This window comes from Protomyctophum bolini, assembly GCF_963924005.1.
Source record: "Protomyctophum bolini genome assembly, chromosome: 24".
Classification (NCBI taxonomy): domain Eukaryota; kingdom Metazoa; phylum Chordata; class Actinopteri; order Myctophiformes; family Myctophidae; genus Protomyctophum; species Protomyctophum bolini.
Window position 1 is genome coordinate 24,930,898 of NC_137885.1, and position 66,669 is coordinate 24,997,566.

At 42.3% G+C, this 66,669-nt stretch overlaps 5 protein-coding genes across 6 annotated transcripts in view; 4 read left to right on the forward strand and 1 right to left on the reverse strand.

Annotated features, from left to right (window-relative positions):
• The window catches only part of LOC308311387 (poly(rC)-binding protein 3-like), a gene marked incomplete at both ends in the record, with an annotated part of 17,361 nt that extends 10,664 nt beyond the window's left edge, over window positions 1-6,697 (forward strand). The window contains 5 exons of one of the 2 annotated variants that reach the window (XM_080758071.1): window positions 668-709; window positions 2,114-2,189; window positions 5,104-5,156; window positions 5,978-6,147; window positions 6,643-6,697. In XM_080758071.1, coding sequence (XP_080614197.1) covers window positions 668-709; window positions 2,114-2,189; window positions 5,104-5,156; window positions 5,978-6,147; window positions 6,643-6,697 — 396 coding nt within the window. Of the gene's footprint in view, window positions 1-667; window positions 710-2,110; window positions 2,190-5,103; window positions 5,157-5,977; window positions 6,148-6,642 lie in introns of both variants that reach the window. The other variant, XM_080758072.1, reaches the window with a different exon arrangement.
• A 24,036-nt stretch (window positions 6,698-30,733) lies between these two features.
• LOC308311449 (leucine-rich repeat-containing protein 3-like) lies at window positions 30,734-35,302 on the forward strand (the record flags this gene model as incomplete). The annotated part of the gene is made up of 3 exons (XM_080758137.1): window positions 30,734-31,018; window positions 33,538-33,771; window positions 35,075-35,302. The coding sequence occupies 3 exons, from the start codon at window positions 30,734-30,736 to the stop codon at window positions 35,300-35,302; spliced, it is 747 nt and encodes a 248-aa protein (XP_080614263.1).
• LOC308311450 (4-galactosyl-N-acetylglucosaminide 3-alpha-L-fucosyltransferase 9-like) lies at window positions 31,346-32,826 on the reverse strand (the record flags this gene model as incomplete). Its single annotated transcript, XM_080758138.1, has 2 exons — window positions 31,346-31,357; window positions 31,801-32,826. 2 exons carry the CDS (start codon window positions 32,824-32,826, stop codon window positions 31,346-31,348), a joined length of 1,038 nt encoding a protein of 345 aa, XP_080614264.1.
• Window positions 35,303-51,465: 16,163 nt separating the features above from the next.
• Window positions 51,466-54,568, forward strand: LOC308311452 (4-galactosyl-N-acetylglucosaminide 3-alpha-L-fucosyltransferase 9-like; the record flags this gene model as incomplete). The annotated part of the gene is made up of 2 exons (XM_080758140.1): window positions 51,466-51,550; window positions 53,112-54,568. The coding sequence occupies exon 2, from the start codon at window positions 53,120-53,122 to the stop codon at window positions 54,566-54,568; it is 1,449 nt and encodes a 482-aa protein (XP_080614266.1). The 5' UTR covers window positions 51,466-51,550; window positions 53,112-53,119.
• A 1,059-nt stretch (window positions 54,569-55,627) lies between these two features.
• LOC308312023 (4-galactosyl-N-acetylglucosaminide 3-alpha-L-fucosyltransferase 9-like) lies at window positions 55,628-60,397 on the forward strand. Its single transcript, XM_080758877.1, has 2 exons — window positions 55,628-55,641; window positions 59,207-60,397. The coding sequence occupies exon 2, from the start codon at window positions 59,215-59,217 to the stop codon at window positions 60,367-60,369; it is 1,155 nt and encodes a 384-aa protein (XP_080615003.1). The 5' UTR covers window positions 55,628-55,641; window positions 59,207-59,214; the 3' UTR covers window positions 60,370-60,397.
• The last annotated feature ends 6,272 nt before the right edge of the window (window positions 60,398-66,669 follow it).

The following is a 66,669-nucleotide window of genomic DNA, read 5'->3' on the forward strand; positions in this document are numbered from 1 at the left end:
AATCCTCATATGACATTACAATTTGCCAGCAGATGTCACTGTTGAGGCCTTTTTTTGCCTGATTTTATTGCAGCCCCCCCCCCAGGCCACAGAAAACCCACTGAATGTTCAAAGTTCCAGGTTGTGTGGGTGTAATTGAGGTTATACAAACTAAATAAATGAAAATGAATGTCATGGCCGGGGTGCACCTGATGGAGGGGGAAGGAACTGGTCGGAATAACGTGTTCCTTCCACGCGCTATGTCCGGCCGGGGGAAACTCCCCCGTCAGGTGAAAAGAAGCAGCTTGGACTCCTCATGCATAGAAGGAAGCATGAGGTCAGTCCGCTGTCAGTCCGCAGTCCTCTGCCCCCCATGTTGGCAGAGGAAGTGTAGAGCCCAGGATTACATTAGATAATTGACACTGGGTGAAATAATGGGTTGCAAAATTGTGGGATAAAAAGAAAAAGAAAAAAGAAAATGAATGTCATGAAACCTTTAAACACTTTAGTTTAGCCAAATCCCAATAGGCTACAAATACCTCAAAACTATATAGTACTTAAGTAAATGTATACTGTCTCTAGATGTGCATACAAAGTAGTGTAACTATGACGAATGAGCTTTGACATAGCATAATATGACCATAATAATCTCTCTCTCTGTGTCTCTCTCTCTCTCTGCTGTTCACAGGCCTACACCATCCAAGGACAATATGCCATCCCTCATCCTGACGTGAGTGTTAAAGAGAGCCACGAGGAAGCCCTCTCTCCCTCTCTCTCTCTGTTGTCTAACATTTACACTCGTTCCCATCCTATTAATATTGATATCACCGGGGGCTTTATACAGTATTCCCGCTATAAGAAAACTGCCTGTAGCCTCTATCTATCTATAACTCTTGAGATGACTCACTCTCCGCTGCCTCTACCCTCCCCTCTGTTTGGTATTCAATGGCACACGGGGGGGGGGGGGGGGAGGGGGCTTGAACCCAGGGCTATGCGGTGAACGGCCGGGGGAAACGAGGCAAGAATAATGAAAGACGCGCAGAGAGTCAGGATATTCTTTCTATTATCAACACACAGCGAGCCGAGTGAGGGAATTACAGGGATAGCTATAGGGCATGGTATTAGCCAGGGAGTGTATTAACACATACACCCCTCACCCAAAGCTCAGTGGCTTGTAGTTAGAGTGTCCGCCCTGCATGGGACTGGGAGGTCGGGTTTGATCCCCGGGCCAAGTCATACCAAAGACTCCTGCTTCCCTGCTTGGCACTCGGCATCAAGGGTTAGATTGGGGGCAAGTCCCTGCGACATGCTTATAGCGTCATGTCCAGGGGGTGTTTGTTTTAGGGTACTACTACTAGGTAGTAGCTGAGCTCAAGTGCTCATTCTCACAGAGACACACAGACAGACACACACATTAAAACCTGGGAGCTGACCAGTATACAACCACAGTTTTATATACCGTTGGCCACTAAGCAGCTCCACTGGAGCAGTTGGGGATTCAGTGCCTTGCTCAAGGGCACTTCAGCGGTGTTGGGGTGAGTGATGACCAATCACTTCCCGATCCAGATTTGTCCTGCCCGTCCGGGGAATCGAACCGGCAACCTTTTGGCAACAAGTGCGCTCCTCTATAACCCTTGTACACCAAGCTGCCTCACGCTATACAGAAACATGAGGCTCCTGCCACTATAGGGCCTCATGGCTCGGCAAAGGCTTACTAACTATACTTATTAAAATATAAGTCCATACAACGTTTATATTCACCTCTTCCTCTCTTTCCTGTTCCCCTCTCTCTCTCTCTCTCTCTCTCTCTCTCTGTATCTCTCTCTCTCTCTGTCTCTCTCTCTCTCTCGGTTCTCCTTCAACCTGTCTTGTGTTGTTACTCGTCCTCGGATCTACTTACCGTACTCTGGTAGTGTTTCTGAGTGAGAACCGACCGTGTGTATGCGTGTGTGTGTGTGTGTGTGTGTGTGTACAGTATGTATCAGTGTGTATGCGTGCCCATGCGTATGTGTGCTCGCGAGCGTGTGTTTGTGTGTGTGTGTGCGCACACGTGCGTGTATACCTTTTGTTTTAACGATGACCTCATAGCGCTACTGCTGTCAACCTCCCTCCTCTCCTCCTCCCCCCTCAGCAGTTGAGCAAGCTCCACCAGTTGGCTATGCAGCAAACCCCCTTTACCCCCCTTGGACAGACCACCCCTGCCTTCCCTGGTACGTACCTCTCTTCCACCACCACCACCACCTACACAACCCTCTCTTACCTACACAACCACCACCCTCTCTTACCTACACAACCACCACCCTCTCTTACCGAAGCTCCTCTCTTCTCGTTTTTACCCGACTATGGAGACATACTGTACACACTCTCTTCCTCCTTTTTTATTTCAGCTGGCTCTGTCTCTCTGTCTCTGTCTCTCTCTCTCTGCTGACAAGAGTTTCATTCCAAAATGAGTTGATCAAAAGGCCCCGCTCCTTTTCCACCAACATTACTTTGGTTCTATAGAACTATGGCAGTGCCGTTCCAACATTTTTTGGAACCGGCTTGTTGGTGCTTTCTATAGCCGGTTCCGGCTCGCGTTTCCGCCACCCCAAAATTGAACCGGAGCTTTTGTACTTTTGTCACTGATGTGCTAAATGTTCCCCGAACGCCAAATATTGGAAAGAAGAATTAAGGATACGTCATACACTGCGGCCGCCCCTGAGCCTTATGTGGGCCGTTGCACAACACAAACAACACAGACACAGACGGAAGTAAACAGTATCCACGTGTTTAGACGATACCTGCTGCGAGCGTTTGTGCCATGATTGCAGATGGCATTATGTTCACTATTCCGTCTTCCAACCTACTGCCGACACGCCAGTATATGTCGTCACGGTTCACACAAGATTAACCACCAACTTTGTGGTTCCCGTTCTGAATTCTTACCATTAGGGAAAACTACACATTTTCAGTTGAAACACTCGCGGGAAGCAGGGCCGGCCGGCCCTCCCATCAAGCAGAACAGGCAGTTGCATAGGGCATTATGAGGGGAGAGGGGGGGGCATCCACCAAAACACAGTGCTTTAGAACACAAGGGGGCCATGGTGGGGGCATCCTGCCTAGGGCACCAAATTGCTCAGCTGGCGGGAAGACAGAACAGAACCGGTCGAAAAGGTGCCCATAAGAGCGAAAGCAAAAGAGTGAGCGAGAATGTCAGTGATGAGGCAACTTTCTACCGACGACATCCTCTATTTTGTGCGGAAGTCTTTTTATTTAACCTTTATTTAACCAGTAAAAAAAACATTGAGACTGCGTCTCTTTTTCAAGTGGGAACTGGCCAAGCGGCAGCATCCATAATTACACTTTAAAACGCTACATTGTACATGTCAACTTTTACAACAGCCAAATAATAAATCCATGAACAATACCTCCAGAAGCCTATAGAATATAAACAACAATAGTACACTAACAATAACCGGGTACAAGAAAAAGTCTACAGACTAGAGAATGCGAAAATGATTCCCTCCCACGCGCATGACACGCACACTCGTGCATGCGCACGCATATATGCGTTATATATATATATATATATATATATATATATATATATATACACACACACATACGCGTCTATTGAAATGAACATTCTCGCTATATGATCTTGCTACCCCCCAGGCCCATCTTCCTGCGTTTCAGAAACGGCCAGCTCGGACGGTTAGTGGATGGTACACAAATTCGATTCGAATTTTGGCAGAGGGCATATACTATAGCCTATACCTGTATATTCATAGAATATACACTACTGGAAGTTCAGTCAGACATGACTCACGAATAGATTTAACCAATATTTATTATAGAAATTAGAATACAAGTGTGCATATAATATTTCATTTTGGCGTTCGGCTCTGCCACATTTTTCTCCCTGCTCGGCACAATCATATAATATTTCATCTTGGCGTTCGGCTCTGCTACATTTTTCTCCCTGCTCGGCACAATCAAACACCATCATTAAACATTAAGAGCAGGAAGATAGATATACATTACAGTACATGTATGCGCCCTTGAACACGGCATGAACCCCTCGAGTATAATCTGACTGAACTAACTCTGCAAACTACGCATCATTTAAAGCTATAGTTGTTAAAGCTAAAAGACTATAACATAAAGCTTAGTTGTTAAAACTAAAACTAAATGGATGTAGAGCATGAACTCTTGTCTTCTTCTTCCTACACTTCTTCAAATTCTTCTTCTTCTAAATGTTCTTCATCTTCTTCATCTTCTTCTTCTTGTGTTTTTCCTCCTGATGGCTCGTTTGGTGCCCTGTGCCATGTGACATGGCCTTCTGGTGGTGGTCTTCTCTTGTTGACGTTGAGGTTTTCTTATATACTTTCATTTTCGTCATTATTTTTTTTTTCGTCTCCTGTGATTTATTTTCACTTCTTTATATCTTCAATTAAAAATGTCCCCTTATTTATAGCATACATTTTTATATGATTTTTTTTTTTTCGTGATGCAAAATGTCTCAACGTTATTTTTATTTTTTTTCCCTTCAATAAGTAGGAGATGAGCTGTTGCGATCGTCGAGGTCGGGGTAGAAACATCAAATAAATGTCCAAAACTGTTTCAAAGTAGCAGATCAAAGCGCCTCGCTATACATGCCGCGTTTTGAGCTTGCAGATCTGCTATACTTTGCTACTTTGATGCTTTTGTGCAATGCTGTAGTGTGTAGTATAATCACGTAGGTAGGGTGTCGTTTAATTGTTTACAAAACAACACAAAAGTTAGAATCTGGAGCTGAGAGTTTTCTGCTCGACGGTGACGATAGGCGGTGAGAAGTGAGGTTCTGCTTCCGACCCAGTGGTGGACCGCAGCCAATCTGCCCCCGGGCCGGGGCGCTGTGATGCTATTAGCTAAAAGCCATGAAGAAGAGCCCCTTTGACTTGAAAACACTGCAACCCACGCTGGCCTTTTTTTTTCTTTTTCTGGCCAAAACTCAAGTGCATTAAATTAAATGTGGTCCATCCAACGGTGTTCCAAAACTCTTCTGTCCCTCTCTGCTGTCTCTCCCTCTCGCTCTCTCTGCTGTCTCTCGCTGTCTCTCTCTCTCTCTCTCTCCCCCCAACCCTCTGTCGGTGACAGCAGCAGGTTTGGATGCCAGTAACCAGGCCAGTACTCATGAACTCTCCATTCCCAATGATGTGAGTACTTCGTGCTGTTGTTGTTGTTACACACACAGCACATTTCGGCAATTTGAAAAATAGCTGATCTATACAAGCTGTTTTCAAAAGATTTGTATGCATTTGACTTGAAACTACACAACTTGAAACTAGGATACACTTTTATCGTTCCCGATCCGTACCGATACTGAATGAAAAAATGAAAATGACTTATTTTATCTTGTGTTGTTAATAGCAGACTCCTCACTCAAAATGTGCACTTGCAGTTTGGGGGCAACTCCAAAGCAAAACTCCACATGCCCCAACTTATTATTGACCTGCCATAGTGTCGACCCCTTTACACCCCTGTTTTCGGATCGGTGGTTAGACTGGCATATTAGCCGATACCGATATGACCCGATATGTCCAAAAAGAGCCGATAGGAACCAATACTTTTCCTATACAGGAACCTGCCTGAGGAAGGTCGCAAGACCCAAACGTTGCTCAATAAAATGCTCTGAACTAGCAAGTGGCAGTGTGCGGATGTCCCTCCTTTCACAGCCTATACAGCATCAGGACAGCTCTACTTGAAACGGGACATTCTGCATAATGAGCACTTTTATTTTTGGCATTTTTAAGTAGCCCTGTACATTTCGATGCCAATACTCTTGTACTTTTACTCAAGTACATTTTGAATTCCGGATTTTTTTTACTTGTAACAGAGTATTTCCACATCGCAACATTGATACTTTTATACTCAAGTAAAAAAAAAAAACAACAACATTTGAGTACTTTTTTCCACCACTGCCCATGCATGCACGCTCCCTGACCGCGCTAACGTCCCGCCGCCGTTTCCTTCCCAGCTAATAGGCTGCATAATCGGGCGCCAGGGCACCAAAATCAACGAGATCCGCCAGATGTCTGGGGCGCAGATCAAAATTGCTAACGCCATGGAAGGGTCGTCGGAGCGCCAGATCACCATCACGGGAACCCCCGCCAACATCAGCCTGGCACAGTACCTCATCAACGCAAGGTCAGTCACGAGATGTGCATGTTTTTTAGTTTTTTACGGTAAATGTTATAGAAACGGTGCATTTATACGGCGCCTTTATCCAAAGTATAGGGATGGGAATTATCCATAAATGAATTCATTGATAATCGTTACGTTTTGATAACCTTATATCGATTAACCCATTTTGGGGCGGGAACCCCTTTTGGTGTTTTGAGCATTGTGTTATATATTAGCTATTGAAAAATAGCTCATATAGCGCGCCACAGAGTGGCGTGGTATATGAGCTTGTAGGACTGCTATTTTTTTACATGAAAATGTTTGAGAACCACTGACATAGAAACACGAGGTTTTTCAGAAAACTGTCAGGATTTAGAAAGCATTTATATAATCGTCCTCAGGTCTAAATGGGTTAACCGGGTTAGTTGATAAGCGGCGTTTTCTTTAGTCGACTAGTAAACTATAGGCAACTAGTAAAAATCAGCCCTCCCTCCCTGCCCTCCCTGCCTCCCCGTGCAGGTTCCGAGATGTGGCGGCCATGTGGAACGACCCATCCTCCATGACCACATCCTGAGTTCCCTCTCTTAACAACAACTGGCTCTCCTGCGCGCGGCCCTTTCCACCGACCCGACCAACGGACAGACAACCCCAACCAAGACCTACGGACACTGGCTCTGGCTCTCTGAAAGAAAAGAATCTAAATAAATCTAAAAAAATACAACAAATACACAACAAAAAATACCACCCCACACGCACACACACACACACGCTTAAAGACTGTTCCCCGCCACCTTCTTCTACAACAGGAAGGTGGGCGGGGCTACTAGTAGGCTGGCGCCTGTTTCTTTCAGAGGGCCATAAATATGTATAATCTCAGTTGATTAGGTTTCTTTTTTTTTGTTGTTTTTGTTTAGAGAACTGTTAAAAGCATGTTGAATGTTTATTATGGAAAAAAAATGTTTCTTTCTTTCTCTTTCTTTCTTTCACCTCTCTCTCTCTCTCTCTTTCTCTATCTCTGTCAGTGCTGCGTCATAGAACATCAGTAACCATTTTAAAAGTATATATTTAAGAAGAAGAAAAAAAAAAGTCATTGTTTTAAGATTGACCATTTTTGTAGAGCGTAGTTCATCTTATTCTTATCTTATTATCGTTAACCCATTCTGACCGGGAACCCGTTTTGGTGTTCAGCATCATGTTATGCTTTAGCTATTGAAAAATAGCAGATCTACAAGCTCATAGCGCGCCACCGAGTGGCGCGATACGAGCTTGTAGGTCTGCTATTTTTGAAAAATTCGAAGAACGACTGACATTTTTAGAATCTGATCTCAGGTCAGAATGGGTTCATCAGACCAGTGTGTGTCCAGTGGAAACCTCGTATGAATCTGATCTCAGGTCAGAATGGGTTAACAGCTGCTCAGTGATGCCATCGGCTGGATTGTGTGGTGGGATGTAGCCGACATACACCTTTCTATGAGATCCTTGGGATCTCAAAAAATTTATTTGGAATTGTATACACGCTTTTTTGAGTGCGACTCACACCTTTTGTCTACTTTCAGAATGGTATATATATATATATCCGATCTCTAACCTTTTACTCTTTTTTTGCTGCATCACATGACCCTTTATAAGCCAGTGGTTCTCACCGTGGGGGTCCGGGGACCCTCGGTGTTCCAAACCAGAGCCTTTCACCGGTAGGTAACCCTGCGAGAGTTCTGATCCACAAGGCCCCCTTTTGGTTCCATTTGTATATACTCTAAGGCCCCATTTCCTCCGTTCTAGCACTGGTTCTGTTCTAGATTATTGGAACCTTGGTGCTTTTCACAGAACCGGACGCAAACCATGCTTCCATTCCTGGGAAAAGCATTAGTCCCCATAGGTTTGATTCCATAGGCCTGGCCATGGCAGCAATGTGTCGAATTTGACCGGTCGCAGTGCCAAAAGGAGTTATTTCTGAACCAATTAAATGTTTGTGGAAACACTCTGGCCCTTCTTCCAACAAAATAACTTTGGTTCTATAGAACTGGCTCTGTTCTAAATTCTTCTAACGTTTTGGTGTTTTCACAGAACCGGCGGCCATTTTTTATTTTTTTTGTTCCAGTTCCGAACCAACTTTTAGGGTTCTGAACCAATTCATTTCCAGTGGAAACACTCTGAACTGGTTCAATATTAGGCGGGGAAAAAACATCAACCACAGTGGAAAAGGGTCCTGAGAGGTGGGCGGGGAACAGTACGAAAACCAGTTCAAACCCAAACCAAACCAAAAGGGTCCTGAGAGACTGGTTAAAAATTAGGTGGGGGAAACAGTACGGAAACCAGTTCAAACCCAAACCAAACCAAAAGGGGACTGAAGAGTTACCGAGGGGTCCTTCAAAATTAAAAAAGTTTGAGAACCACTGTTTTTTTTTAAGCCAATGGTATCACTCCTAGAGCCACCCGTCTTCATGTTTATTTCCTCTATTTAACATTATTGCTTATATTGCATGTGTTTCGGTGATGTAAAGGTTGCGTATTTGAGTAAGCCTGTTCAGTGTGTATGTGTTCCTTATGATGTCATTGCGTCTTCGTGCTCCAAAACTTTTCCACGTATAAGCGTTTCTTTCGACACTTTTCTTTGGCCGTTCACACGTCACAAGTCCTGCTCCCTCCCCCAGATGAGATCTTTTTTTTCCCGACATAGGCCCCCCTTACGTATTATGGCAACAGTGATTATTATTAGCATAGATGCATGAATGGAAATTAGTGACACGAAAAAAAAAACAGAAAAAGAAAAACAGCAGCTATACCACTGTATCTATGATTGAAAACAAAAAAATGATTGTTTACTAACTCATAAGTAGGATATAACGTTATTTTGTACAATGACTAGTGTGGCTTTTTAAAGCACATTCAGTCGGCTACGCGGCGCTCATGCAATAGATTCTACACTTTTACGGTTTCTTCCGGAACCACCTCCGTGTGCGGGAGGAACACCTGTCGAAATTGAAACGACAAATGCCCCCCGATATTACCCGCTCTTATAGGGGTGCAAACGCTGTAGTGTATGCTGCTGGAGGGGGGGGGGGGGGGTGGATGGATGCCGGTGGGGGGGGGGGGTGGGGGGGGTGGGATGAGAGCGGCGCTGTACAGGGGTCATCACCATGTTGACTTGTGGTGGACGAGACAATTGTCAAAATATTTTTTTGCCTGTGAATGCCCTGAATGACCGTATATAACAGGTCTGTAACTGTTCAACTGGAACCAAATGGACACTAAGGGTCCACTTGGTTCCATTTAACTCACTCAGAGTTACTCAGCGGGCCCTTGCAAATGAAACATTTCTGAAGAAAACCTGGAAACTTGACAGCAATTGGACCTGATGAACAAAATAAACAGATTATAATAATCGTGCGTGTGAAAAAGAAAATCTCAAATTTGCCAAAGACAATAGCCACGTGGACGTGCAGTACGGACAGGTTGATGACCCCTGCGCTGAGGCCTATATAAATGTTTGGACAGAGCCAAGCAGAGGGGCTTTATTTAAGTTTTTGGAGGGGGAGGGAGGGCTATGGAATGTTCAGGGGTTCGTAGGGGGGAACCCAAGGGGATCTGGTTGGACATTAAAGCCTGGCATTAGCCATGACTGATCGTGAACGTGTGTGCGCGCGACATCAGTCTGGACTTCGGCCCATACAGGGAGCCGAGGATGAGAAATCGGAAAAATCTCAGTCGGGGCTAATGCCAGGCTATTAGTTGGACATGTCCGCTCAGTCTCCTATTCACGATTGTTCATCCGTCATTGTTCTGTTACGCTTTGATTTATTTTTGTTACATCATATACGACTGATTTGACGCTTTAGGTTTGAATGTCTTTTTATTGTCGCGACTTGTTTAAAAAAAAAAAAAGAGGACACGTTGGATGATAATGTTTTATGTTTTTGTTTTTTTTGCTTGCTTTGTGTAATAGCAAAGACGTGATATATATTTATTTATGGTATGGTGATGCACATATGGATTTTGTTTATTATTATTATTATTATATTATTAACACTTATAGGCTTTGTTTGTTGTCGGCGTGATGTATTTATTTTGAGAGGTATAAGCATGAGAGACGTTTTTCTTTGGCCTGATTTAGTCTCGCGAACATCCCTCACATTAAAAGACTATTACACTGGACGGTCTTCGAATCGTCTTCCGCTTCTCGCCTCCAGTTTAGAGACGCATTAATGGTGCCCTTCACACACTTTGTTCAGTCTAGAAACGCATTAATGGTGCGTTCACACACACGGCCAGATGCAAAGACACTCACGGGCTATACCTATTCATTGTCAATGGAAGCCAGCGACGCAGCAAATCCGACGTTCGTATAGCTGCTGCTGCAAAAGATACAAAAAGCTGCACAAATTGAAACTGAGCTGGGTTCAACTTCCAGATTCAAAGCTACGAAGCTATAACTGCAGCGGCAAAACCGTAGCGGCAATTTTATTTTATTATCCCCCCCCTCCCAGCTTTGTTCACCCTGTTGTGGCTGACAACATCTTCTTCCATTTGTTTCCAATGCATTATAAATAATGCCTGCTACTGTAGGTCCAAAAGCGCTCGCAGTTGAGACTCCATGCTGGATTGCTGTTGTTTTTTCCTCAATCTCCCCTGCCAGCCGCCACGCCTCCGCCCCCACACGTCACTACGGACACTCGTGTGACGGCGTCAACGACCGTGTGAGCAACAGATATGCTGTGATCGTTTGCATCTTTGCATCTCATGCCTCGTGTGAACGCCACAATACAGTACAAGCAGCTGTTGAATGTTTTTGTCTGTCCGTGGTTCAATCTATCACAACTCATTTTTTAAACACAGCATGCGTTCATTTCTCGGCATACGTGTTACTCAGTTTGTTCATTTTTAGTCCAATGATATTAGACTGAATGAGTAAAAAAAGAATTATTATGTTATTTCCTTCATTCAGTAGCTTATGGTAAATTTAACTTTGGGTCTTTTAACGCTTTGATAATAGAGATGTGATTATGTAAATGGACCAAATGCTGCATTAACAAATACTGAACATAGTCAATGATTACTCTGCAATAATTCTTACAGTACATTTTGATTGATGGAAATGCAAGTATAGCGCATATAACTTTGGAATCATCCGTTTTGATTCTTTCTAAGAAAAGAAAAAGTTGTCATAGCTTGTGCTTTATTGGAATGTCTGTCATATGAATAAGTTGAAACTATACATTGTGTTTTAGTTTGCTGGTTTTGAATTAGCTTTTTGGAACATTTTTTTCTTTCTCTTGGGGCCGTCTTTTTGATCAATCATTTATAGATGATTCATTGATCGTGAGGCAGGAATATTCGAGCTGTTGGTGAGGATGATGTGGTTTCAACACAGATATCTTTGTGTTTGAAAAAAACTTATTTTACATTTTGTGCATATACAACTGGGTCTCCAACTCTGAAGCAAGCTTATAAACTGCAACTGATGCAATAATGGGGTACAATGTGCAATTATTTATTCAGTTCTTATAAATTACAAGTGTAGTTTACAAGGGAATTGTGTAGTTTATGGTATTATTTCAGCAGCAGCAAAAAACAACCGCAACAAGGCATAAGTATAGGCAATTTTTAAAACTTTTGTTTGTGTATGTTGCAGAAGGGGGGGATGATAGAGCTCGGTAACTATTTTCAATTGATTTATTTGCAATGTGCAGATCTATATTAGTTGTGAGTAATTAACTAGGTTTTCATTTTAAAGTGTTGGTATAAGTATTTAAAAAAAATAATAAAGTTTCATTTTTTTCTTTCTGTGATCCGTTTTTGTATATCATTTGGTGATTAAAGCGCTTAGTGACTGTTTCCACACATCCTAGACTCTTCCCTGCATGCCCTGACTATATATTCCCCACACGCATTAGACCCTTCCCCAGGCATTGTAGACACATCTCCCCTGGCTCCCAAGCTGTGGAATACACTCTCCCTTGGCTCTTGTTTTTTTTAAATATATATTTTTTATCCCACAATTTTGTAACCCATTTTTCACCGCTGTGTCAATCATCTAATGTGATCCTGGGCTCTAAACACCCTCCACCAACCTAGTCCCCATATATGGGGCACAAGGGGAGAGCAACGGACTTGAACTCATGCTTCCTTCATGCCTGATTGTCCAAGTTGCTCCTTTACACCTGACAGGGGGGAGTTCCCCTGGTTGGACGTAGAGCGTGGAAGGAACACGTTATTCCAACCAGTTCCTTTCCCCTCCATCAGGCGCCCCGGCTGGCCAGGGGGAGGCAGTTTAGTGACCAGGATTACTGCATGTTTTTTGTGAGGGTACCTACCCTGGGGGACACGGGGAGAACATGCAAACTCCACACAGAAGCTTAGCTCTTGTTGTCAGTCACATAATTAATTTCATTGATGCTAGTTAGTAGTTACCGGTATTTTGTTGACAAGTCACATTTACTATAACCTTCATTTGACATCAGGTCACGTCACATCATCAGGGATGGAGATCCCTATTTTTGAGGGGCGCGCTAGCCCCTCCTGCTTTTTGTCATAACTTGTGTCACATTTGCCCTTACAATGTAAGGAGAATTTACGTCATATGTGTCTGAGCAAATCAACATGTTATGTCATGATGATGCGCCTAGGCATAGATTGTGCATTATGTACCTTTACATTATTATTTACAGTATTACATTCACCCATTCACATTCATACACCAATGGCGGCGGAAACCATGCAAGGCACCAACCAGCACATCAGGAGCAATTCAAGGGGTACGATGATATGAGCGCCCATGATAAGACGATAAGAGCGCCCCTCACTTCACACGGGTGTGATTTTTTTAGAAGAAGTTACAGTATGTGACAACACCTTCAACACACAATCATTTTACATCTCAAATATAGAAACGTTTGATGTATTATAAGAGAACTTAAAATACCAACTATCCTGAAAAGCACATTTTGTGCCATCAATCCTCTTCTAGGAGCACAGCACATGGATATCCTCTTTTGGACTGAAGTTCATTGCTAATTGCATTTGACTAAATATAGCTTTGTCCGTGTAGGACATCCTGGGTGGTGATTAAAGGTGACGGGACTACTTTTCAAGCTAAGTCTTATTAACATCGACGATAAGCCAAGGAAATGTCTGTATCACAGTTGTAGGTTCAGTGTCGCCCTCATTCAAGGACATGATTTCCACAAGGCACATGCTAATCTATCATCTATAAAGTGACACAATTCACAAACCCATAACTGTGAAATGAAGTGTGGAGGTTTAATGCAGACGTGTATGAATAACGGGGCTTGCGTTTACGAACTGGTTGGTAAGCATGCGCACAACTTTGTCAGGTGAAGAAAACATTTAGTTTGGATGTTTTTAGTTGTGTATACTCAACTGACCTAAACTAGTGTAGTAAGTAGTTAAACTGAACTGACATCCTGAATCCTGATAAATCCCAAGTATCCTGCTACACCTTCGAGAAGCCCCGATGTATATGCTATAGCAAACTGCACTCAGTTATTCAGGCCTATTTGGACATGTCACCGTGGCACATCAAAGGCAGGTCTTCCTCCCTTAAGTGACGTAGAAACATCCGACAGCAGAGTGACAATCGACTGAAGCCCCGCCGCACGTATACTCTACAACTACCGCACATGTTAGACAACACACATTTTAATCATTTATCATAATGTCCACATAAGAGATGCAATACAAGGACACAAATATTTACAAGGTGCTGTACAGAGTGCAATCAGCAAATCCCGGACAAATACCCACACACACCCTTCTTCAGGGGGAGAAGTAACAGCGTCTTCGCCATATTTGGCGGCTACCGATAGTGGCAGAGATTGCACAGAATTCCGCAAGCCATTTAGCTGCTTTTTTTGGCATCCCGAGTTGTTGGAAGCCTCTTACAACCAAACTGTGTATACGTGTCCTAGGCTGCCAAAGATAAACACAAGTAGCCTAAAGTTCTATGATGGTCTGGAGGAGCGGCTGGTACTTAATGACTTTGGTCATAAAGGCTTTGATGAATCAGATCTGGACAGATCTGGACATCTGTACATGTACATCAACTTATTGTCAGCTATAGGTACACTGGCTGACACACAGAAGGTGTGAGTTGGGACATGCAAACTGTGGTGACTGCATAGAAAGAGTAAACTGCGTAGAGTTAGTTTACAATTGGGCCTGTAAAAACAAAGTCTTTGTTATAATGCTTCAAGGCACCCCAGGGGTACTTATCTTAAGTAATATATCTCAAACTATAAACCGGGGTACAGGGGTACTTATCTTAAGTAATATATCTCAAACTACAAACCAACAGCTGTGTGTGTTAAAGAATACATTCTACCTTTTTCATTACACGCGTTAAACAATGTTGATCTGCTATTTTCAGCAAGTGTAAAATCAGTCATTATACGGCATCAAGCCCTGTGAAAATACATTTTAGTCGACTAAATCAACTGTAGATTTAGTTGACTAAAACTAGACTAAACACTAAAACATTCCAGGTGACTGAAACTAAATGAAAACTATTCAAGAAACTAAAATAGAAATCTGCTGCCAAAAGCAACACTGCACAGAAGACACTTGGTGAGCAGCAGTGGTGGAAAAACTACTTGCGGGTTTTCCTGAAGTAATCCTGCAATGTAGACCCGTACTTTGTTAAAGGACAGGACACTGCGTGTGCGTGCATGCGCGCGTGTGTGTAGGGGCAAAACACGTGTCGCCCGTGTGCTGTGTGTGTGCAGCATTACATGAAGAGTGTGATGTGTTGAGCGTGATGCGTTACTGCTCGTTTTCATAGTAAGTGCGACCTGGCGGTCACAATAAATTAGGCAGAAATGCTGTCGTGTTGGTGCAATTGGATAAACATCTGGGTGGGTACAATAGCAGAATGAAATACCTTCCTCTTTGTTCATTTAATTCTGAGAGCAAACAAATGGAACCAAATGCACCCGCTGGGTCCAGATTATGTTCACTCTGAGAGGTACAAACGAGTTAGGGTCCATTTGGCTCACATATGCTCACACACTCTCTCTCTCTCTCTCTCTCTCTCTCTCTCTAGTCCAAAGAACCACTGAGGATTTTACTGTGTGTAATGGTGCCTGAAAATATCGCTTAAGCTCCCTTGATCAAGGTGCTCATTCAACTTCAAAGCCTTCAAAAGCCTGATGTTCTCTGATGAAGCTTGTCAGTACTGGCTATAGGCGTGGTTACTGTACAGGTGGGCTGAATGCATAAAGACAGACGGACACTTTTAGTTTGACAATAAAAGCAAGTGAAGCAATTCGGCCTGAGAGCCGAGACCAAACATCAACAGGGACTTCTACACAGGCAGAGCCGAGACCAAACATCAACAGGGACTTCTACACAGGCAGAGCTGAGACCAAACATCAACAGGGACTTCTACACAGGCAGAGCTGAGACCAAACATCAACAGAGACTTCTACAGAGGCAAAATAGAGAGCCTCGTGACAGGCAAAGGTCGCCACAAACAGACCCCGCTTCTCCCAAGGGAAGACATACTATGCACCCACTGCACACAAAATGTGGTGGAAACAGAGCTACACTTTCTAACCACCTGCAAGACATCAGAAACACATACTTCCCACAGAAAACACACACCCAGAGTGAGTTTGAAACTATGACCAACGACAAAAAACTCCCACACTTTGGGAGAAGTACAACAATGGGCAAAAGAACGACAAAAGAAGGTTAGCCAATGGAATACAACCACCCTAAGGACTACTATCTGTACCAAGTAGACCGCTAGACATACTGCACCATGTAAACAGAGCTGCTACCTTTAAACACATCTTAAATCTGAGGGTTTTTTGTATACAAATTATGCCATTTGTCCCAAAGTGACTGCAAAACAAGTGCTGCCATTTGTTTCAAAAAAGCTTTATACCCTTTATAAATATGTATATAACGACGCAATGTGACATAGCTCTATTTACAAAATGCTGTAACCCCTCCGACTGTATTACACTTTCCCCATTTTCAACTGTATTTATTATATTTTTGTGACACTTGCTTTGGCAATGTAAACGGCAATGTAAACCATGCCAAATGCTTTATTGCCACGGTTTTTTCATGCCAATATTAAGCTAAATTGAATTGAATTTAAACAAATTGAATTGAAAAGGCAGATTCACACCCCTGGTATAATGGCCGCTGTACGGACAAGAACCACAAGGCCATAAGGAGGGTCGTCCGCACTGCAGAGAGAATGAGCTGGGTCTGGAGGACCTCTCTAGCCCATTCTGGACTGAGGTCGATTTTTTAAAAAAAGGCTTCTAAATCCAACATTTTTCTGAAAAACCCATGTTTCTATGTCAGTGGTGCTCAACCTTTTTCATGTCAAGGACCCCCAGAATTATCTCTATTGGGACACGGCCCCCCCCATCTCAAAATATGTAGTTCCAGGAATCCCCGAGAAGCCAATATTTTAGTTAAAAATGTTCGCTCTGAAATATATATTCAAAGATTTGTGACACATTTTCACGACTTTTCAGAAATAGCAGACCTACAAGCTCGTAGCGCGCCACTCGGTGGCGCGCTACGAGCTTGTAGATCTGCTATTCTTTTCAATAGCTAAAGTATAACCAAAAGGGGTTCCCGCCAAGAATGGGCTAGTCTACAGTACACACAGTGCTGTCTCAGATAAATCCCTGAAGACAATTGAAACCCACACCAACAAAAGACAGAGGGACACAGTTTCTTCTTCCCACAGGCTCTGCCACTCTCAGGATTTTAAATGCAAAGTGACAAGTTAATGTGCAATAACCTTCTGTACCCTGCACTATATGCACTGTTTGGCTGATATTATAATAATATATTGCGCTGTTTTATTGTCTATTGAAGTGGTTTTAGATATTTTATCATGTTTCTTGTGATCATGTTTTTTGTGAGCGTTAGTCTTTCCTTATGTATGTACAGTATAGGCCTATACCTATTCTAAACCGTGCATCTAAAGTGACAAGACGGTGAATCTGATACTGAATACAGTCATCTAAGTGACAATACAGTGAATCTGATTCTGAATACAGTCATCAAAGTGACAATACGGTGAATCTGATTCTGAATACAGTCATCTAAGTGACAATACGGTGAATCTGATACTGAATACAGTCATCTAAGTGACAATACGGTGAATATGATACTGAATACAGTCATCTAAGTGACAATACGGTGAATCTGATACTGAATACAGTCATCTAAGTGACAATATGGTGAATCTGATACTGAATACAGTCATCTAAGTGACAATACGGTGAATCTGAATCAGAAGTACAATTCAGGCATTTAGCAGACGTTTCTTAATCCGGAGCAAAGTACAGTAAGCAAGGAAAACACAAGGGCTTACAATTGAATGAATTCATAGAATCTTAGCAACCTTATTTTGAGCATTTATATCCCCGAGTAATCTGTGGACTGCAACAAACAACAGTACGATAAGCGTCGGTTCCTGGGTCACTAATGACGAGACATTAGCTCAAACGGATGTCATTAGGACAGAGTTACTCGCCGGAATAAACTAACACGATGTGACAGGTTGGAAATAAGTAATTTCTTTGTTGTGTGACGGACTATTAAGTGTATATAGGCTTGATATTGAGCTCAGGAGAATTGAAGCCGCGGTTCCATAATAGTCTGGTCCGCTGATGCAACAGTCTCGTAGGGTTCCATAATAGTCTGGTCCACTGATGCAACAGTCTCGTAGGGTTCCATAATAGTCTGGTCCGCTGATGCAACAGTCTCGTAGGGTTCCATAATAGTCTGGTCCGCTGATGCAACAGTCTCGTAGGGTTCCATAATAGTCTGGTCCGCTGATGCAACAGTCTCGTAGGGTTCCATAATAGTCTGGTCCGCTGATGCAACAGTCTCGTAGGGTTCCATAATAGTCTGGTCCGCTGATGCAACAGTGAGCTCACGGAAACATTTTAAAGGGTAATTGACTAGCCTATACATCCGATAGTATAGTATCATAAACGCTATCCTCAATGCCTGAGTGCAGGTGCATGTGTACAGAGGCCAATGATAGAGAAACACAGCTGGAGAGAAGAGGGGGGGGGGGGGGACACAATACGGTAGCACTTACTGTACATAAAAAAGGTCTACAAACTCACCATATCGATTGACGACACAGGGCCGATGCCGTTGACATAAATGCCCACATCGACAACGGTCGGTTTCACTGCAAACATAAGAGAGAGAAAAGGCAAGACTTCAGCATTACTTACAAACAAAAGCATTGGTGGTAAAAGCACTCTGGTAAAAGTAAAAGTCTAAAAAGGTAATGGCATATAGGGAGCATAATAGTCTGGTCCGCTGATGCAACAGTGAGCTCACGAAAACAGCGGTGGTGGAAACAGTACTCAAAGTTTTTACTTTAGTAAAAGTATCACATTGTGAGCTTGTACATCGGCTATTTTCAAATGGCCGAAATCTATAAAGGGCTGGAGTGGTTAATTGCTTTGTATTGTAATATTAATCCGAATCTAAAAGTAACTAGTAAGTAAAGTTTTCAAAAAAATGTAGTGCAACATATATAATATGCATATAAGCACAACATTTGGATCTGAGATGTAGTGGAGTAGATAAGTAAAAGTATTGAATGCCATTTATCCCAAAGTGACTGCAAAACAAGTGCTGCCATTTGTTTCAAAAAAGCTTTATACCCTTTATAAATATGTATATAACGACGCAATGTGACATACCAGTAGCTCTATTTACAAAATGCTGTAACCTCTCCGACTGTATTACACTTTCCCCATTTTCAACTGTATTTACTATATTTTTGTGACACTTGCTTTGGCAATGTAAACGGCAATGTAAACCATGCCAAATGCTTTATTGCCACGGTTTTTTCATGCCAAGCCCAATATTAAGCTAAATTGAATTGAATTGAATTGAATTGAAACAAATTGAATTGAAAAGGCAGATTCACACCCCTGGTATAATGGCCGCTGTACGGACAAGAACCACAAGGCCATAAGGAGGGTCGTCCGCACTGCAGAGAGAATGAGCTGGGTCTGGAGGACCTCTCTAGCCCATTTTGGACTGAGGTCGATTTAAAAGAAAAAGGCTTCTAAATCCAAAAAAAATCTGAAAAACCCATGTTTCTATGTCAGTGGTGCTCAACCTTTTTCATGTCAAGGACCCCCAGAATTATCTCTATTGGGCCACGGCCCCCCCATCTCAAAATATGTAGTTCCAGGGACCCCCGAGAAGCCAATATTTTAGTTAAAAATGTTCGCTCTGAAATATATATTCAAAGATTTGTGCCACATTTTCACGACTTTTTTAGAAATAGCAGACCTACAAGCTCGTAGCGCGCCACTCGGTGGCGCGCTATGAGCTTGTAGATCTGCTATTCTTTTCAATAGCTAAAGTATAACCAAAAGGGGTTCCCGCCAAGAATGGGCTAGTCTACAGTACACACAGTGCTGCCTCAGATAAATCCCTGAAGACAATTGAAACCCACACCAACAAAAGACAGAGGGACACAGTTTCTTCTTCCCACAGGCTCTGCCACTCTCAGGATTTTAAATGCAAAGTGACAAGTTAATGTGCAATAACCTTCTGTACCCTGCACTATGCACTGTTTGGCTGATATTATAATAATATGTTGCCCTGTTTTATTGTCTATTGAAGTGGTTTTAGATATTGTATCATGTTTTTTGTGAGCGTTAGTCTTTCCTTATGTATGTACAGTATAGAGGCCTATACCTATTCTAAACCGTGCATCTAAAGTGACAATACGGTGAATCTGATACTGAATACAGTCATCTAAGTGACAATACGGTGAATCTGATACTGAATACAGTCATCTAAGTGACAATACGGTGAATCTGATACTGAATACAGTCATCTAAGTGACAATACGGTGAATCTGATACTGAATACAGTCATCTAAGTGACAATACGGTGAATATGATACTGAATACAGTCATCTGAGTGACAATACGGTGAATATGATACTGAATACAGTCATCTAAGTGACAATACGGTGAATATGATACTGAATACAGTCATCTAAGTGACAATACGGTGAATATGATACTGAATACAGTCATCTAAGTGACAATACGGTGAATATGATACTGAATACAGTCATCTAAGTGACAATACGGTGAATATGATACTGAATACAGTCATCTGAGTGACAATACGGTGAATATGATACTGAATACAGTCATCTGAGTGACAATACGGTGAATCTGATTCTGAATACAGTCATCTCAGTGACAATACGGTGAATCTGATTCTGAATACAGTCATCTAAGTGACAATACGGTGAATCTGATACTGAATACAGTCATCTAAGTGACAATACGGTGGATCTGATACTGAATACAGTCATCTAAGTGACAATACGGTGAATCTGATACTGAATACAGTCATCTAAGTGACAATACGGTGAATCTGATACTGAATACAGTCATCTAAGTGACAATACGGTGAATCTGATACTGAATACAGTCATCTAAGTGACAATACGGTGAATCTGATACTGAATACAGTCATCTAAGTGACAATACGGTGAATCTGATACTGAATACAGTCATCTAAGTGACAATACGGTGAATCTGATACTGAATACAGTCATCTAAGTGACAATACGGTGAATCTGAATCAGAAGTACAATTCAGGCATTTAGCAGACGTTTCTTAATCCGGAGCAATGTACAGTAAGCAAGGAAAACACAAGGGCTTACAATTGAATGAATTCATAGAATCTTAGCAACCTTATTTTGAGCATTTATATCCCCGAGTAATTTGTGGACTGCAACAAACAACAGTACGATAAGCGTCGGTTCCTGGGTCACTAATGACGAGACATTAGCTCAAACGGATGTCATTAGGACAGAGTTACTCACCGGAAATAAACTAACACGATGTGACAGGTTGGAAATAAGTAATTTCTTTGTTGTGTGACGGACTATTAAGTGTATATATAGGCTTGATAATGAGCTCAGGAGAATTGAAGCCGCGGTTCCATAATAGTCTGGTCCGCTGATGCAACAGTCTCGTAGGGTTCCATAATAGTCTGGTCCGCTGATGCAACAGTCTCGTAGGGTTCCATAATAGTCTGGTCCGCTGATGCAACAGTGAGCTCACGAAAACATTTTAAAGGGTAATTGACTAGCCTATACATCCGATAGTATCATAAACGCTATCCTCAATGCCTGAGTGCATGTGTGCATGTGTACAGAGGCCAATGATAGAGAAACACAGCTGGAGAGAAGAGGGCGGGGGGGGGGGGGACAATACGGTAGCACTTACTGTACATAAAAAAGGTCTACAAACTCACCATATCGATTGACAACACAGGGCCGATGCTGTTGACATAAATGCCCACATCGACAACGGTCGGTTTCACTGCAAACATAAGAGAGAGAAAAGGCAAGACTTCAGCATTACTTACAAACAAAAGCATTGGTGGGAAAAGCACTCTGGTACAAGTAAAAGTCTAAAAAGGTAATGGCATATAGGGAGCATAATAGTCTGGTCCGCTGATGCAACAGTGACCTCACGAAAACAGCGGTGGTGGAAACAGTACTCAAACTTTTTACTTTAGTAAAAAAAGTATCTGCAAAAAATACAACTACTCTGTTACAAGTAAAAGTCCGGAATTCAAAAAGTACTTGAGTAAAATATACAAAAGTAATCAAAATGTACTCAAAGTACTAGAAGTAAAGGTAATCGTCGCAGAATGTGCCATTTCAAGTCTTCAGATGTATTAAAAATAAATCATTTGAAAAAATCTGATCTATCAGCTCACAATGCATGCGTATTGCGACACATTGTGAGCTTGTAGATCGGCTATTTTCAAATGGCCGAAATCTATAAAGGGCTGAAGTGGTTAATTGCTTTGCATTGTAATATTAATCCGAATCTAAAAGTAACTAGTAAGTAAAGTTTTCAAAAAGATTTAGTGCAACATATATAATATGCATATATAAGTACAACATTTGGATCTGAGATGTAGTGGAGTAGATAAGTAAAAGTATTGAAAATTAGAGACAACCAAGTAAAGTGCAAAATGCAAATACCTCAAAATTGTAACCCCTTTTGGTGTTAGAATTATGTTATGCTTTAGCTATTGAAAAATAGCAGATCTACGAGCTTGTACAGTAGGTCTGCTATTTTTGACTGACATAGAAACGTAGCTTTTTCAGAAAACTGTCAGGATGTAGAAAACATTTTTTTAATCTGATCTCAGGTCAAAAAGTACAGCAGTTACGCACTGTAAATGTACTTAGTTACTTTCCAGCACTGAAAGAAACAGTGCAGACAACAGCTGTAGGAAAGAAGGACGGTTAGAAGGATTTTTCTTTCTTTCTTTTTAAGAGAAAGGTCAGGAACAAGTGGAGGACAGAACTTGGAGAACTGATGCAAGCTACATCTTGATCAAACTTTGTTCAAGACAGACATAGTATACTGTAGCTTGCATCATCTCATTTAAAGATGGAGTGCCGTGATTGTTGTACTTTTTCAGTTTTACATACTAGTATGTATATGATATGAAAACAATCAGCCAGGAATGGATTAGTACTTAAGTTGGAGAACTACCAACAAAACAACAGAGCTCACGGCTGCATGTCTGCTGTAGAAAAGCAAAACTACCGTTTTGCTAGTCGAAAAATCGAATAATCAAATTTAATGCCCTATACCACGTTAGCTGTCCGGTGGATCACCACCCATCCTGTCATTGTGTATGATTGTGAGTGACAGGTTCAATATTGATGCTCGTCAGGGCAGGACAATTACTATCAACAGCTCTACTTTACGTCTATGAGGTTGAGAAATTATAAAGATCTGAGATTAAATCAGATGATGATTATAAACTGCAATATGAGCACTTGTGACTTTTAGAAACATGTAAATCTGTCATTTCTCAACCGTTTCGGACACGGGCGGCTCGCCGGGAACCGGGCCGGCACCCTGGGGCGCGTTCCTGGGGGTCTGGATGTTCCGGTGACCCCCGCACAGTACACTACATACAATACAGTAGAGTACAGTAACTATAAATGTATAGTTGCTCAGTTCACGCAGGTGTGATTTTGGAGGGTTGATTAGTTTCTGTATAGCTAGAGGGGGGCATGTCCGTTTATGCAGTTGTGTGAGTGATTAGCAGGACCTCGTAGTCGATCCTGGCTGAAAAGGGGAGCCAGTGCAGTGAGACAAGGATGTGGTCGTGCTTACAGACTCTCATTAGGACCCTGGCAGCGCTGTTCTGGATTTATTGCAGCTTCTGAATATTTTTGCCAGGAATCCAAATGAAGAGAGGGTGTTGCAGTATAGTCCAGTCTAGACTGAGTTAGAAGGGGGCGGGACTTTGGAGATGTCTTTGAGATGATAGAACGCGGTTACTGCATGGGGCACAACACATTATTATTATTATTATTATTATTATTATTTCAGATGCGGGTCCACGGCCAAATACTATTATGCATTTGGAGGTCCTTGAGAGAACCACTGGTCATCAACGTAGGGTTAGGGGGACCACCAGGGGTCCTTGAACAGTTCCAAAAATGGCTGATAGTGTAGGAACCAAATGGACCCTTCCGGTAGTTGGCGTCCCCAAATAATTTAACTATCAGAGCTTGTCCGATTTGAATTTAACTAAATTGAGCGTTTTACCATAATGGCATACCAGATATTAATTAATATATATATATATATATATATATCCGTGGCCTAATGTCGTGCATCATGCATAATGCCAACCTTCCACAGTGAAAAAGGTAGCTGAACTATATATAACGTTCCTAATGGAACAGTTAATGAGGTGATTAATAATTTCATAGGCCATTCAATCACCAGTGGAGGAAATTAACATTTACCGGTACTTAAGTACAAGCTCACAATGCGAGATGCCATGCCACGCATTGTGAGCTTGCAGATCTGCTATTTTCAAAAGATTTTTTTATAGAAGGCCTACGGACGGCTGCAATTCGAAACTGGTCCCAGTCAAATCTGAATATCCCCCCCCTTACTGTATATGTTTATTTTCCCTTTTTACCTCCTTAATGATGAATTCCTGTTCTGTTCTTTGGCTATTTAGAAGTGTCTCGGGCAGCCCGTCAACTCAGTACTCAGAACACAATGGAGTTGGCAATATTTAACATTTTTCAGCCGCAGTTGGCACGGCACAGCACAGCACAGCACAGCACAACATGGGGACATTATGCCTTAGTTCTGGGTCTGCAAGGCTAAATCTCATCTGATATGAAAAGGGTTGAAAACCACTGACAGACTACATGGTTCCAGGGGTCCCTGAGGCAGTTCCAGGGGGTCCCCAGCTAAATGATAGTTTGGAACCAAATGGACCATTACAGGTCTGTAACTCAGCTCTAGAGTGTAGCCTAGAAATGGAGACAAGTTAAAGTAACATTGATTTTACAATATAAATTGGGGGTCCCAGAGATAGAAATGTCACTAAATGGGGGTCCGGGACCGTAGCCTATAATGCATGTCAAACTAAACTGGGGGTCCTTGAAATTGAACGGGTTGAGAATCACTTCTAGAGCCGTAACAATCTTCTCTTGTGGGGTTTCCCTGGCATAGGCTACAGTGAATGCTACTACCTGCGTTTGTTGTCCTCGTATGCCTCTTCCTCCTCCTGAGTCCTGCCTGGTAGCCTACACTCGCACACCTCGACAACCTCAGCGCTACTTAGGCTAATAGGCTAGTAGGCTACTACTTAATTCTGTAGTATCTGTTCTGTACTTCTCTTTATTATTATTATTTTGGGCACACGAAAGAAATAAACAAACAACCTGGCACTAGGCTGTGTGTGATAGGAGTGATTGTTGTGTGCGCGCGCAAAAAGTAAAACCGGAACAGAACTTCTGTTCCGGTTTTACTTTGTGACAACAAAAAACAAACAAACAACAAAAAAGTCACTCGACAGTCAGAATATCTATTTCTTAAATCTGCCTATTTTATTTTATTCCTCATCTGCAGTCGCTTTTTTATTCTATTTATATGAAGTACGGGACAGGTTTTTTTCATTTTATTTATTTTCAGGAGCAAGCCAATCCTTGACGTAGAAATAGCCGTACTATATTTATACACATTTCACTATTATTGCAGTAGGCCTAGTATTGATACTAAATGTGAGTGCTTTTTTCCACCACAGTAATTCACACAACACACCATATTTAGCTCCTGCCATTGCAGTCACCATCCATGCAGTCATGATTGAGTGCCATCATGACATTAATCACATAATATGATTTCATAACGCCGCTGCACAACAATGTGCTCATGATCAAAGTGAGTGACGCGCACGGACTCGGAACGGGACACGCCGATGCGGTGTTGCACCGACAAGGGTAACCTGTGGAGTTGTGTGACTGTCTGTGACTCCAATTCGCTGTGTAGGGGACGGTCGATCGTAGCACTAGTGCATGATGAAGAAATCCCATGCTCATTTAACTTCTCAAAACAGCGTGACCGTTTGCTTACATAATTCGTTGGGTCACAGTGTTCGGTGAAACGCCTGTCCAACTTCAGTGCTGCGCAGAGAGAGAAAGAGACAGTCTGGACTGGTCATTTTATTGCTGGCTGCATGGCAGCCCGGGTGTTTCTTTAAGCGCACCAATATGAATCTATATCATAGGTTATCTATCTAAGTTTGCAGGGTAGTCTGTTTTAAAATGCACTCATTCTAGTGTCTGGAATCTGGATGATGAAGAGCCATAATCCTATATGGATATAAAAAAAAACGTTGCTATCTCGGGATGGGGACAGAGCGTTTATGATTGCTGACCGACCGGATCATAGCGATGAGCAGGTAGGTCACATGAGGGCGGGTAGTGGGTAAGCTATGCCCCTTAATTGCCCCTGGAAGGGGGGCACCCCTAAACCTTAACAAAATATGAATGTCGTGTGTTATATCTGATTGATTGATTGATTTATGTATTAACAGTTTGCAGAATTACAGTACATTTCAAGTAGGCTACAACTCAATACAAAAGCTGTTAATTGTGAGTGGATGACACCATAAAGCACTACACTTGTTTACAATCTTTATCTGAAGCACTCTTAACAGGATATAGGTGGTGCAACATGTTAAATAATTAGATTCGAACATGCTTAAAAAGCTCAACAATTATGGTCTAATATTTCTACAATTACAAAACTTGTAGCCTATCTTTCAATAAGCAAGAATGAAGGATACATTTATAGGTCTGATAAGGATCTTAATGCTTACTGTAATGGCTATACATATTGGTGTGAATCAATCAGAGTTGATTGATTCAATGGTGAACAAAGTTTATACTCAAGTGAAAATCGTTTCCAAAAGTAAAACAATAATGGCACACTATCAAGACATTTTAAATGTGGCACTTCATGCCAAAAAGGTTGGCAACTCCTGATCTACTTTATTCCTTCCTCGTCAAAATAACAATATATTGCTTTGTAGCTAAGCCGAGTGACAGTTGTGCTTGCTAATAAAACAAACTCCATTATGTACAGTATAGGCTACCTAAATACTGTACACAAGCAAATACTTAGTCATGCACTGCCCCACTATACTTCTGCACAGTAAAACAAAACAAATTGTATATTTTTGTTGGCCATAAATCAGTTTTAAAAGTTCACCCCCTGCATGTTAAACAGCGCCTTGGTGATGTCAGTGGGCGTATTGGTTCTGACAGAACTGAAGGTATACCAGCTCTGCCACTATTTTAAAGTGAACATTTTTAACTCAAAACCTTGCTTTTCCCTGGAACAACATATTTTTATATGGGGGTATATTAAAAGCATGCAGGGTTGGAATTTCTTGGGGATATAGTGGGGGGGGGGGGTCCATGCCTCATTTGTTTTTGAAATTAGGTAAAAGTCTTCCAAATATGACATAAATTAAACATCAAAACATTAAACGCCATTGACAATGAAGGAAGAATGGACGTCATATGTAGACGAGCAAATCAGCTAACCAATCACAGGCAACAGGCATTCTGATTGGCCAGTATGAGCTTTAAGCATGCGCAACTATTTTTCAATAGCTAAAGTATAATATAATGCTTAAAACACCAAAAGGGGTTCCCGCCCAAAATGGGTTTTAAAGGATGTGAATCACTGGTTTCTTTCAAAACTGTCCTTAAAGAAACAACAAAGCACCTGTCAGAAAACTACAAGTAGAGATAGACATTGAATGCCATTGAAAAGAGGGCTCATGAATTGCAGCCATTTACATTTTTCTCCTCTGTAAATAGATATGTGTAGGTATAGGACATAGGGCCATATTTTCAATGAATTGAGTATATGAATGAAGGACCCCAATGGAAACAAGCCAATATGCTTTATTGAGTTTTAAATCCTCTTAGCAGACCTTGTATTGAACCGTCCTGTGCTTTTGTTCTGACTGTTACATTCAATCAATCAATTGAAACAAGTGCTATCCTTTTAGCCCAAATGACAAATGTGTTGTCTCTCAAGGCTGTACAGAGCCAAGCAGAACAGCTCAGTAAATCAGCATCATGAAGTTATGGATTATGAAGTTTCGTGAAGTTATGGATAACATAAACAATGTGTACCTATTTACTCGCGCAGTGATTAATAGTCTAACTGTAATTTTGCTTTCAGGCTGAGACGTATTGTGCCATTGTCGTCTAGTTTCCCCTCAGCTGTTACTTATACAGTGAAACCTTAATTAGATGTCTCTTTCTATTTGTCTAGAAGCTCCAGCTGCAAATAGACGCTCCCCTTAGAATGGAAGTGAATGGGATGTTCAGTGGCGTAATAGACCCCGAGTCGCCTACAGCGAGTTTGGGAAAGTAAACATAAAAGTATGTTCAGCTATCTTACAATAAATGCACCACGTCTCTGTGTGTATATGTACATGTGTATCGCTGTAATCCACGTAACATCGCCACATGCATTCCACACCACCACAGGGAGTGCAGTGCCCAGTGTCGAGTCTGTTGGATAGCTGGTTTTGTCAGTCTCTGCCCATGGGCCCCGGACAGGACCCAAATTAGCCAATTGATCACACCTGTCCAGCCAATGTCCAGGCATTGCCATGAGCCAAGAGATGGGATGGCAACCCCAGCCGTATTCCCCACATCTGCCATATAGCCAAAATAGAGAGCTAAAGTGGTTAATGTATGTTTAGTAATAAAAGTCTAAAAAGTAAAGTAAAAAAAAAACAACCTGTGTGTACATAAAGCTATTGCTTCAAGCCCCCTTGTTCTCCAGCATCTAAAGTATGGCAGAAGGATAGATAAATGATTAATGTCTTCTTGTGAGCGAATAACTAATGATGTCAGAAAGGTCCGTCTGTGGCAGGCTGTGTGGAGCTTCAAGAGAAATAGAAAGAGACAGGAACTGCCTCGATGGGTCGACAAGTTGCACCTGTTTCCGATTAATTAACTTTAGGAAAAGGATTTCAACCCTTTTCATATCAAGGTCCATTATTTATTCTTCATTTGAGCCACGGAACCACCATCTGATGAGATTTAGCCTATCAGACTCAAAACGTAGGATATTCTGTTGTCGTTGGATGAGATCCATCCATGCTGTATTGATGTTGGTACCGTAGGAGAGATAACTCGCAAATGTTGATCAAAATAACAATACTTCTACATTCTCTATTTTTTGTAGACTTCTTGTACAGTATAGCCTACTTCAGATGTCAAAGAATGATTGAACCAAACCAACTGTTTGAGAACCACTGATCTAATCCATTATAGCTTGGAGAAAACATTTTTTGGAGATGGTCCTTATCTTGTGCCGCCCCTTACCCCTTATCCCTAAACTTATTTGCCATTCTTTACTATTTTAAAACATTTTTAAATATTACAAATAGCCGATCTACAAGCTAACAACGTGTCGATGTAGATTGGCTAGTTGAACTATTTTTAAATGTTTTAAAATAGTAAAGAATGGCAAAATAACCAAATTAACCACATGAACCCTGGCTGGGCATTCTTATTTTGGGCATGTTATGGGCATGTTAAAATTGGGACCTCGTCACAACATGTGAGCAGCTTTTAGATGAGCTATTTTTGCTCTTATTCAGATACAGATACCATTATCGGAAAAGCTGCCTATACTTAAATTACACCCTGGTATGGGATCTGCACTCAGTATTGACCCATTGACCGAAGTCATGGGTATCAGAATGGTATTGGGAAGGAATAACTGGTATCGGCGCATGTCTGACTATAATTCATCATGACAAAAATAATAAGCAAAGGTGCTGACATTGTCCTCGTGTTAGGCTCTTGTATCACAATAATGTCACTTATTCATCAATGTGCGCATATAAAAGCAGTGCACCACAGGCTGAAGGTAAACAAGACAATGTGAAGCCAACTTTCTTTTTGTAGACTAGCATGATTTCTTATCTCTCTCCCTCTCTCTCAATCCATCTTTCCTTCTCTCTCCCACCCAGGGGATGCTGACATAATTGGGAATACCATGCTATGCCCTCTCCTCTGGATATGTTGTCCAAAAATAGCCCTCCCCTCTCACTCTTGCTGGATTAATTCTACAATGGGATGCGAGCCTGCGGGTGTGCTCAGATGTCCGCGCCTGTCACTGTAAAGCGACTGAAGCTTATTTGCGAGCATGTACTTTGATGGCCTGGGAAAACATTTCCCCCCCCCCCCCCCCCCCGCTTTAGTCAACCTCAATCTCCCCCCCATGTGTACTGTCACTGCCGAATGCGACTGTCAGTCTCGGGGAGGACGTCGTAGATGATGAGTGGTTCTCAAACAACATTTTCATGTCGAGGAAATGTTTCTTGTCCCGGGGACCATCACAAGTATGTAATTCTATAACTGTCTGTACTATAGGGATGTCCCGATCACGTATTTTTGCTCCCAATACGATTCCGAGTATTTGACGATACCGATTTTTCACAATCTGTCAGAAACCGGTATATATTTTTTATAGAACACTTATGCCATATCATGCCATATCACAATGGTACAATATCCCAAATCACATACAATATCCAGTCTAATATCACGATATGGATATAATATTAATACCAGAGATGTCCCGATCATATTCTTTTTCTCTCGATTATGTGAAAATGACGTGACCGGCCCAGCTTTCTGATCACGTGTTTCGGATCGGGACAACCCTAAATAGTGATTCTCATACATTATCTCACAACCCTCCCCCCTATGGGTTCCCAGATTGCCTGGACGTAACCAGACAAGAAGTATAGGTCGGGAGACAGGAGTATAGCTCATTGTCGGTATCGGCAGTATAACACGCGTGAGTCTGTCCCCGTTACGATGTCACTATAGACCCCAGCTGGGAGAGGGATTGCTGAGGTGGAGCGCCACACCTACCATCAGCTCCCCAGTACTTCCCGCACGAGTTGGCGGTGCCCGGGATCGAACCAAGGCGGGAGCTCTACCAATTGAGCTACCCCACACACACACACACACACACACACACACACACACACACACACACACACACTCACACACACACACACCACTAAAAATGAAACATTGGCCATTAAACGGCCAACACTAATGGGAGCTTCCCGGGGACTCTCAGGGCCATTCACTGCACCCGGTTCCCTAACCACCTCCTCAGCACGGTGTCTCCTCCTCCTCCTCCTGTCGGCGGCGACCATGACGACGTGGACCCTCGACGCCTCCTCGTCGACGGCGACATCGTGTCCCACGAGCTGCCACTGTTCGGGGGGCGGTGGCGGGGGCAGTGCGCCCGTGGTGCAGTGCACGTCCCGCGACCTGGAACGCATCCCGGCGGGCCTGCCGCGCGACACGGCCGTGCTGCTGCTCTCCTCCAACCGCATCCGCCACATCCCCGGCGGCGCCTTCCGGGACCTGCCCCGCCTCCGCGAGCTCGACCTCTCCTACAACGCCATCGAGAGCGTGGAGGCCACGGCCTTCCAGGTAGGGTGACGGGACCCTTATGAAAATGACAATTTTTTTATTGTAACGATATTGTCGCGATAATAACAATATGTGTAAATCTAAAAAGTACACGTTTTGTTAACTTGAAGCCCAAGCATCCCTATTCTGGGGGGGGGGGGACGTCTCGCCAAAAATAGTTGTGAGCTTGTACTGTAGAATGATCACAAGACAGTGGGCTTGTGGTTAGAGTGTCAACCCTGAAACTGGGAGGTCGAGGGTTCGATCCCTGGTCGGGTCATACCATTTAAAACTAAACTGACAAGGCGTTACAAAAACATCCTTTATTCTTTGAAGCAAACATGTTTTTCAGTTCAGATACTGACACAATAATACAAGAAACAAAGAAGACTTGGTCGAGTACTTCTGACTAAGTCATTCTTCTAACCTGCGGTAGGAAGAATATTCTAGTGGTTCCGTAGCTTATCCGGATCAGGGCCCACTTGAAAGTCTTGAAAATCATTTTTTTTATTAGTATTTTCACAGAAGCATTCAAATCAGGAGTTGAAAAATAATGGTAGCATCAACAGCTTATCTTTATATATATATATATATATATATATATATATATATATATATATATATATATATATATATATATATATGGCATTCAGAATTCAGTGTCGATATTTTGTCATATTACTTTAACCCCAGTACCATTTATTGATGTCAACAGTTTGTCTGTCTCGGTGCATTTGTAGATAATCGCATGATCTTTGAGCGTGTTCTTGTCCAAAATTGCAATTCCAAAAACAACAATTGACCTTAAACCTCTGTCTCCAGTTAAAGTAACTGGTGTATTCATTAGGGTTCTGGTCCAGATAAAGAAGTCTCTCAGCCAGCTCTTTTGGGCTGGAGAAGTCGTCTACATGAATGAAAGAGTGTCCTGGGATGAGAACCTCATAATTTGTTCTTGGAGGGCCGAGCACTACTGGCACTGTCCCCATTATCATGGGATTGTATAATTTCTCTGTGATGTAGTCTCTGCTTATGGAGTTTTCAAAGGCAAGGTAGAATTTACAACTAGGTATTAAATTGGAATACTCCTGGTCATTCAACCTATGAGAAAAGGCGCCTCCGTAAAGCTCTATGCTGATGTGCTGTTTCAGCTCATTGTAGAACTGAACTCTTTTAAATTGTGGGTTCCAGTTACTCACAACCCAGCAGACCAATTTGTCCTTCACTGGCAGCTTGAAACTCATGTCCTCCGATTCCACCGGCGCCAGGTACCCATAAGGCACTGGGACATCTGAATCCAGGCGATACGTTGTTGTAAAATTGAACACGTCGTTGAGTTTAGGGATCAGAGCTGAATTTGCGGGTGACTCCATGTTAAACCACACCCACTTCTGGAAGCGGGGGCGTGGCTCTGTTGGCATGTTGGTCAGCTCTCTGTTGATGTCTCTGTGGTGCATGATGACAGCATCGGCCTTGTTGTACAGAGTCCTGTCGTCCGTCAGCTGACATCCTTTAATATTGAATCTGTGTCCAAACGGCCACCACCATATCAATATGAGGACCTGAGGCTCCATATATGCATCTCTGAGCTGGATGGAGTTGGTGTGATTGTAACCTGTCCACGTGACGTTGTGGTTTCCAGAGGTATAGTTTTTATAGTGTATAGTGGTGGTGCAGTTTTGTTTTGGGTCGTCGGTGTTGGTATCGTTTTGCTTTGGGGCGTCGGTGCTGGTGTAGTTATGGTTTGTGTCGTTGGTGTTGGTGGTGTTGCGTGAGGCAGCGTGCATGGTAGGAGGGCGTAACTTGAAGTCATAGTCAGATGTGTAGCACATGAGAAAGCAGCCCAGAACACACAGAACCACCAGGCAGCGTTTTACTAGAGTCCATTTGCTGGATGACAAGCTCAATCTGCTCAACATGGCTGACCCTTTGAGAGAGAGAGAGAGAGAGAGAGATCTTCATGACATTTCTAGAAATGTCATGATGCTTTGGGTACTCACAATAATATATATATTTATTTATTTTCTTAAAGAGATAAAACCAGTGATTGTTGCTCAACTCTGAGAACTCATGTGACAGCTGAAATGCACGTGTACACACACACACACACACACACACACACACACACACACACACACAATTTAAGTATGACTAAAACTACATTATTGACTTTGTGTGTGAAGTCGTTTTTTAAAACAGTTGGTCTATATCCTTAGAGCTTGTAGGTCTGCTATATATTTTTTTAATCGAAGAACCACTGACATAGAAACATAGCTTTAGATTGTGGGGGCCTAAATAATATAGTAGAAGTGTTTTTTTATCAAGATTTGATCAATGTCACCATGGTCCACACAGAAAAAAAAGAAAACGTTTTTTTTAAGAGCAAAATTGCAAAAAGGGCAGGGGGTGCCCTAGCACCCCCTAGCGTCTATCTGTGCATGCCACTGCTCTAACTCTATACTCTGTACTCTGCAGGGCGCGTCGGAGAAGGGCCTAAGGGCCTCTCTAAGGGCCTCTCTAACTCTGTACTCTGTACTCTGCAGGGCGCGTCGGAGAAGCTGACGACACTGGACCTGTCCAACAACCGGCTGCGCGGCGTGCCCAAGGAGACCTTCTCGGCGCTGCGCGCCCGCATCCGCCTGTCCAACAACCCCTGGCACTGCGAGTGCGCTCTGCAGGAGATGCTGCGCGAGCTCCGGCTGGACCCCGAGACGGTCAACCAGGTCAGCTGCTCCACGTCGGTGCAGGAGGAGTACGTGGGACAGCCCGTCATCCAGGTATACGCTGCACCGTGGTTATTATAGTTATAATATAGCTAAAAAAGGTATAGGGTAGGTGGTTTTCTTTGGTTCAAGTAAGTGTTGTTAAGTGTTTTTTACCGGGGAATTCTTCAAAATAAAGGCGCTAGAGTACCATGGAGAGTTCCCTAGATTAGGATATATTTTCTTTATATATACGTCAATAAAAAAGACCAAAGGACGCCTATACACGTCCTTATAGCACCCCATGGTTTTGATATAAAAAGGCGTGTATACACGTCCTTAGCAAGAATGGTGTTAAAAAGCTTTATAGTGTGTTTGTTCAGTAACAGGAGTCTCCAACTTTTTATTAAAGAGGGAGTGCCGTGAATTTTTTACTTTTTCCAACTTTTCACGTGTTTAAGAGGTGACAGTACTTCATTAGAGCCCTTGGTGTGGTTGTTACGTGCAATGATGTCTTCCCTTTGTATTTAGGGTTTCTTCCTGGAGGCTGAAACCTTGACAGTTAAACGTGCCAATGAAAAAACTGTAATATAGTGACATCACACTATCAGCCCCTCCCCTAATCCCTCCCTCTTTATCATACAACAACAGCTGTGGGTGTGGCTTCAGTTAGGGTGGATCACCACCGATCACCACGTGCACACATAAATACTGTACACTTTTTTGAAAAAATGCTGCCTCCTTATATAACAATAAGACCTGATGATCATGGTTTAGGGTGGGAAAAAAATCATGGCACTCCATCTTTAAACAGAAAAGGCTTTTTCAGGTTGAGATACGTTTTTTTTGTTTGTATTACTACAAAATTGATCAACAAAACAAACAGGACAAGGTTGCACGTACATGTCCTGAATCGGCACCAAGCAACGTTGATTGCGCTGATTAACATCAGCTGCAGGGGTCATGCTCAGACATAGCGACATATAGACATACACCACAAAGTCACCCATATAGGAGCGGCTGGCACCGCTCAAGAATGACAAAACTGACCTAAACTGTTAAGTATAGCATTATGTGCGCCCCTACTTCTTGTGTCCTACAGAGGGCAATGTTATCTGCAGTGTGTCCTGAACGTGACGTCACTGACTATACCTCTGTCACCTACAGAACTACCTGTTCCGGTATGATGTTGTTATTCTGATACTACAGAGCAGAGCGGCAACACAGCCGTATCATTGCCGCTTGTTTGAATAAATAAATATGCCTACAAGGCTAAAGATAGTCTAACGACTCGAGTTCTAATAAATCTCCACTGCAACGCAACTATGCTGAACATAAACTCTAAACAAAAGCTAAAGTAAAGTGTCCGTCCGTGCAGGTCCTGGACGCAGGGATCAACCTGTGCAACTTCCACCAGAGGACCACCGACGTGGCCATGCTGGTGGCCATGTTCTGCTGGTTCTCCATGGTGATCGCCTACGTCATCTACTACGTCCGGCAGAACCAGGAGGACGCGCGCCGCCACATGGAGTACCTCAAGACGCTGCCCGGCGCCACCCGCATCGGGGAGAAGGACTATGACACCGCCAGCAGCAGCGTGGTCTAGCGTATAGGGGTTGCCAAAGGACTACGACACCGCCAGCAGCAGCGTGGTCTAGCGTAGGGGTTGCCAAAGGACTATGACACCGCCAGCAGCAGCGTGGTCTAGCCGCGTAGGGGTTGCCAAAGGACTATGACACCGCCAGCAGCAGCGTGGTCTAGCGTAGGGGTTGCCAAAGGACTATGACACCGCCAGCAGCAGCGTGGTCTAGCGTAGGCGGTTCCCAAACCTTTTCTGGCTCAGGTATACGTAGCCCTTGGAGGGGATACATTTTTTCGAGTACCCCCTCATCCCCGCGACGTACAGCATACACTACAGCCTATACTTACAACCTTACATGTAGATGCTATTGCCATAAAACGTTTCAATCAAAGTCACAACGCTGTACCACAGTCACAGTCACAACGCTATAGAGCACCGAAGTCCTGACGTAACTCGCTCATCCCTTCGATTCCCCTGGTTCGCGGAAGTAATTTCTCTATGGAGAATAACATGGGGTGATCTTAATATCGTCTACTATAAGCGTTGTGGTCCAAAAATAAACAAGCTGTCTCGGCGTTATTGTTAGGGAGGTGTCTCTGTATCGTCTGCAACAGTCAGTCACTCATATATGATACAGTCTGCTTCTAGCGAAAATCTAACTAATTCAGCAGCAGTAACATTAGCGTTTTCTCTCAGTCAGTTGATTCTTCATATCCATATGAGTGAAGCGGCCGGGGTGACATGTTTATTTTTCAAACACAGTTCTTATATGAAGCAATCTAAAAATCCTCCTATGGCGATTTCAATGCAACTAAACAAATACATGAACCTGGGGACAGACTACTGAAAGTGACGTCAGACTTCGGTGCTCTATACCACATTTTCATAACTTTTATTTAAGATGCCATCTTAGATTTGACGTAGACCTGTTTGACAGTGCAGATTGCAGAAACATAATTGCCTTCCTTGATGCATTAACGAGCATCGACAAGCAACACCTGGTCACAGAAACGCAGCCTCTGCAGTGCTGAAAGTCCAAAACTCCTTGAATAAAATCGAATTATGATTAAGGATTACTGTGATTGTGGTAAGCTCACATATCAGACGTAACATAATTCACTATAAAAAATGCGTCGCAGACTCGCGGAACCCATTTTGGGAACCATGGGTCTAATGTACTGTAGACGTGGATCCTCAATCTTTTTTCATCTCTCCAGAAGCCCAGAGAAGCCTAATGTTGCCAGTCTGGCTTTGTTTGTAGTACAGTCATTGTTTGTTTTCCAGTGAGAGAGACCTACTGTAACTTTAAAACGTTATACCATGACATTGCCATACTTTGATTTACTTTCAATGTGATCTTAATAATACCTACAGTACATGTCAATTGTATGTCTATGATGATGATAATCCTGACATCACATCTCGGTAAGTATGTTAGATATTGTTAAATAATATGATCGTAAAACATTTACATCCCTATACACATCACCTAATCAACATGAGTTAGACTTTAATATATTAGCGCCCCTCACTTCACACGGGTGTGATTTTTAGACTAGTCATGTACTGTTTGCAAAATAATTTTGTAAACGTTTTAAAATAATACTGACATTAGTGGCCCCTGGGCCATTTTCTTACGTTGAGTAGCCCTTGTCTACTCTGTTCTTACTTTTTCTGTTCAGGAAATGAAAAAAATATATATAATAAAAATCCTGTTTTCCCAGATGGATCCAAAGTAGTTATTATTTATTCACAAGCTCTTGCTAATACTTGTCATTGGTGAGATATTTATATTTAAAACCAACAGACAGACAGATTTAACAACTTCCAACTTATTCCGAGCATATATCGTCACAGCGCCGTAGCTGTGGAAAGATGTTCAAAGCAGACCTGTAAGCTCACAGCACATATCGTCACAGTGTGGTGTGGGCTTGTAGATCGGCTCCATGTGTGTGACAATCCTACAGCGTAGGAGTACACAAATTGTAGATCTACAAGTGTATGCTTGCAGACCGCGGCGTCGTGCTCGTAGAACGGAGTACCACGGCGTGGTACCAATACTTTTGTCACGCGTACTTGCAGTTACGGCACGGTGCGGTGCACACGCGTGCATCAGTGTTGATTTCGTCGACTAAAACTAAGACGAGATTTTTCCGTCGACTGCCTTTTTTCACTGAGGAAAATTTAAAGAAAACTAAGCTATGATGACTAAGACCAGATAATATAAAAAACTAGAATAAAATGTTAGGAAGGGACTATAGTGGACAAGAGAGCCAAAGTCATTTTACACTTGGTTGCATGCTGAAAATAGTCGATCTACAGATCAACTATTTTCAGCAAGTGAAAAATCAGCAATTACGCCGGCATCAAGGCCTGCCAAAATACATTTTAGTCAACTAAATCAACTGTAGATTTAGTCTTTAGGCTAAAATCTTATGATATTTAGTAGTCGACTAAAAATAGACTAACTCACTAACACACACAACATTCCCGGTGACTAAAATGTGACTAAAACTAAAGGTAAACTATTCAAAAGACTGACTAAAACTAAAATCAAAAGCAACACTGACTCCAGGACAATGACTTGAGGTGGGGGGGAGAAGAACTGTGTGTATACTATATTATGCACTTCCCTCGGTCATGCCAGATCAGTTCCAGCATCATCGAGGACATTTTGTATCTTTGCATGACTGTCCCCTCCCTCGGCGAGGTTGGCTGTAATATGCTCCACATGGCTGTCCACAAGCAGCATTATATCTTATATTATACAACAGGTCGTTTCGAGGAAGAAATCTGATTGGTTGAAACAGCCTTCTAGCCGTGGTTCAAACGAGCACCACATTTGTGGTCGTATAGTGACAATAGTCATTAAAAATATATGTTTTTTCAGATATTTTCTTAGTTTTAAGGGTAACTATGTTGTATAATTGCAATATTACACTTGTTTTATTTTATTTTATATATTTTTTATCCCACGATTTTGTAACCCATTTTTCACCCCTGTGTCAATCATCTACTGTGATCCTGGGCTCTACACACCCTCCACCAACCTGTAGTCCCCATATATGGGGGACAAGGGGAGAGCAACGAACTCATGCTTCCTTCATGCCTGAGTGTCCAAGTTGCTCCTTTACACCTGACAGGGGGGAGTTTCCCTGGTTGGACGTGTGGAAGGAACACATTATTCCAACCAGTTCCTTTCCCCTCCATCAGGCGCCCCGGCTGGCCAGGGGGAGGCAGTTTAGTGACACTCGGTTTAACGTCATTAATGCACTAATGCACATTAATGACGTTAAACCACCCCCTCTCGTGTAATATTGCTTAAATCAGTCGTCTTATATTCAGCACAACACAGTAATTTGAAGGAAAATGGAAGCACATTTGGTTCCATTTGTACACCCTCAGACCCGTAAGGGTCCATTTGGTTCCAAACCATCATTTAGCTGGGGACCCCCTGGCACTCCCTCAAGGACCCCTGGGGATCCGCGGACGCCACTGCCTTAGCTTCGGCTCCAGGGTGTGCTCGAGACACCGTCACACTGAACAAACCCCAACTAAGTTCTGAGTATAGGGTCGGTCAGTGAGGAAACTCGGCACACCCGGGGCGCAGCGCACTAGATTATTTTGAACGCACCGAGTGCACTGAATAAACGAACGACAAGACGGCACACTCCAATTTCTGAACACACTCTAACCCTATAAGAAACCTCATAACGTTCAAATATACCAGATTGACAAGCTCAAATCCGAGCTGGTATAGATCTGCTATTTGTGATGCTTTCTTGTGTGACGCTTTTGCTATGATCAAGTGGGGCGTTGATTCACCACAAATTCTAATATGGAGATACGAGGTCTCTGCCCGACAACAAAGGAATAGGTTCCATGCAGAAGGTGCAAGGGAAGCTCTTTTCATGTCCAAGCTTAGACTTAAAGGAAAGATAGCAAAACACAATTCCTGCACAAAGCCCCAGGAGAGTTAACAGCACCAAGCTGTTTCTAATCCATTCATGACGGGAACCCCTTTGGGTGTTTTAAGCATTATGTTATACTTTAGCTATTGAAAAATAGATCTGCTGTTTTTGTAAAATCGTGAAAATGTGGCGCTAATCTTTCAATATATTCTTTCAGAGCGAACTTTTTTACTCAAATCTTTTCTTCTGGAACTAAATATTTTCAGATGGGGGGGTCCGCGGCCAAATACAGATAATTCTGGGGGTCCTTGACATGAAAAAGGTTGAGCACCGCTGACATATAGAAACATGGGTTTTTCAGAAAACTGTTGCTAAAGGACTTAGAAGCATTTTGATTTTTTCAATGGGCCTCAGGTCTAAATGGGTTAAGAGATAAGTGTCCAACATAATGAGGAAAGCAGGTCCAGAATGGCCTCACAAAGCTCCGCAAAAAATGATTACCTTTACAAATAAGACAGGAAAGGAAAGCCAATCAACCAGAGCACACAAGATACAATCTCCAGGGCTCCATTATACACCGCGCTGTAGTCACAATGACATGGCCATTGACTCTAACCCATTCTGACCTGAGATCAGATTCATAACGAGGTTTCCACTGGACACACACTGGTCTGATGAACCCATTCTGACCTGAGATCAGATTCTAAAAAATGTCAGTCGTTCTTCGATTTTTCAAAAATAGCAGACCTACAAGCTTGTAGCGCGCCACTCGGTGGCGCGCTATGAGCTTGTAGATCTGCTATTTTTCAATAGCTAAAGCATAACATGATGCCTAACACCAAAATGGGTTCCCGTTCAGAATGGGCTAATGACGCTGTAGTCACAATGACATGGCCATTGACTCTAATGACGCTCCGCTAAGGGCTGTCACCACTGTGAATGTTTGGTTGACCATTAATTGCCATGCGGATAATGGAGATTGATGAGTTAGTTGTGTACCAATTACATTTGTTTGCCCGATAGGCTTAAATTGCACAGGAATAACTGCAATAACTTAAATATACAATGTGTGCGTGTATGTGTGCAGTTTCTATCTCATACAATATTTGATGAACCTTGAAATTAAAAGGTTTGAGAACCACTGTACACTGTAGTGGTAATTGCATAGCAGACGTAAAGTACCAGTAAAGTGTGATAAACCGGGTTCCAGAAATGGTTCCAAATGTGGTGGAACCAATTCCTGTGTCGTCAATTTCAGATCCGGTTCCACCGTCTCCGAATCCCAGCCCTAAAACCTATAGGCCTCATCCCCACCATAGTCAAGTATGATTATTCAGTCTGTTTTTACCTGCAAAGGGGATTCTGCGTGCTATGAGCTTGTAGATCTGCTATTTTTCAATAGCTAAAGCATAACATAATGCTAACACCAAAAGGGGTACCCGCCCAAAATCGGCAAGACAGACTTCAATCGATATGCCTAAATAATTCAACGTTCCTGTCTTATAGCTTATTCTTGTTCTAATGATGTTTTTTATTGAATTACTCGGGATGGGACAGAGCGGTGATAGACAGCCCAGTGAACGTTGGGGCGACATGCAGGCCCCTGGGAACTGCTAATATATACTAATGTATTGCATCGCGCATCCTTAGGCTTTAAGACCCCATCATCATCATTTAGACCTTATCTCGCACAGCATCATCAGTCCATTGAGGACTTTTGAATGACACATTGTTGTCCACCAGTGAGCGACGTCGTCTTCCTCACAATGGCGTTGAATGCCGGCATAATTAAAGTTTAAACTTAAACTGAAGAGAGAAAACTTCTGAACTTTCCATCTCACGAAAGATAAGCAAACATTGTTGTCTGTATAATATAGCCTATTCACTGGCGCACCGCTGAAATCTTTGAACGCAGTGTTCGGAGGATACATGGTTTGGGGCTTCTGGCAGAGATAGGGATTTGATTGGCAGTGCATCTGTCAGGATAGCAGAGGACGACTGAACCCAAACATGCAGAGCCACACAAACAGGAAAGTTCAAAATCCAAAGATTGATTTAAGCCAAAGGCAGTAAGGGTAACAAACAAATGAGTATTAGCTGTAAGCTCAGGAAAAACCAGGAGAGCCCAAACTTTTCAAAATTACAACTAGGAAGTCCAAAAAGGCAAAACTCTAGAGAACAAGGCAGTAAACATAAAGCAAAGCTTTCAAGATAAGAAGAACAAAACCAAGAACCAGGAACATTATCCTGACACACGCTTCTTTTACGGGGGACTCGTGCACAGTCCTGTAAATGTGAGCCATTTGTTTTTGTGTGTCATAATTATACTATATTATGATCGTTAATATCATAAATATACCATAAATGGGGGCCTGGGCCGTGGCTCAGCGGTCCAGGCACCTTGGCTGGCAATCCAGTCTGGCAGTTTGCCGCGGGTTCGACTCCCAATCCCGATGGCCTTTACTGTATGTCACCCCCCCCCACCCCATCTCTCTCCCCATTTCCCGTCAGCCTACTGTCTGTCTCTCCATAAATAAAATAAAATAAAATAATGGCGAAAGCCACAAAAAAGCATAAAAAAAACATATATATATATACCATAAATGTGATTGCAGCTATTGGACTGCTGTGACTTAACCCATTCGGACCTGAGATCAGATTCATACGAGGTTTCTACTGGACACACACTGGTCTGATGAACCCATTCTGACCTGAGATCAGATTCTAAAAAATGTCAGTCGTTCTTTGATTTTTCAAAAATAGCAGACCTACAAGCTCGTAGCGCGCCACTCGGTGGCCGCGTGGCAACGCCTGTGCCGCGCACCCACACCCGCTGCGCACCTGCTTCACAGACAGTGTGTGTGTTGGACTTGAACTATTGTAACTTTGAAGTATACTGTATGTTTCTCGGTACTCGGTAGTAACTATACTGTGGAGGCTTTTACTTTGAATGAAAGTACAAAAGTCATTGGTATGAAAATGTACTACCAAAAGTAGAAAGTAGGCTACTCATTATACAGACTGTCCCATTTCACAAGTTTTCACATCTTTCAAATCTTTTGAAAGAAACATTGAAAGAAACAATGTGTCGCACAGCTTGTAGATCGGCTATTTTCCCTGCAATTGTATATAATGCATGTTTCGAAATAAGAGTAAAAGTACAAAACTGTACAATATTTACATCGTGGATGTCGTGGAGTAGAAGCAAAGGTATTGGAATTTGGAAATACTCCCGTAATGTAAAAGTATCTCAAAATGTTACTTATAGGTACAGGACTTAAAGTAAGTAAATGTACTTAACCCATTCTGAACGGGAACCCATTCTGGTGTTAGCACCATGTTATGCTTTAGCTATTGAAAAATAGCAGATCTACAAGCTCATAGCGCGCCACCGAGTGGCGCGCTACGAGCTTGTAGGTCTGCTATTTTTGAAAAATCGAAGAACGACTGACATTTTTTTTTATCTGATCTCAGGTCAGAATGGGTTAATCAGACCAGTATGTTGTCCAGTGGAAACCTTGTATGAATCTGATCTCAGGTCAGAATGGGTTAAGTTACTTTCAACCATTGCAGGGTGTTGCACATTGAGGCTAGATAATGTTGTGGAGCTGGCTGTCATCAGCCCAGTCAGGACAGCTATAGAGCATGTCTACTCTGAGCCAGACAGATGATGTCATATAGGCTATACCGTACCTACTGTAGACACTTCCATCCAGGAGTCTGTGTCAACCAACTGTTACTGGATGATGGACAACTTCTAGGATTAGAAGATTCATGGAGTTCAGTTTCAAAACAAACCTTCCTCTCCCAAGACTCACCCTGTATACGTCACCTACAATGACCTTGTTCACTCACACACACACACACACACACACACACACACACACACCAAGACTCACGCTGTATACGTCACCTACAATGACCTTGTTCACTCACACACACACACACACACACACACACACACACACACACCAAGACTCACCCTGTATACGTCACCTACAATGACCTTGTTCACTCACACACACACACACACACACACACACACACACACACACACCAAGACTCACCCTGTATAAGTCACCCACAATGACCTTGTTCACTCATACACACCAAACACCTGCTTGATACTCAAGTCACTAGGCTACTCTTTGACCCCTTTTCCACCGGTTGGTTCCCAATGGGAACCGGTTCAGTTCTTTTCCACCAGTTCATGGTTCCCAATGGGAACCGGTTCATTTCTTTTCCACCGGTTGGTTCCCAATGGGTACCGGTTCAGTTCTTTTCCACCGGTTGGTTCCCAATGGGAACCGGTTCAGTTCTTTTCCACCGGTTGGTTCCCAATGGGAACCGGTTCAGTTCTTTTCCACCGGTTGGTTCCCAATGGGTACCGGTTCAGTTCTTTTCCACCGGTTGGTTCCCAATGGGTACCGGTTCAGTTCTTTTCCACCGGTTGGTTCCCAATGGGTACCGGTTCAGTTCTTTTCCACCGGTTGGTTCCCAATGGGTACCGGTTCAGTTCTTTTCCACCGGTTGGTTCCCAATGGGTACCGGTTCAGTTCTTTTCCACCGGTTGGTTCCCAATGGGTACCGGTTCAGTTCTTTTCCACCGGTTGGTTCCCAATGGGAACCGGTTCAGTTCTTTTTAGTTCAAGAATTGGTGGGCAAACTATACCCTATATTAAATTTGTTTATAGGATCAATACAAGTAAATGAATACATGATAACCTTTCCACAGTAGTAGCTTTTTCATGTTTTCGATTATTTTGCATATTTTCCTACATATTTAAAAATGTTAAATTTGTAAAACAATAAATCATTGTCTTCGTGTAAGTACTCAATTGAGGAAGTTTAATGGTGATAACAATCTAATATAGGTATGGTTTTGCACACTCAATTCATAATTAATGATTCCATTTTGGAGCTCTGGCTCATGGACTAAAAAACTAAAAGAACTGAACCGGTGGAAAAGGGGCCTCTGTGTGTTTGTTCGTGCGTGAGAGAGAGAGAGAGAGAGAGAGAGAGAGGAGAGAGAGAGAGAGAGGAGAGCGTTCGTCCAAACTCATTTTATTTCCCCACTGCGACTCCCATCATGCCGTTTAGTTTTGCAGGTGTGCGAGGACTAAGCCGTTTATATATAATGCTATAATTCATCATCCTGAGTAAAAAGGACTCCCGTCTGTGAGACAGATGTTCCTTCTGGGGGGTGTCATTTGGACCGCCGCGCAGGCCGTGTGCCGCTTGGCGCGTCCTCACAACACCCCGCTGAAATGTCTAGTGGCTGACACCTCTTTATCAATGTCACACGGCGGCGACAGGGAGCTGATGTATTGAGTATAAAGGGGCCGGAGCCACCAGGCATGAACCATTATAGCTTGACGTAAACCAGTTGTTTCTCAACCGGTGGAGAGACTCATCACATACTATAAAATCACACCCGTGTGAAGTGAGGGGAGGCTGGCAATGTTTGTTTAACTGCTGATAACAGATGATGGATGGAGCCCGCGCACACCACACAGGTACAAAAAAGACGTTCTTTATTGAGAATTCTGAGAATGTTTCTATCTATTTAATCTTCATCATGGTCATGACATGAAATAGATCGAAAGGTTGTCAGAATTCTCAATAAAGAAGGTATTTTTTGTACCTGTGGTGTGCGGGCTCCATCCATCATCTGCTGAAGTTTCTTTAGCCCAGCACCCAGCCTATCGATGTGCGCGGTCTACGTCCGCTCTAACTGCTGATAACAAACATTAAAGGACCATAGACTTGGCTGCCATATGACGTCATGTCACTAGACGTTGGAGGGGCCAGCGCCTTTCAAAAGAATCACACCCGTGTGAAGTGATAATATATATATATATATATATATATAATATATACTAATATATTAAAGTGTTGATTAGGTGATGTAATGGTGATGTAAAACAAATGGTGCCAACACAAACATTAAACGCCATTAACAATAAAGAGACAATATGACGCAAATCACACATTACGACGTAAGTTTTCCCTTCATTGTCAATGCGTTTACAAAATAAAACATTAAACTAAAGACAAACATTAAACCAAAAATCACACTTGGGTGAAGTGAGGGGGTGCCCACTGTGGCTAGCCTATACTGTACCACATGACATCACTGCTTAAAGCAAACATTCAAAGTCCATAGACTTGGCTGCCACATGACGTTGTGTCTGAAGGCCAGAGTCAGGGTGGGGGTCCCCAGTTACAAAATTATTATTTTGGAGGGTCACAGCCTAAAAAGGTTGAATATTAAACAGTTTAAGTGCCATACATGTTAAGACGAGTTGAATCCAATCATGCACTGATTGCCATGGACGATAAGACGAGTTTTTTATATAATTTATTTTATTTTTATCCATATTTTGAAAATTCCTCTAATCTGGTGTACAGGTGATGACATGCACTTTACATGCATAATATAATTACATTTTCTTTCTTTTTTTATAATGGGCGAATTGGCAACCAAAGCCTAAACTGGTGACCACCAGGTGGCGCTGAAAGAGTTTTAAAATGCGGCAGTGCATGGCCCAATAGGTTCTCCATTTCTTCCCCCAAGCCCCTGACGACCGGAACATATTTGACCCCCATAGAAATAAATCATTGAAACATTGAAAAAGCAAAATCATGTTTGGCTAGCGGCCCTCAAAAAAGTAGGCGGTATTAAAATTGCAACAATGTATGTACCACACTGTTAAACAACTTAGACCTGGCAGATTCTACAAAATGTCTTCTAAATCCTGTTTTCAGTTTTCTGAAAAACCTGTTTCTGTGTCAGTGGTGCTCAACCTTTTTCATGTGAAGGACCCCCAGGATTTTCTGTATTTGGCCGCGGACCCCCATCTGAACTTATGTTGTTCCAGGGACCTTCCAGAAGCAAATATTTTAGTTAAAAAGGTTCGCTCTATTCAAAGATTTGCGCCACATTTCACGATTTTTTCAAAAATAGCAGACCTATGAGCTCAAAGCGCAGCACTCGGTGCCGCGCTATAATCTTGTAGATCTGCTATTTTTCAATAGCTAAAGTATAACATAATGCTTAAAACGCAAAATGGGTTAAACAATTTAAATCATATAGGAGAAAATAAATTGAGAAAATAAATTCCATTTTATTAGATTCAAGGCCTTGTGCAATATACACCTACAGGGGATACCTGAAGGTCGTTTAGACCGAAACCTTGTCATCTGAATAAAACTATACTGCTCTATAAATGAAGACAGCGTGCTACTCTCACTAGATTAATTGCAAAAAGAACAATATCTTGGAGGTCCAAACCGTTTGTGACGCTCTCTAAACAAAATGACTTTGTTTAATGGGTCAGACTGGCCCTGCGACTATATCTGGATTTCCATTTCTCCGGAGTGGTGGTTTTCCTTCCACATGAGTCTGTGGGGCAGGCAGCGCCCCAGCTGGAGGAAAACAGATGTGTATACTATGTAACTTCATCATTGGGGACCAGCTAGAATGCCCTCAGCGACCCATTAGAACCACTATTTGGGCCAGTGGTTCATCAACTAGGGAGCCCACTATAGACTATACAGTACATCCTTTGAGTGGAGGGTACAGTACAGAGGAGAGCTGAGATCGGAGCTTGTTTATGTTTCGCCAGTCCCCGGTTCCCCAAACAGTGGCTACAATGTGTGGGTCACGGACCAATTTGTATACGGATCATGAATGACTGCTGCTTTTTGCTCGTGATCTGTTCTTGTGATATTACAACACTAGTATACTCATGACAGAATTAATGACCGTGAAAACAGAGGCTATCAGGCTCAACATAGTCTCTCAGTTGCCAGACTGTTGCCTCTCACAATTTCCAAATGCTTCCATCATACAGTCTACAGCAATGGAAAAGCTGAGTGAGCGGAAGTGGAGCCTCCTCCCCACCTCCGTTTCGTCTTTACAGTCGTGCAAACCTATCCTAAAATCATCTCAGCATATAGCTTGTTGCTTAACAGAAAAGTTTAAATAAAATGTAAAGATATTTTAAACGGAAATAGCAGCTTCCTTACTCGGATTTCTGGAGGCGTAGTTCCAGACTCTATATAGCATGCGGAGATTGTGGAGTATAGTTGTCTGGCTATACGCGAGACTAGGCTCAACATAACATAAAGGAGGGGCGGCCATAGCTGAGTGGTTAGCGAGCCCCCGTGGGCACCCAGAGGCCCTGGTTGCAGGTACGATTCCAGGCCAGCAATGTGCCAGTGTGTGCCCCTGAGCAAGACTCTTAACCCCTAATTGCTCCCAGAGTGAATGGCTGCTCACTGCTTCTAGTCATCAGGCTTTACAATGCACCACACACACACACACACACACACACACACACACACACACACACACACACAGGTGGACATTTTTGTCAAAATACCATTTTCTGCCACGGACATACAACATATTACCAGAAACACGTAAGAGCTAGCCCTGAATATAACAGGTCTGTCACTCTGAGAGTGTACACATGGAACCAAATAAAGTGATCCGTAAGAGTCCATTTAGTTCCATTTGTAAACTCAGAGCTAAGAGCAAAGGAGTCCTTGCAAATGAAACCTTTGAGAACCTCTAGCCTACTAGTTGTATAACAATCAGAACCAATTCACGTAGATCTTCTATTTTTCAAAATTAAAGTAAGCATCAAGTCATCAAATAAAATGGCAATGCATTGCTCAAAAAGGGAAAAGGGTATATTCCTCACCCAACCTTCAAGTCAGGAGGCCACAGCAGGTTCCCCTTTGTCCAAAACCCCTCAGAAATGTCCCTTGAACAAACTTTTCTTCTCCAGATCTCAAAGATTTTGGCCCGACTGGTATATCAATTCCTGATTATGCAGATTTAGTATTAATTGGCCTTAAAAGCGTTGCTCTGACAAACAAACGACAAACAGTCGTTTTGATACCTAAAATGGAACCCTAGTAGTCGCCCGCCTCACTTCCTCTCCTTTTATAGCTTTTCCTGGTACGTCACTTCCTGGAACTATTGCTAACATGCTTTTTCCCCACAGCTCCCCCTATGATCAAACCTTGTCAATAGAAAATGAATGCTATGGTTCAACTACACGAAACATATTTTCCGTACACTAGATTACATTTTGAGGTTATATAATTCAACCATATTCTAACCAATATATTCCCTTGTTATCACCCATTTCATTTTCTTTCAATACTCAAACCAGGACAGTAACATTTCTTCACACAGTCATGTGGCAGTGGTGTCACAGTTGGACTAATATGCCATATTGTCATAGTAAATCAGTCAGTGTCATATATATTCTGAAGAAAACCTGGAGACTGGAGTAATGGGGTCAAAATAAGAAGATCATGGTGTGTCTTTGAAACAGAAACATTGAGTCTGTATATATGTGTACCATCTGGGATTTGAACTTGTGTCTCCCACATGAAAGTCTAACATCTTAACCACTAGACCAAAGGGACACCCCTGTGGACCAGGGGAAATATTAGACTATTACGTCAAGCAGAGGCTCTGAGCCACTAAAACATTACAGTACAAATACACAATTTGTATACAAAAACACAGGTGTAACGTTACAGTACTGCAAATACACAATACACACACGTACAGGTACAAACAGTGCTCACCATCTCCCACACACTGCCCCAGCCATCAACTCATTTTAAAACAAAAATAATGTTGATTTATTTGTATATTTGTTGTAAATGATTCCTGTTGTGCAAATCAATAAAGCGATAAAGTCGATAATCAATATGTGAGGAGGACACACACAGCCCAAGATGAAAATCCACAGTAGCAGGTCATTGAAAGCTATGATGAGATCTATGATAACACCCAGGAATCAAACCCAGGTCACCCACATGGTAAGTCAACATCTTAACCACTCTGCTAGACCTACCGCAGCTGTTGTTCTCAAACCTTTTCGTCATAAGGACCTCAAATTAATATATATATATTTAGCTGAAGACCGCCCCATTTGAAAAGGCTTTGTGCCGGGGAGCACCAGAAGACAATGTTAACCCATTCTGACCTGAGATCAGATTCATACGAGGTTTCCACTGGACACACACTGGTCTGATTAACCCATTCTGACCTGAGATCAGATTCTAAAAATGTCAGTCGTTCTTCGATTTTTCAAAAATAGCAGACCTACAAGCTCGTAGCGCGCCACTCGGTGGCGCGCTATGAGCTTGTAGATCTGCTATTTTTAAATAGCTAAAGCATAACATGATGCTTACACCAAAACGGGTTCCCGTACAGAATGGGTTAAAAACTATTTTTTTAAGATTTTTCCAAAATAGCAGATGTACAAGTGTAACACCTGGGAATCAAACCCACAGGCCTCTCCCACTAGGAAGTAAAGTTAGCAAACGTCTTAAGCACTAAGCCAAAGGAATTTGACTTGGGTTATATTGAACTGTCACGTGGTGGGAGATCTGAGTTCGAATCCCGGGTGTTACATTGGTGCCGTGTGACCCGGATCGGGTCGTATAAATGGATAAATGGATTGTGATGCTGTATTAACACATTTTGCTGGGGGCCAGGCTTTGAGAAGCATTGATTGATTGAACATTGTATTCACAGTCTGTAGAATGGGGTACATTCAATGCAAAAACTGCTACGAGGATAAAACCATAAAAGCACTGAGACTTCAGGGTCATTTCAATTCATCAGAACATTTAAAGACGTAGGGAAAAAAAATGTAGGCTACAGTATGAGGAAAAAGGGGGACTTTGACTTTTTATACCTGCGGTATTCAAACTATAGGTCGGACCTTAGGTGCTCTTTGAGAGTGGTTTTGAAGGAGTCTAGGGATTCACCAGCAAAGCTGTTTAGCACAGCCTACAGTATTAGAATAAAGTACACCAGACAGAAACACTATTATCCACTGTCATTGTCAGATGCCAGCCATACAGTGCTGATGACAGTTATCCTTTATGCTGTGTCGCCACCTAGTGGAAAATTAGGCAAATAGTTTAAGGGAGTAAGGAATAACCCAGCAGGGAGACCAAATACTGTGCTGTCTTTACCTTAAAAATTAGTGAGTAGCCCTTTAAATTTTAAATGACAGTCACTGTACCAAAAAATTGAAAGATACCTTAAAAAGTTATTTGGAGGCAGATGAAATAAAGGTTTTAACCATTATTTAGTAGGTATAAAGTCAATTTACATAGAGAATGTGCTACATGGTTCAGATGATAGTATTTACATAATATTCAAATGGTTCCAAAATGGATCCGAACTGAACTGAGTAACGATTTCCTCAGTAGAATGGGGTGCCAGGCAGGCGTGTATTTATTAGAGAGGACTTAGCTTCTCCTTTTTTTATGTAGCCATAAAAAAACCCGACAAAGGACTCAAATAAAAGATAAGGAATTGTTAAATGTCATCACATTTAACGACTCCTTATCTTTTATTTGAGACCTTTGTCCTTTGTTAGAACAAAATTTATATTTAATCCAGGGTGCATGGGTTAGGTTACAAATTACAACCACCTTCTTCACAGTATTGTTCCAGGTTAAATACTGCAGATCACTTCACTTGTTGGACTTAGCCTCTCCTTTATTTATGTAGGCATATGGTTTCTAGGAAACGAACGACTCAAATAAAAGATAAGGAATCCTTGAATGTAATGGATTAGAACAGGATTCATATTGAAACCAGGGTGCATGGGTTAGGTTACAACCACAGTATTGTTCCAGGCTAAATACTGCAGATCACGTCACTTTTGTTGATATAAAGTTCATTGGTGGTGGCGCTGGTTGTCGAGCGATCATTGGACCAGCAGATAGATGTAGAATTAATCTCCTCTGTCCCGCACATGGATGCCCATTGAAGCCTGGCAACTTGTTGATAACTTTCCCTGCACCGTGAACTTTCGGCAGAGAAAAACACTCCCTGACTCCCAGTGAGCAGCTATCTCTTTTATCACTAGGCCAAGGTCAAAGTACATGTAGTAGACCTCTCATTATTGCAAGTTTCTGGCTGGAGGCAGACAACAAGATATTAAATGGGACAGATGAAAACATATTTGGACGATAAGAAGAACAACCCGGAGTAAACAGGCAGTAGACTGAGGGTAGAATGATATGGGAGAATATTGTGACAATATGACTGACCTACGTATATGGCATGGACCCAATGATATGGGACATTGAACACTGGAGCCTGGAGGTCCAGAGGGTTTCCAGTTTTATGAAACTGAAACGGAATGGACTCCCGCAGAACCTGCTCATCAACTTATATCGCTTTAGCATTGAGAGTACCTGCGCCAGCCAGTACGGTCAAGACAGGGGATCATCGGCTCTCCATCACCACACCTGAGTGACATTTACTTATACTGCAATAATAATCTTTTCCGGATTATTCGATAAGGTAAGAAGTTGTTTAATCCATTCAGGCCTGACGTCGAAATTAAAAAAAAAAATCTTCTAAATCATGACAATTTTCTGAAAGATTTGAGGCACATTTTAACGATTTTTCAAAAATAGCAGACCTACAAGCTCGTAGCGCGCCACTCGGTGGCGCGCTATGAGCTTGTAGATCTGCTATTTTTCAATAGCTAAATTATAACATAATGTTTAAAACACCAAAAGGGGTTCCCTCCCAAAATGGCTTAATGATGTAGTAAAGATAGCTTAGCTGAAATGCATTCTGTGTAGGGTTGATGATTCATAATTTGTCAAACCAATAATTGCAATTAACAATTTAATTTTGTTTTTGGCATTGAAACATTGGAACAGTGGACAGTGTAATTTGTTTTTGCCTTTTAGGCTTCGTGAACAAACAACAAAAATGCCAATATAGGCCATATTATTTAATACTTAGTGGAAATATCCAATAATATAAGCTCACAACGTGTGTTGACTGTGTGCTATTGAACTATGACTATATGACAATTATGCAAAACAATTGTGATTGTCTCAAACAATTGCGATCAGATCAGACAATAGTGTAATGATTGTGACAGGCCTAATTCTGAGGCATCTGAACTTTGTGAACCGTGTGTGATTATTATAGTTAACTAAAACTAACAAAGTAACGAAAATTTTATCCAGAAAAAAATATTAGAATAGTAGAAGGCCTTAAGGACAACTTTAGTTTTTTTCAACCAAGGTTCATGTTTTAGGTTGTTATTAGAGAAAGTAAAAGTAATTTGCTGCTTTCTTTCGTTTTAGGGGTTTTAGCTGTTTTTGACAGAGGGGCGGGGGCATTCGAGCATGTGTGTGTGTGTGTGTGTGTGCGTGTGTGCGTGCGTGCGTGTGTATGTGTGCGTGCATTTCAGCTGTCACATGAGTTCTCAGGAATATAGTATAGGGAAAAGTCACCAATGAGAAGGGGACTAATAAACTCAAAGTGAAGGGAAGTCGTAATTGTATTCAGTGCTTAGTTGGAAGTGGAACCAGCTCTGCAAATTGTCAAAGCTAACCACATTTAGGATATTGTATGTTCCTAAGAAATTAGTCAAATTACGGTACCTCAAAACATGTCCCTGCTGCATAGTCTAACCATGCAGGCTTATTAAAAAAAAAAAAGAAGAATAATTAGACGTAGTACCCTTTGGAACATCAGAGAGGATCTTACTTCCTGCATCACAGAGCGACTTTCTTGAGAGTGTGAAGTTTATCTATTAACCCATTTTGGGCGGGAACCCCTTTTGGTGTTAGCATTATGTTATGATTTAGGTATTGAAAAATAGCAGATCTACAAGCTCATAGCGCGCCACCGAGTGGCCACAGAGACATAGCGCCACCACAGAGACATAGCTATTTTTGAAGAATCGTGAAAAGTGACATGAAAGTGTTTGAGAACGACTGACATAGAAAAACATAGCTTTTTCAAGAAAACAGTCAGGATTTAGAAGACATTTGCAGAACCGTTCCCAGGTCAAAATGGGTTAATTTAATCTCTCTCTCTCTCTCTCTCTCTCTCAAAGGGTCAGCCATGTTGAGCAGATTGACCTCTTCATGCCACAAATGGACTCTAGTAAAATGCTGCCTGGTGGTTCTGTGTGTTCTGGGCTGCTTTCTCATGTACTACACACCTGACTATGACTTCAAGTTACGCCCTCCTACCATGGCCTCACGCAACACTAGTCTGCCTTCTTTCAAAGGAAACAGCACCGATGACCCAAAGCAAAACGATACCAGCACCGACGCCCCAAAGCAAAACGATACCAGCACCGACGCCCCAAAGCAAAACGATACCAGCACCGACGACCCAAACCATAACGATACCAGCACCGGCGACCCAAACCATAACGATACCAGCACCGGCGACCCAAACCATAACGATACCAGCACCGACGACCCAAACCAAAACGATACCAGCACCGACGCCCCAAAACAAAACGATACCAGCACCGAAGCCCCAAACCATAACGATACCAGCACCGACGACCCAAAGCAAAACTATACCAGCACCGACGCCCCAAAACAAAACTATACCTCAGGAAACCACAACGTCACGTGGACAGGTTACAATCACACCAACTCGAACCAGCTCAGAGATGCATATATGGAGCCTCAGGTCCTCATATTGATATGGTGGTGGCCGTTTGGACACAAATTCAATATTAAAGGATGTCAGCTGACGGACGACAGGACTCTGTACAACAAGTCCGATGCTGTCATCATGCACCACAGAGACATCAACAGAGAGCTGACCAACATGCCAACAGAGCCACGCCCCCGCTTCCAGAAGTGGGTGTGGTTTAACATGGAGTCACCCGCAAATTCAGCTCTGATCCCTAAACTCAACGACGTGTTCAATTTTACAACAACGTATCGCCTGGATTCAGATATCCCAGTGCCTTATGGGTACCTGGCGCCGGTGGAATCGGAGGACATGAGTTTCAAGCTGCCAGTGAAGGACAAATTGGTCTGCTGGGTTGTGAGTAACTGGCACCCACAATATAAAAGAGTTCAGTTCTACAATGAGCTGAAACAGCACATCAGCATAGCGGTTTACGGAGGCGCCTTTTCTCATAACTTGAATGACCAGGAGTATTACAATTTAATACGTAGTTGTAAATTCTACCTTGCCTTTGAAAACTCCATAAGCAGAGACTACATCACAGAGAAATTATACAATCCCATGACAATGGGGACAGTGCCAGTAGTGCTCGGCCCTCCAAGAACAAATTATGAGGTTCTCATCCCAGGACACTCTTTCATTCATGTAGACGACTTCTCCAGCCCAAAAGAGCTGGCTGAGAGACTTCTTTATCTGGACCAGAACCCTAATGAATACACCAGTTACTTTAACTGGAGACAGAGGTTTAAGGTCAAGTGTTCCAATTTTGGACAAGAACACGCTCAAAGATTATGCGATTATCTACAAATGCCCCGAGACGGACAAACTGTTGACATCAATAAATGGTACTGGGGTTAAAGTAATATGACAAAATATCGACACTGAATTCGGAGTGCCATATATACAGTGTGTGTGTGTGTGTGTGTGTGTGTATGTATGTATATATACACACACACACACACACACACACACACACACACACACACACACACACACACACACACACACACACACACACACACACACACACACACACACACACACACACACACACACACACACACACACACACACACACACACACACACACACACACATATATATATTTGATATGATATACAACATACATAATTAGGTAGCCTGCAGTTAAATTGGCGATAATGTGTGTAATGTGTAATCTCTGGCCTGAAATATCAAATATGAGATATGGTTGTATGATTTATGATTAACTGAAACTGACAATGTGGTTTAATCAATCTGTGTATTGCATTGGCAATAAACATTTAGATAAATACTGAACAACCGATCTGCTGGATTTACTGTGATTACCAAATGGCATATTATGTTATGCATATTTTTCGGACATTTACTTTTTGAATACACAGGGTTGTTTGCGGGAAATTGACAAATACTGTAAAGTGACACGACAACTATGCAGCAGTTTCTACTACAGCTTACTTTTAGCCGAATAGGCTTTCCTCATATCGTATTCTTCCTCATGGTTCTGTAAATTACAATAATCTTAGACCAGCTAGCTATTCCCAGTGGGCCACTGGTGGGCCTCCAACTAATTGGCAAAACACACACAAGACTTTACTGATAAAATAGCAATAGCAATAGTCAAGGTCTCAGGTTCCAACTCCGATATTTTCCCTCCTGGACCCCCCTGGGGAAGATTTTGGAGGGGTGCAATCTCATGCACCTATGACGAGATTTGTTGTTATGCCCGGAGTCTTTGGACTCCGGGCAGGGGGACATTGGGGAGGAGATAACTGAGGAGGTTTGAGATACAATTCGACAGTGGGTACATGGGTCCTCTATTTGTGCGAGGCACGCTCTAATTCAATGTAAACTACCACACCGTGCCTACTAGTTGTCCAGAATATATAATGATGGGAAAAGCCATGTACTTTTCCGGATTATTCGATAAGGTAAGAAGTTGTTTAATGATGTAGTAAAGATAGCTTAGCTGAAATGCATTCTGTGTAGGGTTAATTGTTGATTAATAATTTGTCAAACCAATAATTGCAATTAACAATTTTGTTTTTGGCATTGAAAATTTGGAACATATAAATAATAATAAAAAGTAAAGTATAAAAGTAATTCGTTTTTGCCTTTTAGGCTTTGTGAACAAACAAACACATTGCCAATATAGGCGATAATATGTAATACTTAGTGGAAATATCCAATATATAAGCTGTGTGCTATAGAGCGTTGCAGTCCCTCCCCCTTTCAGAACGACGAGTGGCCCAGGAAATGAATCCCAATGCATTTTTCCCATAGGCTTTTCTTAAAGTATTTATTTAAAGACGGTTACGCCGCGGACAAAGCCAACTTGGATCGTGACAAATCATGACAATGAACACAATGTTTTGGGCCGATCAAATAATTTATAAGAAGAAAAACAAAACAAATAGTGTTGTTTCCTGCCTTTATTTTCTTCTTTCTAATGATTTGATCGGCCCAAAATTCATTGTGTTCATTGTCATGATTTGTCACGATCCGAGTTGGCTTTGTCCGCGGAGTAACCGTCTTTAAATAAATACTTTAAGAAAGCCTATGGGAAAATGCATTGGGATTCATTTCCTGGGCCACTCGTCGTTCTGAAAGGGGGAGGGACTGCGGCTCTCTATTGAACTATGACTATGACAATTATGCAAAACAATTGTGATCGTCTCAAACAATTGCGATCAGACAATAGTGTAATGATTGTGACAGTCCTCATTCTGAGGCATCTGAACTTTGTGAACCGTGTGTGGTGGCCTGTGGGGTGCAATGTGAGTCACAGATAGCAGAGCATATTATTACGGAAATTTGATACAGAAAAGAATATTCGAATAGTAGAAGGCCTTAAAGATGGTTTCAGGATTCTAATTCCAAAATAGCGAAAGTAACAGATCGCCATAATCAAAACGCATCGCTTCACGCCACATTTTGAACTTTGATTGATTGATTGAAATATTTAACAGTTTGCAGAATTACAGTACATTTCAAGCACAAACTCAATACAAACACTGTTAACTGTGAGTGGACGACCCAATTAAGCATTACACTTGGTGGGGGGGATTCAGATTTTACAGAGGCCAGTTTCGAATTGCAGCCATCCGTAGGTGCCCTTTGAGAGCGGTTTTGAAGGAGTCAAGGGATTCACATGTCTTAATGACTGTTGATAGGGCGTTCCATAGGAGCGAAAATAATTTAGACCCTTGTTTGTGCCGAATCTGGGTTGTACATGGTTTGTTGCACTTCCTCTGGTGTTGTGGGTGTGGACTTCGTTTACATTAAGGAAGTATTTAGACTGGTACATGGGTATCTTGGTGGTGTATCGAATCTTGTGGACCAGACCCATTGCAAGATGCTGTACTCTGTCGTCGACCCTAAGCCATCCCAGCCTGTCAAAGTGGGCAGGGGTGAGGTGGGTTCGGGGGGTGAAGCCAAATAGGAGCCTGACCAGTTTGTTTTGGGAGGTCTGGAGCCTTGTTTTAAGGGCCTTTGAGGTGCTGTGGTACCAAGAGGTGGATGCATAGTCAAAGAAACCTTGTACGAGGGCTCCTGTTAAGGTCTTCAAGGTGTTTTTGTTGACCAGTGGGGAGATACTGTAAAGGAATCTTGTTCTTTGATTGACTTTTTTGATTACGTTACATTTTATCACCGGAAAGATTGGCCTCCAGAATGGAACCTAGGTAGGTAATTTGATCTTTTCGTGTGATAATATTGTCACCCACTCTAACCAAGAAGCCATCTGCCTTGCTGAGATTACTATTTGATCCGAAGAGAATGGATTCAGTTTTTTTCAGGTGTAAGGATAGTTTGTTATCAGCGAGCCAGGTGCAGATTCTACAGAGTTCAGAGCTGAGGGTCTTTTCAACCTGCAGTTTGTTCCTGTCCGAGACCAGCAGTGCTGAGTCATCTGCGAACAGGAACAAGTTGCAGTCACAAGCTGACGTCATGTCGTTAACATCAGGAACAGTAAAGTCCCTAGTATGCTTCCTTGTGGGACGCCACAGCTCAACTTCCCCTTTTGATGTAGCAGAAGATAATGTTTGAGGCAAGCAGCAGCAACAGTTTTATCTTAGCACCCAGCTAGAACGGAAACAAGGTAATGTGTTTGTGTTTTATGATTCTGTGCATTTACTTTGGATATGTTTATATTAACACCTACTGTGATATAAATGATAGTGATATAAATTATATGGAGAATGAGTTCCATTTTCTTTTCTATTGCCCGTTGTATCATGAGCTACGTCAAAAGTTATTTAACAGATGTAAAAATATAGATCTGATGTGGTTAAGTGATGCAGAGCGACAGATGGATTTTCGAACAAAAGATATTTGCATTAGCAGAATATATAGAGAAAGCTTGGGACATACGGACAAAGAAAACTTATATGTGACCGTAATATGTACGTTTGGGGACAGTGCCAGTAGTGCAAGTTCCCTCCAAGAACAGATGAATTTACAGACCAAAAAACATGAATTTATGTCTTAATGCTTGGCATATTATGTTATGCATATTTTTCGGACATTTACTTTTTGAATACACAGGGTTGTTTGCGGGAAATTGACAAATACTGAAAAGTGACACAACAACTATGCAGCCTAACTGTATTAAACTCATTGTATGTTTCATTTCACGTCATCCCAGGCGCAGTTTCTACTACAGCTTACTAGCTTACTACTACAGCTTACTCATTAGCCGAATGAGGAAGAGTTCCATTTTCTTTTCTATTGCCCATTGTATCATGACTCATGAGCTACGTCAACAGTTATAAAAGATATTTGCATTAGCAGAATATATAGAGAAAGCTTGGGACATACGTACAAAGAAAACTTATATGTGACCGTAATATGTACGTTTTGTATTATCTCAGCCTCTAAATAAGCTAGAATATTGCTAAACCTACATTTTCAGCATCAAGGAATCCAATGGTGGTTATGAAGTTAAAAAGAATTCAACATTAACCCTTAGATGTCTGACTGGGTTCAAAATGACCTGGTGTGGTTAGTCAGCTTCCCTATGTAATTGTGTTGTTTTATTTTAAAATATTTGCATATAGATACATTTATGGAAAGGGTATTGTCTAAGGAATCAGAAAATCAGATCAGAAAAATATTTTCTGATACCCTTTCCAAAAATGTATAGCAACAACATAGACCAACTGTTTTAAAAAACGACTTAAAGTCAATAATGTAGTTTTAGTTATACTTAAATGAAGGACATTTCCGTTTTCCCCTTCTGAAGAGTGTGTGTGTGTGTGTGTGTGTGTGTGTGTGTACGTGCATTTCAGCTGTCCTATGAGTTCACATGAGAACCTCTTGTGTAGCATTGAGCAAGAATCACTGGTTTTATGAGTAAAAAAACCCAAACATTAATATTATTGTGATTACCCAAGCATGACATTTCTAGAAATGTCCTGAAGAATATGTGAGTGTACACAAAAGATTAAATAAAGGCTTCGTTAAAGGTCTCTCTCTCTCTCTCTCTCTCTCTCAAAGGGTCAGCCATGTTGAGCAGATTGACCTCTTCATCCCACAAATGGACTCTAGTAAAATGCTTCCTGGTGGTTCTGTGTGTTCTGGGCTCCTTTCTCATGTACTACAAACCTGACTATGACTTCAAGTTACGCCCTCCTACCATGCACGCGGCCTCACGCAACACTAGTCTGCCTTCTTTCAAAGGAAACAGCACCGATGACCCAAACCATAACGATACCGCTGGAAACCACCACGTCACGTGGACAGGTTACAATCACACCAACTCCATCCAGCTCAGAGATGCATATATGGAGCCTCAGGTCCTCATATTGATATGGTGGTGGCCGTTTGGACACAGATTCAATATTAAAGGATGTCAGCTGACGGACGACAGGACTCTGTACAACAAGGCCGATGCTGTCATCATGCACCACAGAGACATCAACAGAGAGCTGACCAACATGCCAACAGAGCCACGCCCCCGGTTCCAGAAGTGGGTGTGGTTTAACATGGAGTCACCCGCAAATTCAGCTCTGATCCCTAAACTCAACGACGTGTTCAATTTAACAACAACGTATCGCCTGGATTCAGATATCCCAGTGCCTTATGGGTACCTGGCGCCGGTGGAATCGGAGGACATGAGTTTCAAGCTGCCAGTGAAGGACAAATTGGTCTGCTGGGTTGTGAGTAACTGGAGCCCACAATTTAAAAGAGTTCAGTTCTACAATGAGCTGAAACGGCACATCAGCATAGCGATTTACGGAGGCGCCTTTTCTCATAGGTTGAATGCCCAGGAGTATTCCAATTTAATACCTAGTTGTAAATTCTACCTTGCCTTTGAAAACTCCATAAGCAGAGACTACATCACAGAGAAATTATACAATCCCATGACAATGGGGACAGTGCCAGTAGTGCTCGGCCCTCCAAGAACAAATTATGAGGTTCTCATCCCAGGACACTCTTTCATTCATGTAGACGACTTCTCCAGCCCAAAGGAGCTGGCTGAGAGACTTCTTTATCTGGACCAGAACCCTAATGAATACAACAGTTACTTTAACTGGAGACAGAGGTTTAAGGTCAAGCGTAACAATTTTGGACAAGATCACGCTCAAAGATCATGCGATTATCTACAAATGCCCCGAGACAGACAAACTGTTGACATCAATAAATGGTACTGGGGTTAAAGTAATATGACAAAATATCGACACTGAATTCAGAGTGCCATATATACAGTGTGTGTGTGTATATATATATATATATATATATATATATATATATATATATATATATTATACACACACACACACACACATATATATATTTGATATGATATGATATGACGACAACATACATAATTAGGTAGCCTGCAGTTAAATTGGCGATAATGTGTGTAATGTGAAATCTCTGGCCTGAAATATCAAACATGAGATATGGTTGTATGATTTATGATTAACTGAAACAGGTGGTCTACTGTCTGACAATGTGGTTTAATCAATCTGTGTATTGCATTGGCAATAAACATTTAGATAAATACTGAACAACCGATCTGCTGGATTTACTGTGATTACCAAATGGCATATTATGTTATGCATATTTTTTGGACATTTCGTTTTTGAATACACAGGGTTGTTTGCGGGAAATTGACAAATACTGTAGTGTAAAGTGACACGACAACTATGCAGCCTAACTGTATTAAACTCATTGTATGTTTAATTTCACGTCATTTCAGGCGCAGTTTCTACTACAGCTTACTTTTAGCCGAATGAGGAATAATAGGCTTTCCTCATCGTATTCTTCCTCATGGTTCTGTAAATTACAATAATCTTAGAACAGCTATAGCTATTCCCAGTGGGCCACTGGTGGGCCTCAGGACACACACAAGACTGATAAAATAGCAATAATCTCTTTTTACTCTAAAAGTAAAAGAAACATGGTGGTTTTCATTGTGATACAGATAAATGGGAACTAAAAGTATACTGCATGGGTTCCACTGATCCAAGCCAACACAAAGTGGACGCGAACATCTTAACCTAGCTCTTAAAGCCCCAGATCACGTCAAGTATATATAGTGGCAAGTCTGGCAACTCGTGTCCTGTTTACGTTTAGTATATGGAGTGTTTAATTGGTTAAATGTACAATTTAATGATTCTCTTGCCAGTTTCCTGGGACATGGTGTGAACTAAGCCCCGTGGTCAGGATATACAGTGCACACATTTACAGGTGCAGGACAAATGGAAGATCAACTTAGATGATAATAATGTCGGTGCAATGGTTTAATGCTTTTATGAGCATTTTTTTAACCCATTCTGACCTGAGATCAGATTCATACGAGGTTTCCACTGGACACACACTAGTCTGATTAACCCATTCTGACCTGAGATCAGATTCTAAAAATGTCAGTCGTTCTTCGATTAAAAAAAAAAAAGCAGATCTACAAGCTCGTAGCGCGCCACTCGGTGGCGCGCTATGAGCTTGTAGATCTGCTATTTTTCAATAGCTAAAGCATAACATGATGCTAACACCGAAATGGGTTCCCGGTCAGAATGGGTTAAGAATGTATTAAATCTATGAAAAAGTGTGGAATGTCAATATTTGACCCGTTGCTGAGGTTGAGTAATTTGAGGTCAGAAAAATTAACAAGCTAGTTGATAATCAATTGAATGAATGATTTGCAAATGTTCAGTTTATGTGTCATACAGTACATATCCACATTCACCATTGCAACGTCAAGCTGAAAACCAAATATAAACTGATGCATTGTAGATCGAACGAATGGGGGTTGGACTGCATTTGACATGCATGCACGCACACACGACTACTCAGTTTAATGTAATTTAAGATAACATCCAGACAGTGCATTTGTCGCGTTTATTCCGGGTGGTGGGCTCATTATAATATTAAGTGCCCACCCAGCTTATATTTGTAACTTCATGTTTGTGTTGTATATGTACTAGAATAGTGTGTGGGTGTAGTGTGTAAGATGGTGCTGTGGGTGTTGCAATAGCGACGTAGCCGTTGTGGCTTTGGGTTTCTTCTGGGTACAACGTATTGCGTACAGCTTTTTGGGTACCACTTCTCCAATGTATAATAGATAGATGTTGGTGCTATTAAGTTAAGGAAGTTCACTGCCTATACAGTAAATACTCTGTGTTATACAAGAACAGAAATCCTCTTATCAACCAATTACAGTATCTCAGGGATGTAGATATTAATACAGTTAATTGGGTAAAATGTGTTATACTAAGGGAGATGCTTGGTGCGTATACTAGGGGACACAGTGAATGAGGCAATAGGAAGTATCGGATGACAGAGGCGTGCTTTCACAGGATATGAGGTTTGAGGTATGAAGTGTGAAATGTGTGTTTGAGTAACATAACGGTGTGTGTTTAAATCACAAATTACCATACCTGTCTGTTACACTCCTTTACGGAGGGTTGAATCAGTATAAAGCAAAGTTATGAAACAGAAAAGTTTAATTATATCCATACAGTATTACTCATTTGATTCTGATAAACATAGGTTAGAAATAAGAAACGTAGTAGCAAACATGCTGAGCTGGCTGTCTCTCACTTGTAAACAAACAGACACCACGCAGATGTAAGCGGAGCTTCATCCGGTATTTACCTAAATGTTTACCTAAGCAAAGGAAAGCAAAGCAAAGTTGCGAATGTTTACCCAGGGTGGACTAAGCTCAAGAACTTGTTTACAGCCAGGCCCTGCTCATAGAACATTTCATGGTAGGGGTTCAATGCCTTGCTCAGGGGCACTTCAACGGTGGTCATTTTAACGTGCCGGTCCAGGGATACGAACTAGCGACCTTCCGATATCAAGACCGCTCCGCAAACCGTTCGGTCACCTAGCCCACTGTTTCTCAATATCTGGTCCGGGGCCCACCAGTGGCCCAAGTGGACCTAGGCCAGGGGTGCCCACACTGTTTTGACTTGAGCTATACTTTCATTTTTTATTATCCCACAATTTTGTAACCCAGAGAGGTATACTTTCAAAATGACCAGCGCAACAAGATCTACTGACCAAAATAATTATTATCCCTTTGCTGGAAATAGTTACATAAGACACACTTGGAACAGGAAATAGAGAGGAGAAATGGAATTGGTAGGTTTCTTGTTGCGATCGAAGGTCGCAGTTAACTATGGAATCGTGCATTTCCGTGTACCATATATGGTGCCCAGGTCTCATGACGTCATAAGACAATATATTAAGTCAACTAAAATCTTATGGTATTTATAGTCACCTAAAACTATAGGCTAAAACCACATTTCAGATTACAAAAATATGACTAAAACCAAAATGGAATTTTATTCAAGAGACCATTTGCTGTCAAAATCAACATGTAACGTAACCTGATGGCAACATTTCCACACTAGACCTGGCATTGCGCCCTGGATTACATTATATAATTGGCACTGGGTGAAAAAACTGGGTTGCAAAATCATGGGATAAAAATTATAATTAAAAATATAATAATATGTGCCATGAATCACAGGGATATCCCTTTGGTCTAGTGGTTAAGATCATGAGGCCAATGGAATTGGAGACGCACTTATTCATTCTAACACGGTGGTTTAATGATACTATTAGACCCACAGGTTCGGTGGTAAAGTAGCTCTCTAGGGAAATCAAGGAGAAAGCATGAACGGAGATGAGGCGACGATAACTAAAAGGTATGTACAGTATGGAAGCATAAAGCTGCCAAAATTCGAATGAAATGGCAAATACGAAAAGTCAATTGGAATAAGATAAATGCTTTTTCATTTTCAGGTCATTAACGAATTTCTTGGGACAAAAATAAATCTAAAATGCAATAGCATTTACATTTAATCTACAGATGTGCTCATTCTATGACACAATTAAAATTATAAATAAAATATCATTTGAATTTCAAAATTTCAAAAAATGCCAGCAAATTAGTGAGCCTGTGTTTTTTTTATACATAATACAGTATGTAGTTAAACAACTAGTAAACTAGTAAAATCACACCTGTGTGAACCGAGTGGTGCAACTCCCCTCTCTCTCCCCCCGCCCCCCTCCTCTCTCTCTCTCTCTCATTAGCAGGCAACAGTGCAGCACTGTCTCTCTCTCTCTGTTTCTGGCAAACAGCGCCCCTACTGGTACTAATAGTCATATACTGGTGCTCATTAACGTACATATAGGTGAACACAGACACACATAGATAGCTGAACACAGACACACGGACATTGCTGTTCCTTGGAGTGGTTGCACCACTCAAAAATGACTAGAAGTGAATGCCCTAACACACCCCCACACACACACACACGCAACAAGTGGAGAGCGCATACAGACCGCTTGTTTCCCTCTACACCAAATATATTTTGCAAGAAAATAGCAGATCTACAAGCTCATGCCACACATCGCAATGCCACACGCTGTGAACTTAATATGGATGCTTAAATAGTTCTAACGTAAGATCAGGCTCAATAAATAAAGCTTAATAATTTGATTGGATTTAACATGTAAAACGTTTTTTCAATGTAAGGACATTTCATCGAAACATTTTGTTAAATTAAACTTTTCAAATTTATTCCAGCATAATGCAATCTAAACAGTGATGTAAACAGGAATCATACATATGACACATAACTGTAGGCCTATATAATACGAGTATGCAGAAGTTTACGTTTGCCCAAGACCAATTTAAACAAAGTACGGTAAATTCCTAATAAATTATTTGCTACATTTTCAAAACTTTAAAAAAGGAAAAGTTTTCTGTTTTTAATCACCGGGGCTCCCTGGGGGGTCCCTGGAACATCCGGTTCCGGCGAGCCGCCCCGCGTCCAAAACGTTTGAGAAATGAGAGTTACCGTGTGGGGGTCCCCAGGGGGTCCCTCTACTGTACTGTACTGTCACACCTGAAATCATCATATATACAGTTATTATGTGTGTGTTAGGGTGCGCAACAGTGACACTTGGTTGTGAAAACCCAGCCAGGGACCCAGCCAGGGACCCAGTCCAGGGACCCAGCCAGGGACCCATCCAGGGACCCGTCCAGGGACCCAGTCCAGGGACCCAGCCAGGGACCCATCCAGGGACCCAGTCCAGGGACCCAGCCAGGGACCCATCCAGGGACCCATCCAGGGACCCATCCAGGGACCCAGTCCAGGGACCCAGCCAGGGACCCAGCCAGGGACCCAGTCCAGGGACCCAGCCAGGGACCCAGCCAGGGACCCATCCAGGGACCCATCCAGGGACCCAGTCCAGGGACCCATCCAGGGACCCATCCAGGGACCCAGTCCAGGGACCCAGCCAGGGACCGATCCAGGGACCCATTCAGGGACCCATCCAGGGAGCCATCCAGGGACCCAGTCCAGGGACCCAGCCAGGGACCCATCCAGGGACCCAGTCCAGGGACCCAGCCAGGGACCCATCCAGGGACCCAGCCATGCAGGGACCCAAGGGGAAAACCAAAGAGTACAACTCTTAGCGGTGGATCACTCGGCTCGTGCGTCGATGAAGAACGCAGCTAGCTGCGAGAAGTAATGTGAATTGCAGGAGACATTGATCATCGACACCGTAGTGTACGATGATAGTGTATGAGTAGCCAGTCCCAGGAGGTCGAAAGTGTGTGGGATGAAATCACCTGTGTGAGTGGTGGTGTCGCGACATACTCACAGTGAATGTGACGCCTGGTCTGTACAACACATGTTTATGTCACCGGGACAGTGGCCTTGTGGTTAGAGTGTCCGCCCCGGAAACTGGGAGGTCGGGGTTCGATCCCCGGCCGGGTCAGACCAAAGACGGTGAAAATGGGACCCAATGCCTCCCTGCTTGGCACTCAGCATCAAAGGGTTGCATCGGGGGGGTCAAATCTACTAATCAAATGATTCCCGAGCGCGGCACGGCTGCGGCTCAACCGTTCCTAGAGATGGGTCAAATGCGGAAAAACAAATTTCACTGCTGTAACGTGTGTGACAAATCGTACGACTTTGACTTTTTAACATTTAAAATATATAGATTTTGTTTTAAATGACTTAAAAATATATTATACAATCTGCAGACACAAACGTTTCCTGAATATATCACTCTCTTCATGATAACCTCGTTTCCCCATCCTTATATACAATATAGTGATTAAAATAAATGGTCGAACATGCACTGTGTGCTCCCCAACCGTGGGACGCACCGATCCGTATTCTCCAATACGACCCAACCGTGGGATGCACCCTGCATCCATTACTTCTTTCACAGTTCTCCTTCCTCTGTGTCCCTCAGGGCTCGGTCACGGGAGCAACGCTTCTTGCTGCAAGACGGCTTCTCCTGTTCAGGCTGCCTGCCATGCTTCCTCACACAGCCATCTACGCACGCACGCACGCACACACACACACACACACGCACGCGCACACGCACACACGCAAACACGCACACACACACACGGTCCAATTGGTCCAGGACTCCAGGGAGTTCCAATTCAACAGAATGAAGGCGGGTTTGAATGTTTGACGAGAAAG

Bases quoted from the DNA above. Each gene is read 5' to 3' on its own strand.
- LOC308312023 (XM_080758877.1), top strand. From the start codon at position 59,215: ATGTTGAGCAGATTGACCTCTTCATCCCACAAATGGACTCTAGTAAAA.